Source organism: Nicotiana attenuata, chromosome 2, assembly GCF_001879085.1.
Source record: "Nicotiana attenuata strain UT chromosome 2, NIATTr2, whole genome shotgun sequence".
NCBI lineage: Eukaryota > Viridiplantae > Streptophyta > Magnoliopsida > Solanales > Solanaceae > Nicotiana > Nicotiana attenuata.
In genome coordinates, this window is record NC_031990.1 from 54,929,779 (window position 1) to 55,001,867 (window position 72,089).

General features: G+C 40.7%; 1 protein-coding gene across 1 annotated transcript; it reads left to right on the forward strand.

Annotated features, from left to right (window-relative positions):
• Nucleotides 27,579–28,031, forward strand: LOC109219873. Its single transcript, XM_019384343.1, has one exon. It carries the CDS (start codon nt 27,579–27,581, stop codon nt 28,029–28,031), a length of 453 nt encoding a protein of 150 aa, XP_019239888.1.

Genomic DNA, 72,089 nt, shown 5'->3' on the forward strand with positions numbered 1-72,089 from the left:
TTCTGATATCATTTGAGAATACAAACTCTTGTTGCACCCCAAAAATAATATTTTGTTAGAATCATTAGTAGAAATAAGAAAATTATTCTGTTAGTACATTCGAGTAATTAAACGTTTCACAATTAGGAAACTTAATTTATTGCTATAACCTAGATTTTCCAACAAAATCGACCTATTTCTATTTAAACCATGATCATGAGCAAGTGCATAAATATACTCCTGAAAGATAAGTGGATATAGAAAGTTGTGTTGTTGCGATCTATCTGGCTGTAAATCTCTTTGGATTTCTTCCATTTGAAATTCGATTTGAACCAAAGATGGAAGATTTTGAGGGTTATCAAATGGTACATAGTGCGATATAGTTAAAACAAAGTATTATAGTAAGAATAGATACCTTGGATACATGTAAACTTCTCAACGGATTCTCTATCATCTTTTTCTTTTCCGCTTCGTTTAATTGTTCTATGTTATAGTGTTATAGGATAATAAGATGGTTAGAAATCCTTTATTTTTTCAACCTAATCGCTCTTTTGACTTCGGAAAAAACTTTCTTTATCAATATACTGTTTCTTCTACACACACATCTCCATAATAGGAAATGGTAATAGTTAGGATTCATTAAAAAAAATGAGAATCCACTCATGGGACAAGAAACCCTTCCCGCATCGGCACTAATAAATTTTTAATGTCTAATTAGATCGGGAATCATTTAAATTAAGAATAAAAGCTCGTTGCTTTTTCTTTCCCTATAATTTAATTGAAGTCGTAGCCCTATCCATTTATTCATTCGACCCAACTTTATTTTGTTCCGTTCCAAGAATTCTAACACGGTTTTCTACCCATCTAGGAACAATGAAATATTCTCAGAACTTTCCGTTGATACGACATGCTATTTTTACCATTCATTCCCTTTCAGGATCAGTCGTGGTCTTCCAAACTTTACCGAGAGTATGGACGAATCCCTCACTTCATCCATATGTGTAAAAGAGACTAGCCGCACTTAAAAGCCGAGTACTCTACCGTTGAGTTAGCAACCCGAAGAAAATATCGAAGAAAAAGAAATAAAGAGATTAGACAAGACAACCAAAAACCATTGAAGGAAGAAATCTAAAAAAATACATTCACATTTTCGAATTAATTTAAAACATAAAATAAAACTAAATAGATCCACTTCATTTATCACAATGAATTATATTTGTTCGATACACTGTTGTCAATATAAATATTGAATATTGAAAAAAAAAAAAAGAAATTTCAATTGACAACAATAAAAAATATTCAAAAAAAAAAGGACTTGTGTTGGATTGGCACTACAAATCTAATCCAAATAAAATAGATACAAAAAAGTATAGATGGGAGAATAAATTAAGTGGAAAACAAAACTACAATTTACTTAGATTTATTTAATCCATAATGGATTCAATCAAGTTAAGTGAGATAAGCAAACTTGATTTCTTTTTTAGTTTTAGTAGAGTTCCAATGAAAAACGGAAAACCACCCAATTGAAGGAAATGCCCGAATTTTCTATTTCGAGGATCAATAAAATAAGAGGTTTTGTCGTTATAGAACACGGAATTCAATGGAAGCAATGATAAAAAAATACAAATAGAAAAGGAAAGGGAGGAAATACAAAAAAATAGATATTATACATTGCTATAGGGAGGCCAATCAAGTTGCAGATTCCCTTGCTAAACTTGCTGCCACATCAATAGAGGAATCCTATTACTTGTCCTTCCAACATCTTCCAAAAGATGTCAAAGGACCATATCAATTAGACAAATACCAAATGCCTAGCATCAAACCTAAGTATGATAAGGCAAATTTTTTTGTTAGTTAGGATCTTTATTTTGGACTAGGTAAGAGATTGTCACGATCCTAGTTCGCCCTTCGTGAACAAGTCGTGACGGCACCTAGTCCCTACGACTAGGTAAGCCTAACAATGCGGAAGATAAACCATAATTGCAATAAAACTGAACTAGTAAAATAAAACGGTGTTTAAGGTGCCGCTCGACACATACCACAACAATTCTCGAAGCTAACAACATTCCCAAAACCCGAAAACTCACAAATCACAAGCTAAGGGATACATAAGAGGCTCTGCCTCAAGAATATCTATACAAAGGAGAAATACTGAAAGAGCTATACTTATTACAGAAAGCTGGAAAGGGACTCCTCGGTCTGCGGACGTAGCATATATACCTCGAAGTCTCTACCGATACGCCTCCTTCCAAGGCTGACAGAACTGAGTGGGAGTACCTGTATCTGCACAACAAAAATGTGCAGAAGAGTAGCATGAGCACACCACGGCGGTGCCCAGTAAGTATCAAGACTAACCTCGGTGGAGTAGTGACGAGGAACAGTCAAGGCACCTACCGGTCAATAAACAGTATAATCATAGGAATAATGGAAATGACATATAAATACGTAAAGACTGCATGAATGACCAAGAATGCTACAATTCACAATAAGGGAAAAATACAACAAGTAACAACGAGAATATAATAAATGAGGATAGGAAATGATGGAAGAATCACAATCCAAATCCTAAGGCCACAACACAGCAATGGGGAAAACAAGTCAATAACTCATATCCTACAATGATGTTCACAAAGGTCTTATCCAACCCTTTCCACAATTTCACCAAGTCTCGGACAAACCACAACTCGCGAAGACCCAGCATCTAAAATCTAACAATTGGCATCCTATGCCCCATCAATCTCATGGTCATACCGACAACTAACTGGCTAACTAGGGACACTCTCACAAATATAATGGATAAACGAGGGCGTACCTCCACCCTTAGCAAAATCAGGAGGAATTCACCTCTAATAGGGGTGTTCAGCTACGTGTATGCTTGTGCAAATGTTTCTAACAAAATTCTACCAGCTAGTAAACATGAAAAGGAGAACCGACCGCACGTGCGATGTTTCCTCACAACTTCCAAGCGATAAAGCTCATACCGGTAAGCAACCCACAATCACATTATTAAACAAATAGGAATGCCTCCACAGGCCGTCACAATTCTCTACAATCATCCCCTGACATAGCCCACCTTATTTCGCCACGTGTGCAATTAGTAACATAATAAACACCGCCTTATTTCGCCACACGTGCATCACAATGTTCCCACCTTATTCCGCCACATGCGCAACCCACATATAAGCATATAACATATCCCGCCTTATTACGCCGCATGTGCAAAACATCAATAACAACAATAGCACGACAAAGACCTCGTGCAACCCTTCAACAACAACCGCACGGCAGAAACCTCGTGCATCACTATACCAACAACCGCACGGCTCGTGCATCACAATATCAACAACCGCACGGCAGAAACCTCGTGCATCACTATACCAACAACCGCACGGCAGAAACCTCGTGCATCACAATATCAACAAATGACAATATATACAAGAACAAAGCAAGAGAATCAACTCAAGAGATTCCGTTCACCAAAAGACGGTATAACTAACGTACAAGGAAATAACTGTAACAGGGAAATACTAAGCGCAATAAGAACAACTCAACAAGGGAGAAATAATACGAAACAACGATTCCATAATACTCAGTTCTACAACAAGGAAGTTAACATGGATCAAATAGTTACAATTAAGGAAGTATCGACTAAACATAGGATATCTAACTTCTTTCCAATTAAGACCATTTAATTACACGAGAGATAGAAATAATGCTTTCCAGATAAAGACAAGCAGTTAGGAATGATAATGTGACTACAGAAGGGCAAATGTCTACAGTTAAACAAGTAAAAGTCATTTAGGCAACAAGAATAACCAAAAAGGGTAGATAAATTCCAAGTAAGTCGTGTAGAGGTGGAACTAATAACAGGGAATTCAATCGTATCAAGAACAACTTCATATTCGGTGATTACAAGTACCTAAGAGCCTAAAAGGGGCAATTTTCCACAATTAAATCCGAGCACGCACTCGTCACCTCGCGTACAGGGAATACAATCAACAAAGAAGACTCAAATCCTAAGGGGAAGTCCCCCACACAAGGTTAGGCAAGATACTTACCTCGAACCGGCTAAAATCAACTAGCAACCACGTACTTGCCACGAGTACTGGACTCCAAATGGCCCAAATCTATTCAATTAAATCACACATTGTAAATAACATCTCAAGCAACTGATTCTACTATTTAATTCAAAGCTAAGGCGTGAAATTAGGCAAAATGACCAAAATGCCCCTCAGGCCAACATCTCGGAATCGGATAATTTTTTTACATTTTCAGAACCCTCGTACTCTCACGAGCCTAACCATATAAAATCTCCCAAATCGGAGGTCAAATGCCCACTCAAAACTCAATAGTTCGTTCTAAGAAGTTTTAACCAAATTCTTCAAATTTTGATCCCAAGCTCGAATCTTAATGATGGATTTAACTACAAAATGATGAAATATAACTAAAAAGGGTTAAAGAAACGTTACCCAACAATCTCCTCTTCAAAACCCTCTAAAAATCGCCCTTACCCGAGCTCAAATTCATTTTTCTAACTTATGAAATCAAACCCTCGAATTTTCCTTTTCTGAACAGGTGTTTTCGCTTCTGCGGACAAGGGGCCGCTTCTGCGGTCCCGCTTATGCCGAAAATAGCAACCGATTCTGCGGCTTTCATTAAAGGGGACAGGGCCGCATCTGCGATAGCTGGGTCGCTTCTGCGATGCCTAAGCCGCTTCTGCGGCTCCGCTTTTGCGGAAATGGCACCGCTTCTGCGACTTCTGAGGGAAAAGGGGACAAGCCGCTTCTGCGGCCAAATAGCCGCTTCTGCGGCACCGCATCTGCGGTTCCCAAGCCGCAGATGGGAAAATACCAGAAGAGGGACATTCAGCTGCTGCATTAACTTCAAATTCCTCCGTTAACCACCCGAAATCATCCCGAGGCCCCCGGGACCCCAACCAAAAGTACCAATAGCACCTAATACCTCATTCAAACTTGTACCAATCCTTAAAACACCTCAAACAACGTCGGAAACTCGAATTAATCAATGATTTGAGCCTAAGGACTTCAAATTCCATGAAAATACATTTTCGATCAAAAACCTAACCAAAACACGTCCGAATGACCTGAAATTTTGCACACACGTCACAAATGACATGACGAGCTACTGCAACTTCCGGAATTCCATTCCGACCCTCGGATCAAAAACTCACTATCGGACAGGAAACTTCAAAAATTCAAACTTCAGCATTCCAAGCCTAAATGAGCTACAGACTTCCAAAATACATTCCGAACACGCACCCAACCCCGAAATCGCCTAACGGAGCTAACGGAACCGTCGGATTTCCATTCCGAGGCCGTCTTCACACTGTTCTGACTACGGGCCACTTTCCAACACTTAAGCTCTCATTTAGGGACTAAGTGTCCCAAAACTCTCCGAAACCCCACACCGAATGACCCGGCAAACCAAAATAGCAGAATAAACTTAGGGAAAGCAGTTAATAGGGGATCGAGGCGTGAATTCTAAAAATGACCGGTCGGGTCGTTACAGAGATGCACAAAATCCCCCTTCCCAGTTTTCTGAAGGATAACTTTTCATCCTTGTGTCGTATTTTAGAGGTTAAGGATATATCGCCCTCTTGTATTCCTTGCTTTATTGAAATACAACTCCCTAGCCAACCTGGGAAATTTTATATTAAAAAAATGGAGGATAAAATTATAATATAATAACACAGGATCAATTATGGAGCTTTCCTCTAATAACTACCCCACAAAGTAGCTTTTAAATAAATTTGAGTTATATAACTAGATTTAAAAATACCCTTGATGGCCAATTTGAATAGGTGATGAAGTAGCCATTATTACGACCATAAACTTTCATTTTCACTCTCAAACAATACTAAAGGTGAAAAGTTCCCTAAGACTGTTGGGGGCATGATCATAAATAGAATCACCTTTGATGAAAGGGAAAGAACAAGAGTAAAAGAAAAGGCGCATCTTTTAGGATTTACAACCCTTACTCTTTCAATTTTCGTACCGACCTATCAAGATAAATTTAGACTTGGACTTCAGACAAAGTCGATCGGATATGGAATTTGAAGTTTATGATGTTAGATTTAGAATTTTAATAATGATCAATAACCCTAAAGAAGCCTTGACTAATATTATATTATTGTATGCAGATTCTGGTGAGCAACAACATTGCTAAAAGGAATGAAGATCCACTTAACGACTATGTATCTTGAACCATTGCCTTACATGGTAAATAAATCAAACAGCCTAAGAAGAAGGGAATCAATCAACAACTGATCAAGATTTTCAAGTGCGCAAAAATGGAACAAATCACGGACAGACCAATCAGTGTTAACCAAGATCCTCAAACGTACAAGAATGGAGCAAATCACGGACAGCAATCAAACCTGCAAGATTCAGCAGAAGCTCAAGCCAAGAAAGCCAAGAAGGAATAACGAAAGCAATCCGCCAAGATTGAAGCAATCAACCAAGATTATCTCCAGCCAAGGAAGCAATTCATAAGGAAAGAGAGACGAATCTAGCTACCATTTCAAGCTAGATTCATGAGGCAACCCTTGGGTCATTCTCTTAGAAGTACATGCCTCACAAGGAAATGATTCCTAAAATTGCGCAGTACAATCCCAGAAGTCAAGGAAGCAGAAGATTCATGAAGCTATAAAGGAAGAAGCAGAAGGACATTGAATTTCATGCAACTACAAAAACTGTTGTCTAAGCCATTCTACTTCTTAGTAAAAATACTGTATTCTTGAGTCTACAAGTGTCACAAAAGATAGGAACAGTTAGAACACAAAAGAGAGTTGTGTTACAAAGATCACTGTTGCTGAACATCGTTGATGGTGAACGTACTAAAACCATCACTTTTGTAATCCTTTATCAAAGATCTAAGAGAACCCTTGTGACCCAAGGGAACTGGACGTAGGTACCACACCAGTACTGAAACAGCATAAAACTGCTATGCCTTCTTTACTTTTCTGTTAGTCTATTTTATTCTTACTGAAATTGTTCACTGTGCAAAACCTCGTTGACTAAACTCACACTTAGTCAACTAAAATTTTAATTGGTTACAATTCACCCCCCCCCCTCTTGTATTTTTAATTGGTATCAGAGCTAGGCTCACAAACTTTGCTTAACAGCTAGTGAGAAAAAGATCATGGGATCAAACACAATCATCGGTGCACTATTTCAAGAAGGAACATCTCAGGTACGACCTCCATATTTCAACGGACAACACTTTTCCCACTGGAAGGTTCGTATGAAAACATACACTATGTCATATGACATCAAAGTTTGGCGCGTAATCTAAAAGGGTAATCTTCCAATCCCGCCAAAGAAAGATGAGAATGGTAGAGTCATAGTATCCAATGATCCACTTGACTTAGATGATTACACTGATGAACAAGTTGTTGTCATAACTGTGAATGCCAAAGCAAAAAAATCTACTATATAATGCTATCAGTGGAGAAGAGTATGAAAAGATTTCAAGCTGTGAAACTGCTAAGGAAATGTGGGATAAATTGGAGGTCACATATCAAGGAACCAACGAAGTGAAAGAAACAAGAATCAATCTTCTAGTTCGTGACTATGAGCTATTCCAAATGAATGACAGAGAATCAGTAGAGGAAATGTTCTCCAGGTTCAGCAAAATCCTTGGAGATCTAATGTAACACCCCGTACATTCGGCTTAGGTATGAATGAGTTAAAGGAGTAGTAAGGTTATATTTTGGACATGTGAAGTCCCATCGGGATGATTATGGGTGAGAATAGTTGTTTCAAAAGCAAGATGGAAAGTGAGGTGCATAAGATTTGAAAAAATCGACTAAGTTTGCAGAAGGTCTATATTCCAGCAGGTCTAAGTGACAATGTGTATGGAATTTGGGAAAACTCAAAACATGAAAGTTGTAGGCCTTTGAAATCGCTTTCCAACGATATATTGTGGAGCTAAAACAGAACTCTGTGCAAAATGTTATGCCCATTTTACAGAACAGTGCGCAACCACCGCGCCTGGACCGCGACCACGGGGTGAGGCAGTGTGCCAGCGATTTACCGCAGTCGGGACCGCGGTCAGGCCTACTGGGACGCAGTGGCCAACTTGGAAAGTTATTTTTTTAGCCCTATTTTGTCCCCCACAACCCTAAAACATAAAAACTTGCTCTAGAAAGTAAAGCTCTCAAAAAAACCTAACTCCTTAAGGGTCCATCCACCACCCAAGGTAAGTTCTAATCGTGATTCTAAGTTAATTTCAATTTTCCAACATCTTATTAACATGGGTAAACCCTCCATATCATTAGATATTCGATTGGGACATCATTGTTGAGAGAAGGAACCCTAGAACTCGAATTCAAGGGGATTGGACTTCAAAGAGGTAATGTCTTCACTCTCTAATTGATTCTAGCATTGGTTTAATGATTATAAATCCTAGTTCATGAGATATGAGTTGATGGTTTGATAGAAAAGCATGAACGATTATAGGTTGGGGTGTTGATTGTTGATTATTGGTTAAGGGTGTTGTTTACCTTATGGGTGATGAAGAATAATGTTGATTATAATCGTTTGAGACTTTATAATTTAACTAGGAACAAGAGAATGGGTTGTTGGGTGTAGAAACACCATTAATAAGGGCTACGAAGCTTTATGCCACCAAGTATTTGATAAAATGCCTAAGTGACCAAAACATGACTATTGTTGCTAATTTGGAATCCCTTTGACTTGTATTGATATACATTAAAGTTGAAAGGGTTGGCGAATATTGTATTATGCTCAAGAGCAGGAAGTTAAGGTATGTGAGGCTAACTCTATATGTTTGGGAATTTTAATGATTCTCCCTGCACTACGTTTCTTTTATGACGTTACTAATTGCCTCAGAAATATAGTTTAGCCTAGTTCCTTGAATAGTTGCAGAACTTCTATTCTCTAGCTTCATAACTCGTTCACCACTTTCATTCTGAACGTTGTGACCTCAATGCGTATTCAATATAGACTTGGGTTTGATGCCCCCGAGTCTTAGTATAGATTACTCAGTATGCCATAAGCAGTTGAAGTTTCAATGTTCATAATCAGTTCAAGATTACATGTCTCAATCTAGTCCTATTCAGTATTCCAGTATTATATAACTTAGTGTGATCCAGTATTCCAGTATCATGCAACTCAGTGTAATTCAGTATTTCACTATCATGTATTGCAGTATGATTCTCAATTCCTGAATGTTGAACACCTGTATTTGGGCCTGAGGCCGCAGTTTATGCTTTATGCATCTTTGGGCCTGAGGCTGCAGTTTATGCTTTATGCATCTTTGGGCCTGAGGCCGCAGTTTATGCTTTATGCATCTCTGGGCCTGAGGCCGCAGTTTATGCTTTATGCATTTTGGACCTGAGGTCGCAGTTATGTATACGTATACTTGGGCCCGAGGCTACAGTTGTGCACATATATATATATACACATATTGGGCCTGAGGCCGCAACTTATTTATTCAGATAAACGGGTTGTTCATCATTCATAAGAGGGAGTATTCATATCCTTACTTCCTTTGTTCAGTTCAATTATCAGTTATCAGTTCAGTTATCAGTTATCAGTTATAAGTTATCAGTTATCAGTTAAGTTATCAGTTACCAGTTATCATTTCAGTTTTAGTTTCAATAGTTAGCATTTCAGTTATCAATTATAAATTCTCAGCTATCAGCTTGGTTTCAGTTTCAGCATTTATGATTCTTTCTTTCAGTTGCTTTACATACCAGTGCAATTCAAATGTAGTGACATCCCTTTTGCCAGGGGCCTGCATCTCACGATGCAGGTAATGATTTACAGGTTGATGATTCAGAGCGCTAGGATTCTTGTACCAGCTATTTGGTGATCCCCAGTTCTTTCGGGGCATTATCATTACTACAGTCTTCAGTATTTTCAGACAGTCAGTGTTTTCAGTACAAATTAGAGGCTTCATAGACTAGGGTAACAGTTAGACAGAGTCACAGGCTTTTCATATTAAGATATGATGGCTACAAATATGTTTTAGAATTGTATTAGTATTTCCGCACTTTGATTTATATCATCCAGACTTTCAGTATATCAGCATGTGTTAGTTTATCTTCCGCATTCAGTATGTTATGATACCACATGTTGATTCAGCCAGCCAGTTGGTTCGCTCGGTCACATATAGTCAGGCATCGAGTGCCGTGTTACGTCCAGGCCCAGGTTCGGGGCGTGACAAACCTTGGTATCAGAGCACTAGGTTCAAGAGTCCTAAGGAGTCTATGAAGCTGTGTCTAGTGGAGTTTCCTTTATATGTGTGTGCCGGCCACTCATATAAATGGTAAACTACCAAGACATTTAGGATTGTCTCACTTCTTTCTACTCTATATCGTGCCATGAAGCCTAGAGCAATAGTTAACCTTCTCTTCCTATCGAATTCCAAACATATTGGATGCCCAAGCGACGCGCAGGAGAAACCTAAAGTCCTAGAGAGGATAATTGTCCATTGGGGTATAATTATGGAGTACAACTTGGTAAATATGAGATTTGAGAGGATGTTAAAAGTGAGATGCAATGGATAGTAGTACAGATTAGAGCATAACCTTATCAGAAAGTACAAAAGCAGTTATCATGTTTTATGGATATCAGATTATCTCAGTTACCCGTTAGCGGCCTTTTAGCTAGCATGTTTATGGTTATTCAGTATGCCAATTATTAGTTATTCAGTTACCAGATCTCCAATTTTCAGTGTATAAAAATCCTGGTGACTGGTGAGTATAAAATGATGCCTATGGGTGGTAAAAGATAATGTAAGTAACAGTGATCATAGCGAAAATCTTTGCATGTTTAGGGATTAAGACCCAAGACGCACTGTATGGTGCATAAAGTGATTTATCAGATATGTATGGTAGTGTATCCGTATGTCAGACCCCATGGTGTATCAGTTTAAGAATTCAACTGCAGCGGGCATAGAATTGATCACTATAGTTTTGGACATAAAAGAGCCTAAGGGAAATATAGCTAAGAATAATATGATGTACTAAATGAGAACCGAGAGAAGGCAACATTGAATTTTAGGGAATGATTTTAAGTCGTTTAGATTTATTCAAATCAGAACTAGAAGTACCACGTTAGTAAGTTACTATAAGAAGCAGCCATTGATGTAAGATAAAAGATATGGCAGTCCCCCTTAGGTTATGTGACTAAATGATTACCTGGGATGTTTATAGTATGATATTATTTAGTATTGTATAGAAAGTTTGGGGTTAGATATTCCAATTTAATTTAAGGCAGATGAATTCCCTAAGTGTGATCCATGCACATAGTTTAGAAGAAAAAAAAGGGATAGTATACGACCGTAGAACAGGGCTGGATGGTGAGGGAAGTTAGAATAACCTTATGCTTCACTTTAGTTATTCAAAGCAAAGCAAGAAAACATGATGGTAGCAGGTGGTTAGTAAAAGAATAGTAAGTAAGTTTTGAGTTGATACAGTGAATTAGCACTTTCAGCAGAGCTAGTAGAGGTACAATTTGATTCACTTAGCTAGGTTAACTCTAATGAGTGGATGACAATTTGAAATACCGAACGCGTGTTAGAACCCAAAGAGTTTAAGTTAAACCCGAAGTACAGTGATAGTGGGGAAAAAAATTAACTAGCAGTGAGAGCACAAACTACAGAAGAGTAGCCTTTAGGAATTATCTAAATGTGGTTTCTCCAAGATTGGCAGTGTGAGCAGAGTTAAATTATTAAGATTGTGTATGATAGTTATGAATACACTAGCTTTCCATTAAGTGAATAATTTGGGTTTTTCCTAGTAAGAAGGATTGCTCAGAAGTAAGTCAGAAGGTGAGTCTTCATTGACATAAAGTGCAAAGAATTTTTAAGGATAAGAAAAGTTATTTGGATCCCAACAAAAAGAGAAGGATCCACAAGTATAAGACCTTTGGTCTAAGGGGTGATGTGAAAATTTTCAGTAAGTCTAGTTAGAGATTTGAAACTCGAATAGTAGCATAGAATATGAAAAAGAAAATCAGTTCGGCAATGAGGGAAAATTGTATAATTACCACACGGATTATGTCTAGCATGTGTAAGAAAAACAAAGTGAGTAGAATGATCACCGAGTTTAGTTATTGATGATAAAGTGATAACAGAAAGCTATAAAATCATGCCCAGTTATGTGTCACGAGGGTAGTGCCATTGCACGAGACTCTAGTCTGCGGAGTACTGGTTAAAGACTTAGCTCACAACAATTCTATAAGTGTTTTCAGGAAGTGCTTAAGAAGATAATCAAGTGTGGGAAGTATAACTCATGATTGAGGTAGATAAGACAACTCTGGTGAAAGAAGTTCACCGCTTAGCCTAGCTAGGAGTTCAATTTGCGTACTCCAAAGATAGTAGAGTTGTTGTCTAGAATATGACTTGTTCCCCCTTAGTAGGCGAAGTGTAGGAGAAATAGTTTGATGATCCTTACTTGGTGTAGCTGAAAGAGGGGGATTCACAGGCATAAAATGATAGCTTTGGAATAAGGGGGAGATGCTGGTACTTCCACGACAAATTATATGTTCCAGACATAGATGGACTTAAAGAGGGAAGATCATGTTAGAAACCCATAATTATAGGTATTCTTTCCATCTAGGTTCCCAAATATGTGTCATGGTCTTAAGGAGGTTTATTGGTGGACCAACATGAGAAAGAACGTCACAGACCTTTCCAAGGCAAGGTTGATGCGATGGGTGTTACTTCTTCGAGAGTTTGATTTGGAAATAGTGGACCGGAAAGGTAGTGAGAACCAAGTGGCAGATCATTTGTCCCGCTTGGAGGAGGAAGTTAGGCCGTGTGATGGCCTAGAGATCAATGAGACATTCCCCGATGAGCAACTACTTTCTGTATCGATGTGTGATATGCCATGGTTTGCGGACATTGCTAATTTCCTTGTGACTGCATCATCCCGTAGNTGGACTTCTATTGGGACGAGCCATACTTGTTCAAGATTTGCACTGACGGAGTCATCCGGAGGTGTGTACCTGAAGAGGAGCAATTTAGCATTCTAGAGGCTTGTCATTCCTCCCCCTATGGTGGCCATCATGGAGGGGCGAGGACGGCTTCGAAAGTTCTGAGTTGTGGTTTTTATTGGCCAACCTTGTTCAAAGATGCAAGTGATCTAGTAAAAAGATGTGATCAATGTCAACGAGCGGGCATGATTTCCAAGAAAGATGAGATGCCTCTAAACACCATTCTTGAAGTTGATATCTTTGATGTATGGGGTATTGATTTTATGGGCCCTTTTGTAAGCTCGTGTGGAAACACTTACATTCTTGTAGCGGTTGATTATGTCTCAAAATGGGTCGAGGCCGTGGCCCTTCCCAATAATGAAGCTAGGAGTGTGGTGGCATTTCTGAAGAAGAGCATTTTCGCAAGGTTTGGTACACCTCGGGCAATTATTAGTGATGGAGGGTCGCATTTTTGTAATAGAGCTTTTGATGCCTTGCTTTCTAAGTATGGTGTCAACCACAAAGTGTCTACGCCTTATCATCCTCAAGCAAGTGGCCAGGTTGAAGTGTCTAATAGGGAAATCAAGAGCGTTTTGTCCAAAACCATCAATGCCAATAGGACCGATTGGTCTAAAAAGTTAGATGATGCTCTATGGGCTTACCGGACCGCTTACAAGACCCCAGTTGGTATGTCGCCGTACCGGTTGGTGTTTGGAAAAGCATGTCATTTACCAGTGGAGTTGGAGCATAAGGCCATGTGGGCCTTGAAGAAGTTGAATCTTGATTGGGATATAGCTGCTAATCTTCGGGTGGAGCAACTCAATGAACTTGATGAATTCCGGTTTCATGCCTACTCTAGTTCGTCCTTGTATAAGGACAAGATGAAGTACCTTCATGATAAATATGCTCGTGGAAAGGAGTTCAAAGTTGGTGATTTGGTTCTCTTGTTCAATTCCCGGGTACGTCTGTTTCCGGGAAAGCTTAAATCAAAATGGAGTGGACCATTTGAAGTTATGTTGGTGACCCCTTTTGGTGCTCTTGATTTGAAAAACAAAAATGGTGGTGTCTTTAGAGTGAACGGGCACCGTGTCAAGCATTATCTTGGGAAGTTTGATGATAGCCATGTGGTGGCTGTTGTTCATTTCAAATGATTGGATGGTAACATGCGTCGTGCCGCGACGTTAAATCAGGCGCTTCTTGGGAGGCAACCCATGTGTTTTTCTTCTTGTTTTCTTTGATTTTTTTTGTAGTTCTAGGATTGATTTTTGGGCTAACTGGTTGTCATTCCCCTTCAAGCTATACCAGGAGAACGGGGTCGTAGGGCTTCTTGTCCACCTCCAAGTCCCGAAAGTACATAGTGAGTGTGCTAGGGAAAGGGTAGTTCCGGTCATGCTCTGCTCCCACTAACGAGATAATGCGGGACATCACATTCCCCACATTTATGGGGTATCCCGCCATAATCGAAGCAACCAATACAGCCCGGTGGAGAGGAAGGGTCTGGTCATGTGTAGTAGGATCCAACCGGCTGCAAACAAACGTCTCCCAACCCCTCGCCTCAAAGTTTAAGGTCCTCCGCAATATTTTGACCCCAACAGCCAACCACTCAGGAATGGTACCTGGGATTGCCAGGTACTGAGCTAACCATGGACGGACCTCCTCGCCCATCTCCAACTTTGCCATGTACAAAGTTTCATCCTCCTCATTGAAGCCCAAGTATTCGTTGAGGTATTTCCCTGCAAACAACACTGTCTTATTACGAACCTTGGTCACTTTGGAGCCCTTTTGGATGTGGGCTACATTGCAATAGAACTCTTTGACCATATGTTCGTTGGCGTCCACACAGTCATCTAAGAAGTGCTCCCAACTCACTCTAGTTCTGAACTGTCTATGCACGTCAGGGTTGTGGGGTAATAGATCTCTGTCAATGAAAATCCGCTCTGGTATAAATTTTTCACCGACCACCACTCCCTAAACTTGTGGTACGGCTCACAAACCTATCATCCCATACATCGGGCTTTCTAGTTCAGGCAATGCCTCCCACCTGAGGCTCACCACCTTCAGCTATCTCCTCATCCCCTTGTACCTCCTCCTCACCTCCGTCTGCACTCTCCCTGGATAATGAAGCTATGGGGGAGGTGGAGTATTCACCACTGCCGGCTGCTGAGCCCTCAGATGACTCAGGGGGAACATGCTCTGGTGCTTGGGCAGTGGGTGATGGTGGAGGGGTATCTCTTAGCCTGAATCTCTCCGGCCAGTCTTCAACATATTCTGGCACGGAGTCTGATGAAATTTCCCTTGATGGTTGATACTCACTCCCCGAGGAATGGGAAGCAGCTCTGTCTGCAGCTTTGATTAGTTTTCTAGTCTTTTTTATGTTATCCCGAGCTTGGGGAGTGAGTTTTATCATCCTCTTCTTCCCTCCCCGGGAGGGTTCTCCTTTTCCCGGTTGTTTTGAGCCTTTTCCTTGTTGTCTCACCATTGTCTGCAAACATCATTCAATGTATTTGTTAGTATCAATCAAGGCAATTCAAGTTATTGCAGCAGAACAAATTGCAGAACAGAGGCACAGTGTTGCAGACAGTTGCAGAAATTGCCCAGTACGGACCACACAAAATGGTAGTGCGGCCGCACAGGGACCACTGCGGACCACAGAGAATCGACCGCGATCCGCGTAGAGGTGGGGGTCAGACTACCCACTCTCTGTATCTAGGCAGTGCGGACCGCACAAAATGTACCGCGGCCGCACTGCCCAAAGTTCAGATTTTCACAAGATCATCAATGCGGTCCGCACAAAGTGATACTGCGGACCGTATTAGGGCACCGCGGAACGCACAGATACGACCGCGGTCCGCACTGGGTTCCCAGAATCGGCACTGAGTTAGGGTTTATTAGATTTTGATTTTAAGGTCAAATTGGTCTCTAATTTATGTCCCAAAATGTTTACCCAGTCTATTAAACTAACAAGGTATATAAGAATCGAAAAGCTAACTAACCTAACCTAACAATTTAAGAAAATACGGGAGGAAGAGAAGCTAAAAGCTAAGAAGAACGAAAATTAAAGGAAGTTACCAAAATTAAATAAGTAAAAGAAAGATTAATGTACCAGATTATGAGATGTATTGAAGTAACTAAGTTCCAGCAGTTAATTTACGAGCAAATGGGGGAAGTGAACAGTGATTATAACTCTGAGATTCAAATTCGTGAAAAGGGTAAAAGGAGGCCCTCAGGGTCTATTTATAGAAGAGCCCCTGGGGCCCAGCCTCACCTACCAGTGCGGACCGCACAAAATGGACCGCGGTCCGCACTAAGCTATTATGATCAAGCTTGGCCAATTATCCCACTACGGTCCGCACAAAACGGACCATGGCCGCAGTGGTCCACTGCGGACCGCACAAAGTGTAGTTTGGCCGTAGTGGCCAACTTCAGAGAGGTATCACCTTAGCCTTCTCCAGTGCGGACCGCACAAAGTGTAGTGCGGCCACACTGGAAACTTCAGAGACTGAACATTTTCTTCACTATGTCTTGCACTGCATTAACACAACCCCTTGAGTTTGGAGATAAAATGGATGATTTGGAGCTTTGAAGTCTGAGTAGAAGACCAAAAAATTAAGCTAGGATTACGTTCGGGGGTCGAGGACTAAGCCTGGATGTCAAAAAGTAAGAAAAAGAGATTACTCTGAGAAAAATACACCACCGCATCGCGCAATGCGCCACGGAGCACTAGTGAAAAATTCCTACAGAGTGAAAAAATCAACTCACTGAAGACCCTCACGAATGCGGCGCATGGGCGGTGCATAGCGTGCGGCGCTAGTGTATTTCTGCGGTCCAATTGTACCACTTCGGCTTGGAAATGGTAGTTTCGTCCGGGCCCATTCCTACATGGTATAAATTCATCAAAAGCATAATTTTAAGAGGAATTTTGCCCTACAGAAGATTGGAAGATCATTGGAGACCCACGACACAAGATTTCATCATCTTTCCATCAATTCAATACGGGAGTTTGGATTGTAACGTTAGATTGATGTCTTCTCCATGATTATGGAATAGTTTCCCTTATGGCTTAACGGATATGGTGTTTTGATTGATTTATGGATTTTAACTCTAGTTCTTTGCTTGAATTCGTTTATGGAGCTTTGAATCATTTGCAACTTCATTCACCATTTTATTTAATCAAAAGAGGAATAGTTTGGTGATTATCACTATGCATTATTTTATTCGGTTTAATTCAGTGATTCTTTTAAGTAATTGAAAGAGTATGTTGAATTGTTGATTAAATCAAGTTAGGAGAATATTCGAGGGATATTTTTCCTTATGACAACACATTAACGCATGCTTGCATATTTTTAAAGTGCTTGTATTAGTTCACCTCATAGAGTTAAGATTTAATCGAGAGAGAGTCTTAACTACACGTTTGAACTAATCATCGCGTGAATCGTGAGAATCGTTAGAACATTAGAGTGAATTGATCTAGAGTTGGATCCCAAATAGCTATCTTGCACCTATCCTGTCACGACCCTTATTTCTCCCATTGATATTTAAGTGTTGCTCAATTATTGTCTTCCAGTGATCAATTGTTAATTGTTTTAGTTTCATAGTTAATTTTAGTTATTAATCATCACAACTAACATGTTAATCATTTTGAATAACCTTAAGCTAGAAATTACTTGAACATTGTTTAAATTCAATTCCTCTGTAGACGATAATCATAATTATACCATTTTTGGCTAAAGAGCATTAATTTCGTATTGTGTTTTGCGCTCGTCAATATTCCATAGTTTACATCCTTTTATGTTCAAGCTTCCAAACTTCTTAGGCTTATACACTTTTTCCCAAGCTATTAGAGATATTTTCCTCTGCCCTTCAGAACTTGCCAGAGATATTCCCTGCACTTTCTATCAATTCTTTTATCACACTTTATGGTAAAATGAACACAGCCCCCAAAAGTTGTATATAGAGAAGAGAACAATATTAATTATTTGTAATCTGCCAGCATAAGAAAGCTGCTTAGAATAACCACTTCTCATTCTATATGTGATCTTCTTTACTAGCTTGTGACATTCCACTCTACTCCAGTTCTTTGAAGATAAAGGTAATCCTAAGTATCTAATAGGCCAAGAGAAATGTAACTTTTCAAAAAGTGAGATTTATAATATTAAAAGTAAGACAAATTATCTACTACAATAGGTAATATTAATCTGATAGTTGTGACATTATTTTCCGTATCAGGCCGGTGTATATAAACTAAATTTTTGAGAATAATACTCATAGAATATCACTTCCATGAACACCTTAGTGGATAGTCATTAAGGAAGTCTCTATGTATATCTTCCTTTAAGTATTAAAAATATCTTAAAATAAAAGTAAATAGTAATCCTTGTTAAGTTCTTTCAATGAAACTTAGAGATCAATCAAGTTATGAGAATTACTCACACTCTCTCACTAGACTCATTTGTCATGCCATTTAAAATACTGAGTTATTCTATTTTATTACCACAAAACTCCGACCCAAGATCCAATTATAAAATGTGTTAAAATAGTTGGTCCCATTTTTTACTTATCCTGCAGTCGTCTTCCTCTTCATTTTAGAACATTTACCGAAGCAAATAATGTCACTGCACCGTATTATTTCATAATACGATGCTCGGGTTTCTTCTTAATTTAGAATTAGAACTAGGTGTGTATATCATTTTTTCAAAGTCTATGCGTAATATCGATAATTAAAAATCAAATATAAGCTTCCACTGGGCGCACGTTGGTAGTGAAATTATCGTACGGCCCGCCGAAAAATGGTTGGGGGCAGGAAGAAAAAAGCAGCAAAGAAGATTGAACTATCAGAAGTGAAGGTAGCTAATATAAATCGTTGAGCTCTAGAGAAACCTGACCTTATGGAGACTTACCCGATATTTAGTCAATCAACAAATGGGGTAACAAACACCAACAGTGAGGGTCAGAATACTCCATCGAATATAGGTAAGGATGTTGAAATTGAAATAGTTTATAATGTGGTTACAAGAATCTAGGCTGGGACTGAGTGTATGGAGTTTTCCGAGTAGCTCAAGGCATGGAAAAAAAATTGTGAGTCCCTCTGCCCTAGAGGTTGATAACTTATAGAGTACGCAGATGAACCCTAAAATAAAAGCTACGGCAGAAGAGGTCGATAAGGTCGCACCAACATAACAAAGAAAGAATGAGCTACCTACTACAAATAATGGCATTAAAACATTGGTGAATGTTGTTACTAGTAACAATTTGGAATCTTGAGGAATGGCTCTGAACTACATCACACTAATAATACAAGATAGGGAGAAGATTATGGTACTTGATCAGGAAGAAATTGACGAGGAGAACGCGAAATGGAAACATGCTTTTGTCTTATATGTGATAGGATACTCACCTTCAATTGGAGCCTTAGAGAGATTCTTCGATAGTCAGTGGAATTTTGCAACTAAGCCACAAATCTACTATCATCACGAGGATAATTTTGTGATTGGATTTAGCAATGAAGAGGAGAAGAACGTGGTATTGTATTCTGGACCACACTTTATTAATAGTAGAACTGTAATTGTGAAAATATGGTCTCCTGATTTTAACTTTCATGATGAAGTATTGAGAACTATTCCAGTATGGATAAAATTACCAAACCTACCGATTAACTGTTCGGGAAGAAAAACTATCAGTCATATTGGTAGTGGACTGGGATTCCTTTGTTTGCAGATGAGTGCACTACAAATACTGCTGGTATATATTATGTTCGCTTACTCATTGAAATGGATGTCACAGGGCCCTTTCTCAAGATAATGAAGGTGCATGACCCTAAGGGGAATACTTGTAACGACCCAGCCGGTCGTTTTGAGAGTTGTAGCCACTTTTCCCCCTCTCCCCCATTTATTGCTCAATTTTATGCTTTATAGTTGTTATATAACTTACTGAGTTAGTCGGTTCGGGTCCAAAAAGATTTCGAAATGAACCGAGACACTTAGTCTCAAAGTTGGAAGCTTAATTTGAAAAGGTTGACCGGATGTTAACTTATATGTAAATGACTCCAAAATAGAGTTTTTATGGTTCCGTTGGTTTCTTAGGTGATTTCAGACTTGGGAGCGTGTCCGGATTGTGATTTGGAGGTCCGTAGTTGAATTAGGCTAGAAATGGCGAAAGTTGGATTTTTGAAAGGTTTAACCGGGAGTGGACTTTTTTGATAACAAGGTCGGATTGGATTTTCGAAAGTTGAACTAGGCCCGTGGTGTCATTTGTGACTTGTGTTCAAAATTTAAGGTCATTCGGACGTGGTTTGATAGGCTTCGGCGTCATTTGTAGAAGTTAAATTTTCTTAGTTTCAATAGGCTTAAATTGGGATGCGATTTGTATTTTTGATGTTGTTTGAGGTGATTTGAGGGCTCGACTAAGTTTGTGTTGTATTTTGGGACTGAATAGTATGATTGGTTGAGGACTCGAGTGGTTAACGGATCAAGTTTTGAACTTAAAGAATTGCTGAAGTTGGCAGCTGCTGGTGTAATCGCACCTGCAGACTGGGCACCGTAGATGCGAGCTCGCAGAAGTGAGAAGGGAGCCGCAGAAGCGGGCAAGAAAGAAGTGAGCAGAGGTCGCAGGTGCGAGGTTATTTCCGCACCTGCATGGTCGCAGATACGGCGTTAGGGGCGCAGGAGCGGAAGGCTCGCAGGTGCGATGGTAAATTATACACCTACGATTGCGCAGATGCGGGGCCAGGACCGCAGAAGCGTAGGCCCAACTCCAATAGATCTATCGCAGAAGTGAAATTGTGGTCACTTCTGCGACACCGCAGATGCGGACAGAAGCGGAAAGGCTGGAAAGAGTGTTAAGTACAAGGGTTCGCGATTTTGGCTTCATTTTAACATTTGAGCTCGGGTTTTGGAGATTTTTTAGAGGATTTTTAAGGGATTCTTGAGATAAGCTCCTTGTGCTCATTTTTTATCAATAATCTTGTTTCCCCATTAATTTTCCCACCTAGATTGTGTGGTTTTGAGGTGAAATTTGGGGGTTTGTGGCTAGGGATTTGGAGAGTTTGATTTGGGGATTTGGGTGACGATTTAGTGTCGGATTATGATAAACTTGGAATGGCTAGACTCGTGATTGAATGGGCTTTCGGATTTTTTGACATTTGTTGGATTTCGGGACTTGGGGGCTGGCTTTGAGCTGATTTTGGATTTTTGATTAATAGCTTCATAATTTCTTGTGGAATTGATTCCTTTAGCCCGTATTGATTGTATCGTACTGTTTGTGACTAGATTCGGTCATTTGAAGGCCGAGTTGCGAGGCAAAGGCGTATTGGAGTAGAGTTTTGCTGGGATCGAGGTATGTAACACTTCTAAACTTAGCTCTAAGGGTTCGAAAATCCGAATTATATGTTATGTGATTGGTGTTGAGGTGACACACATACCAAGTGACGGGCGTGCAGTCGTGCACCGTGAGAATTGTGACCTGGTCAATTCCATGGCTCTATATAGTGGATCTATCTTGTTGATATCCGTGTTTTTATCATGTGATAAAGTAATTAAGCTGTCAATCATGCTAGAGATCATGTTTAGGCTATATGCTGGTACTGTTGGGACCCATAGTGATCATTTCTTGCTGTTGACTTACTGATTTCATTGGTATTCGTACTCAGTTATATTCATTTCATTTCATATCATATCTCAGTCTCTGTTGTTATTTATTTATACATCATATCATAATGTTCGAGCTAGTTTCAAGACATTGTGAGCCCGTGAGAGAGATTGGAGAGATTGATGATTGAGTGAGGCCGAGGGCGTGATTATGAGTGACATTTATGGGATCGGACTGCACGCCGCAGCGATTTTACTGATTTATGATAGTGCTTGGGCTGAAGGAGCCCCTTCGGAGTCTGCACACACCCCTAGTGAGTGTGGTTGATTTATATTGAGGGATGGATCTTCCCTAGACATGGATCTTGTCCGAAGCATTTATACCTGGGGATGGATCTTCCCCACGGACTGGATTGGCCCTACTCAGTACTGAGTGACTGATGGTCAGTTATGTATATATTCTTGGATGGATCTTCCCTGGGCCGGATCGATCATATACAGTACTGAGTGATTGAGCATTTGAGAGTGCGAGCGCTTGAGGCTATCAGCATAGTGCATCACATACAACATGTGCATTGACATGTAGAAGTTATATTCTTCACATTATTCAGAATTGATCTGTTTTATTGTATTGAGTTTAACTGTAGAACTTGAAAGCATGTCTATGTTTATGCACTGTTATTTCTATATTGAACTGTATCATTTGAGTTCGTCACTACTTTCAGTCCAAAGGATGGATTTGTTACTTATTGAGTTGGTTGTACTCATGCTACACCCTGCACCTCGTGTGCAGATCCAGGTGCTTCCGGTCACGGCGGCTGCTGAGTGTGGAGTTAGGATCTTTAGAGACTATCGAGGTAGCTGCATGGCGCTCGTAGACCTTGCCTCTCTTTCATTATCTTTACTTATATTTCAGTTCTTATTCCTTATACGTTGTAGTATACTATATCCCTTTATAGATGCTCATGTACTCGGTGACACCCCAATTTTGGGAGAGATTTGTATTGAGTTGCGAATTTTATTCTGCTTTTAAAAAGTTTTCCTTAAATATTAACTGCTTCCGTATTTTTCAAATCTTTTACTGTGTTAAAATGGTTGAGTAGTTGGCTTGCCTAGTTCCACGATAGACGCCATCAGGATGGTTTGGTTTTGGGTCGTGACAAGTTGGTATCAGAGCCTAGGTCACATAGGTCTCACGAGTCATGAGCAAGTTTTGTAGAGTCTTATGGATCGGTATGGAGACGTCTGTACTTATCTTTGAGAGGCTGCCGAACCCTTAGGAAACTTCACAATCTTGAATTCTTGTCCTGTGAATCTGTTGATTCTGGTAACTAAATTTCTGTTATTCTTTTCTCTCACAGATGGTGAGTACACGTGCTATCGGATAGGATGGACAGCCACCAGTACCACCCGTTAGGGTCGCGAGAGGCCGAGGTTGCGGTAGGGGCATTAGTAGGGGCAGAGGTGCAACTTGTACACCTGTAGACTGATCGCTGCCAACTCCGCACTACTAATAAGTAGCAAGAGAGTATCGCAATAGCTTTTACCCAATTTTGGGTCGGGATCGAATCCACAGAGAGCTAGGATTGGAATCGAGTATCTATCTAGTTTAGGATTGCGTGTGTGCTCTTAATTGGTCTTCTATTCATTTGGATTTTCTTTATGGTTCTATTTTTATCAAACTACTAATTGAAAAATGCAACTAGATTAAGCTAAGAGATAATTATTGCAAGTTGTATCTAATGGTTTAAAAGGCACTAGGGTAGTGACTTTCACCTAGGTGGCTAATTGACGGGTAATTGAATCTAAGGCACGATTAACATGATTGGAAAAATATGTTATAACCGTTGCTCGATACTACCCACTCTACACCTCTCGGTAGAAAGAGTAGTTTTGCCCAATTCACTCTCTCAAGATCAATTAGGTATGCATATTTGCCCAAGCAATTAGGGTTCAAGTCGGGTAATTACTCTCTCGAGGTTTAACCCTTTAATTGGGACTATCAAATCTCTTGAGTCCATCCCAATTCCTTATTGAGTCAATTTTTGAGACTTAGGTTCTCTTTCTCAAGAAGAGCCTAAGTCAACTTAGCAGAAACTAGTGTTTGCAACCACTAATTCATAAATTAAACCATAAAATTAACCCAAATAACAAACACCCATAATCAATCTAACCTTAAATCACAACACCCATCAATTACCCACACTAGGGTTGAGCCACAACCCTAGCTAACGGGTCTAGCTACTCATGCTTGAAGATAAAATCAAAGAAATAGATGAAGAGAAAGACATATTAATCAATTACTAATGTAAATACAAAGATTCAATGATTAAAACTAAGTAAAAGTGCCCAAAATGGCTAAGAAATGTCTTCTCACGAGCGCAGCTAACGTCTGATAATATCTGATGCCCTAAAAATGGAAAAATATTCTATTTATACTAAGCTGGAAAAACTGGACAAAATTGCCCCTGCGTGGTCAGTGCGGACCGCACAAAATGGTGTGCGGCAGCACTAGGCTCTTGAACTTGAAATTTTGACTCTCTGAACCCAGGCTCCGCGGACCGCACAGAATGGACTGCGGCCGTGGAGGCTCCTAGCGCGGTCCGCACAAAGTCGACCGCGGACCGCACAGGCTTGAATCTTTCCACTTGGCAGCTCTCTGAACCTTGCCTCTGCGGACCTCACAGAATGATAGTGCGGCTGCGGAGGTCCACCGCGGACCGCACAAAGTTTAGTGCGGCCGCATTGCTTCGAAGCCTGAAATGCTGAGTCTCTGAACCTCTCTAGTGCGGACCGCACAAAGTGTAGTGCGACCGCACTAGGCCTGTTTTTCCTGAGTTTGTCTTGTCTTTTGGTACTTGTGCAGGTTTCACTCCTTTTGAGCTGATCTTTGACATCTTGTCACTTTATTGATCAAACCTGCAATCAAGCACAACTTATGAGCCTTTTGGGACTATTTTGTATGAATTTATTATCAAAACATAAGCACAAAGGGGTATAAAATGCGTCAAAATCCCTAGTTATTAACTCCCCCAAACTTAAGCTTTTGCTTGTCCTCAAGCAAACAAAATAAGACCCACCCCTTAAGGGACAATCCAAGAAATTTTCAGCTTTCCTAAAGCAACCTCAACTAGCATCAATTGGGATTAACAATTGCCCTCGACATACATGAGTCATTAACAACATTTAACCTTTGAAAAACCATGGATCAAGTGTGACACAAGAGCATCAAGAGTTGACTCAACACATCAAAGAACTCTTTCAATTACTTTGGTCATTGTGGAACCCAAACTAACACATCCTCAACTCTCCCTAAGCAAACCTCACCTTTAGAATATTGGCATACAAAACGAGGTTATTGGAAATTCACTCATCTTTCTCAAGGAAAGGTCACAAGTCCGGCTCTAAGTACCATATGCTTGCCCCTTATGTGAGTATCCACTAATGTAAGCTTCACTCGACTCAAGATCATATAGGGCTTTTGTGGAGTCATTGTGAAGGCTTCTGGTTCAGGGTAAGTCATATTTTTGTTCAAGTGGGTTCCATCTTCCCTTAAGCACTTCTTTTGATTCATTTGGCATAATTTACTTGACTCTCTGAGTCATTTCACTTCTTTCTAAGGGGTTAGAGAGACACATTGTCACTCTTTCTTATGCATTTCAAACCTTTTCTCCTTTTTCAACTTTCCACACCTTTCTTTCTTTGCTTTTCTTGAATCCCTTTGTAGTCTTTTTCACCTTTTTGTCTTTTTGCTTTTCTTTCTTCTTCATTGCCTTTCCTTTTCTTCACTTTTGTGCCTTTTAACCACCTTGATGCAATCCCCGTCTCTCCCCCCAAACTTATACTTTTGCCATGTGCTAAAGGAAAGATTGGGTGCCAAGAGAGGGTATCTTTTAGAACGGGTATAGGCTTGTATCATGGTTCATGAAAGAAAAAGGTCTAAGGATCAAAAGGGTTAACTAGGGATCATATCACTAGTAGGCTATGGAATTGTTCAATCTATCATTTGGATCAAGAAGAGCCTATAATCACGTCTCAAGTCAAAATTCACTTAGGATTTCGCCTCAACAAACATTCAGGGCAAGTTCTAGACCAATGGCTCGGGACTTGGACTAGCAATTCAATTACTCACCACACAATCTAAGGGATTGCTAAAGACATAGAGTCGGGGGCCCACAACGACCTTAGATACGATTTGAGCACACAATGGTCCCGAAAAACCACTTGATGAACATCGGTCAACACAAGAGTCTCAAGGTCACGACTTTCACCATCCTAAATACAACAATTTGTTTTTTGACCATAAGATCAAAGGCAAATGTGCTAGGCCCAAGTGAAGCTTTGCTTGAGGTACCCTTAACTACAAACTACTAAAAACAAAAAGAAAAACGGACTCAAACCCTTAAGAAGGTTGTCACGCCATCTATCATTGGGAAGAGCCACCCGGTTCACACAACATTCCACCTTTGGAAAGAACCGTGGCATTAAGAAAACCAAAGGTTTATTGAAAACTCCGAAAACAAAAAGCTACGAATCACAAATAAGAAGCTAAAAATGAAAGATTTTGCGGAAAATAGAATAAATATATACAAGGGGGGATTTGAATATACAATAGACGGGATGAATATATACAATGAAATGTAACTTTATATACAGACAAAAAGTGAAAAGTCAAGAAAGCATAAAAATATCAATATATACAGTCATCCACAAAAATGTATAGGGCTCACCCCCTCAAATGAAAGCTGGCATTGTCCCCAATGCCAACTAGTCTAAATAAGCACCAAAAATATAGAAAAAGGATATAGAAGACTCCCTAAGCCGTGTCTGTCTGCATAGGATCATGGGTGGTCCCTGGGTCCTCTATGTGCTCGGGAACCTCAGACTGGTTCCCGGTAGTCTGCTCTGCTGCTACTGGGACCTGGGCCTGGACCTGGACAGGCTCTGGAACTGGTACATCCTGTGGCTGACTAGAGGAAGCCTCCGGTGGGTCCGCCAACTGGATGATGGCATCATCTGCTCTAGGAATCTTCCTCCTCTTCTGAGGCCTCTGGGTCTGCTCCGGCTGTGGATAAGCTGCTGGGACTGGAACATCAAGCAACAGGTCCAAAGGCAGGTGGTCTGCCTTCAGTCTATCAACATCTGCCCGCAGCTCCTTCACGGACTCCTTGGAGGCCCGTGTCTTGGGCAGCTTCTTATGCTCCTTAGGAAGCTCCTTGAGAGCCTTGCTGTGTGAATCGACTGCCTTGGCCAATGCATCCTGAGCGGTGAGGATTTTCTTCTGGTTCTCAAGTATCTCCTTCAAAGCATCCTCTATCGACTGTGGGACCTGTGCTGGCTGAGGTGCCGACTGAGCCGCTACAGTAGTAGTCAATGTGGACAACTTGGATGAGGCAATCTGCATCCAGTTGTTTATACTCAGCAGGGCCTGGCTCAGCCGGTGGGCAGTGATGGGATGGGCCCGGGTAGATGGGATCTCCGGGCCTGCTGATGTGGAAGGGCTAGGAGGAATGGCTGAAGATGTGGAAGGTCCGAGAGGCATGCCAGCAGAAGTGGGGGTAGGCTCAGCAGGGACCTCTACCACAACTGGCTCTTCAGACTGGCCAGTTGGGGCAAAAGTAGGGGCTTTGTAGTTCTTGTCCTTGGGGTTGTCATTATTTACTCGAAACTACATCCTACACAATATAACCCACGTAATAAGTATAAAGTACTAACAATTAGGCTCAAATCCAATCAAAGTTTAATTAGTGTGCAAAATATAGCTAAAACATGAGTTCCTAGCCTACCATCAAATATTGCATCAATTGGTAAGTTGTTATGGCAACTAGTCACTAAGAAGGATGTGTTATGGGTTAAGTGGGTAAATGGGGTTTATATAAAGGACCGTAGAGATATCTAGGAACATAGTCCACCGCAAAAGTGTAGTTGGTACTGGAAGAAGTTGAATTCATTGAAAGAGATAATGGCACAATAGTATAACAGAGACACATACAAGCTAACTTCAATTGGCGCATATTCTGTATCAAGTAGTTATAATTCAATGCTTGGGGATATGACAAGGATGAGAGAAGCTGAATTGGTTTGGAATGCTATAATGTTGCCTCGGCATAGAGTAATCATATGGCTTTCTTATCAGGATAAATTGCTAACAAAGGAAAGGCTATTGAAACTAAATATACTTACTGATGGCAACATGAATTGCTGCTTATGTGAGCTTGGAGTTCCTGAAACTGAACTATACCTTTTTTCTGAGTGTGAATGGGTCACTACAGTAAGAGAAAAACTTGCTACATGGACTGGTATTGCCTTCCCACAGAAGCCTTCCAGAAGCACCTTGAAATGGATAAGAAATAAACAACGGAGGCAATTCAGGAAAGAAGTTGGAGCTGTTATTTATGGAGACACGATTTACTATACATGGCAAGCTAGGAATTGGAGAATATTCAGGAAATTAAATGTAAATAGAGAGTTTATAGTTTTACAGATTCAGAAAAAACTTAGGTAGAGAGCAATTGTGCAGGTTCTAGGAGAGCTAGAAACTTTCAAGTTTTGATTCATAGGCTCTGTAATTAGATTACATAGATGATTGATTTGTCTTTCGGAGATCTTAGAATTCTGAGCGCACTTCCTAGAAGGTGGTTTGGAATTTAGATGCTCTTAGTTTGTAAAGTTTTTAGTTGTTATGGTAATATTCACAGTTTATTACCAAAAAAAGTTACATTTCAATTGATCTTGATTGGACAAAAGATCTTTATTGGACAAAAGATTCTTTACACTATCGATTCAAATAAATGAAACTCAATTATCGAAAATCCTTCTACAAGTCTGATCATCAATAGGAGGAGCACGCGTGTTACTGAATTCATTTTTCGCGGGAAGGGAACTTTTTGATTCTTACACGCGGTGGATAACACAATAGAAAAAGTGGAAAATGTGGTTTAGGGCATGTGGCTTCATCATATCATGTATAGACATGTTTTACTTTCTTTTACATGAGGAAAGATTGAAGAAAGAAAAAAATGAGTTACAAAAGATCAAAACAAATTATAAATTGTAAATTGTAAGTTGCAATTTAATTTTATCTTCAATACAGGTAATCAAACTTGTAATCTTATCTCAGATCTATTAAAATTAAGAAGCTTGTGCGGCATATGATCACTGCTTTTGGAAAACTGGACGACAATGCATTATTATATTTCTAGCACTGCATACTGAATGATAAGACCATAGCTTAGATTCTTTAGAGAGTACATCAAAAGAGTGAATCGAATTTAGTTTCGTGGTCTAGCATGGGCACTAATTAAAGATTTCCTTTCCGAAGGAGCCATCCTATACATGAGCGAGGGGCAGATCTACTAGGTATTCTACGGGTTCACGTGAATCCTATATATATAATAGAAATTCACTAAATAGCTATAAAGATTTGGATGTAAACCCTGTTGTACATTAGCTTGCATTTACTGTAAGAACTCATATGAAGTACAAGAAGGGGGGGGGGGGTTGAATTAGAACCAATTAAAATTCTAGTTGACTAAGTGTGAGTTTAGTTGACTAGGTTTTGCATAGTGAACAATTCCAGTAAGAATGAAATAGACTAACAGAAAAGTAAGAAGGCACAATAGTTTTTATACTGGTTCAGTACCGGTGTGGTACCTACGTCCAGTTCCCTTAGGTCACAAGGGTTTTCTTAGATCTTTGATAAAGGATTACAAAAGTGATGGTTTTAGTGCGTTCACCATCAACGATGTTCAGCAACAGTGATCTTTGTAATGTTGACACAACTCTCTTTTGTGTTCTAACTCTTCTTATCATTGTGACACTTGTAAACTCAAGAATACAGTATTTGTACTAAGAACTAGAAAGGCTTAGACAACAGTTTTTGTAGTTGCCTGAAGTTCAATGTCCTTCTGCTTCTTCCTTTATAGCTCCTGAGTCTTCTGCTTCCTTGACTTCTGGGATTGTACTAAGCAATTTTAGGAATCATTTCCTTGTGAGGCATGTACTTCTAAGATAAAGACCCAAGGGTTGCCTCATGAATCTAGTTTGAAATTGTAGCTATATTCGTCTCTCTTTCCTTATGAATTGCTTCCTTGACTGGAGATAATCTTGGCTGATTGCTTCAATCTTGGCGGATTGCTTTCGTTTCCTTCTTAGCTTTCTTGGCTTGAGCTTCTGCTGAATCCTGCAGGTTTGATTGTTGTCCGTGATTTGCTCCATTCTTGCACGTTTGAGGATCTTGGTTAACACTGATTGGTCTGTCTGTGATTTGTTCCACTTTTGCACACTTGAAAATCTTGATCGGTTGTTGATTGACTCCTTCTTCTTAGGCTGACTGATTTATTTACCATGTAAGGCAATGGTTGAAGATACATAGCCGTTGAGTAGATCTTAATTCCTTTTAGCAATGTTGTTGCTCACCAGAATCTGCATACAATAATATACCATTAGTCAAGGCTTCTTTAGGGTTGTTGATCATTATTAAAATTCTAAACTTAACAATCTTCCCCTTTTTGATGATGACAATAAGCTAAAAAGAGTTTGACTAATTTATGGATACTTCCCTTTACTTTTCAAGTGTGCTCCCCCTGTCTTCAAGCTAGTTCTTGGGTGTTGATTTGAATCTGCACTTTTGAACCTGCACAACCTGCACTCTTTTTCTTTCTTCTCCCCTTTTGACATCAATCAAAAAGAGCAAGAGAAACTACTTACAGTAATAGTAATAACTAAGCAGGCAAAAAATTTGTACAACTAAGCAGTTATAGTGAGTATAGTCGACTGATGCTCATCCCAGACACAACCGAAAAAAATAGTCTTAAACTACCACATAAAACAAAAAGCAAAAAAATTGTCTTAAGCTTCCCAAACATTCAATTCTTTCCAAGGAAATATTTCAGGGTGTTGATCACTTTAGTGCAGAAGCTTTCATAGGAGGCATCAATGTCCTTGGTGACTTTGGTCAGCTTCTCAGTGACATCCTGCATAGCCCTGTTTCCTTGGTTACTTCTATAATCTTGTCCACCTGCTCCGCATAGAGGTTAGTAATTCCTTGATACCTGCAATGTCGTGTTGCATCAGCATCAGCTGGTCTAAAGAAGAGGACTTGTTGGTTTCAGATTTGATTCCCCTACTGTTCTGAGTAGGGATGACCTCTGGTGCTTTTGTCCTTCTTAATCCAAGGTATACCCCATCATGGCAAAAGGCAGTCTTGTCATAGGTGCTGGAGATAGTCTTTGGAGCATAGAGAGATAGGTCTACTTTCATGACTTTCAGGATGTGAGAGACTAGTAAATCATAGGGAAGGCTCCTCGCAGAAGATGAAACGTCCCTGATACTTTCAAGAAAGTATTGACGTACCTAGGCAAACCATATGATAGCTTTACCATTCACCAAACAATAGAGAACAAATACATCTCTGAGAGACAGAGTACTCAGAGAACCAGTACAGGGTAGCAAATGGTTGCAATAATATGGGCTAGAACACGATGTTCAAATTTCATGTTCTTAGGACCTGTATCAGGGGGTTTCAGACAGAACACTTTTGGCCTCATCAAAAGATACTTCAAAATTATCTGGCAAGGAATGTTGCACAAAAAACTTGTATCCAACAAACTTTGTAGCAAAGATTTTTTCAAACTGATAAGAACAAGGATAATGCGAGTTCCTAAGACCATGGTTTCTAGATCGTCTTTATCATTCACAAAAAGGTTTTCATAGAACATATGCACAGGCTCTTCATAGACAGTATCACCAATAGTAGCAAAAAGATAGACAAGTTTCTGAGTTTCAAAAATATACAGAACATTACAGTGGGAGTTTTGCATAGACTTTAAACTTGCAATGCGACCAAAAGCAATTGACTTTCCTTTGAAAGCGAAAAAACTATCCTTCTCCTCAGGACCGTAGAAAATCATCTTGTCTTCAGGACCAAACTCTATACTTTCAGCTTTTCCCTTTTTCTGAGAGGATTATTTGGGGATGAACTCCATTGGTCGTCTTCCTGCCCTCTTTTGAGATATGATAATTTCTTCTTGAGAGCCACTCGAATCTACTTCAATGAGTAAGTGATCTGTGATTTCGGAGGATTCGATATCTACAGGGTCATCTTTGGTTTTCTTGAATCGGTGGCTTCTTCTGGGTATGAAAGAGGAGGGAGAGGGTTTTGCTTTGGCCATGAGTGGAAGAAAACAGAGAGAAAGAAGATTGGTTTCTTTGAGAGAATGTGAGATATAATCGAGGGAGGAGGAGTTAAAAAGCACTAGAATGGACGCCTTAATTCCCGGAGAGACGTATGAAAGGCAACTGAAAAGTTGCCTTCTGCAAAACTACCCCGTCGGTTCACAATAAATGAGTGTGAAGATTAATCAAGTACTAAATGATTTTTTGGCGAAAATAACAAGATATATGGAAATAAATAAAAGTAACTATAAAAAATATTAAACATGGTTATGAGGGAATTGTACATATACCAATTTTATTTCGAAGGAAACAAAATCTTTCTTCAAGCAAAGATTTTGTAAAAATATCCGCTAACTGATTTTCGATATTAACAAATTCTAACACAATATTTCCTTTAGCAACATGATCACAAATAAAATGATGCTTGATCTCAATATGCTTAGCCCTAGAATGATGCACAGAGTTTTTTGATAAACAAATTACACTGGTGTTGTCATGCATAATAGGAATAGAATTAAGACATAAATCATGATCAAACAGTTACGTTGATGCATGATCCATAGTACTTGTGTGCAGCAGTTGCCTATTTCCAAATATTCTACCTCTGTGGTGGATAAGGCCACACAGAAGGAAATGTAGTAACCTTTTTCACGCTGCACTTTCTTGCAAAAGACTTCAAAGTTCCTTAATGCCTCATTCTTGTGACTTAGAAAAATAACCCAGGTGAATCTAGAAAAATCATCTACTATAATAAAAGCATACTTTCTACCACCTATGCTAGCAGTTCTAGTAGGTCCCAAAAGATCCATATGCAGTAGTTAAAGAGATTTTGTAGTTGAAACAATGTTTTTGACTTTAAAATAGGACTTGCTTTGTTTTCCTAGTTGACATGCATCACAAATCTGATCTTTTGAAAAATCTAGTTTTGGAAGACCAATGACAAGATCATTTTTAGAAAGTTTATGAATAGTATGCATGCTGGCATGACCAAGTTTTCTATGCCATACCCAAGGGTCATCAAGAATAGAAGCTAGACAAATTTGATTACCAACACTATCTAAGTTGCTGATAGTATAAACATTTCTGTCCCTATTTCCAGAGAGGATAACTTTACCCGATTCATCTTCAATAAACCAACCATGTTTTTGAAACGAGCCACGTAGTCATTGTCACATAGTTGACTAATGATGAGAAGATTGTAACCAAGTTCATCAACTAGATACACTTCATCTACATCACATGTTGAGCTGAGAGGAACCTTTCCAACCCAATTACACTTCCTTTTGATTTATCTCTAAAGGTAACTGTTCCTTCATCTAGTTTGGTGACAATTTTGAATAATTATTTGCCACTAGTCATATGTCAGGAACACCTGCTGTCAAGATACAATTTTCCTTTTTGATTCTTCTTGCGGTATTCCTGAACAAAATTACTTGTTTTTAGGCACCCAAGCCTGCTTGGGTCCTGAATGGTTAGATTTCTGAGTGTTAGCTTGACTAGGAGGATTTAGGTCGCCGGACCCATCTCCTATTGTCCTTGAACCTGCAATGGTTAGAAGTGTGACCAAGTTTTCCACAATAAAAACACGGCAGATTATTGGGATTTTCAAAGCCCCTTTCTGCTCTGATTTTGTTCCTGCATTAGTTAGTGTTGTGACCATTTTTACCACAATAAGAGCATGCATGAGAGGTTCTAGTTCTAATTAAAGATGTTTGAGGAACAGTCTGATTTGATTTGACAGAACTATGACTAGTGGATTTTCGTAATCCATTCAGTTGAAGTTGAAGTTCATTAACTTCATCTTGAAGCATGTCACGCTTAATTTCACAAATGTACAGCTTCAAGGCTCAGTCTTTCTTTTCTCTTTGGATCTTTCCGAGTTCATTTAGAACTCTTTCAATATATACAAGAATAATATCAACAAATTCTTGGAGTTCATAACAGTTGGGACATGTAGGAAGACGTACCTCACTGGTTCCCTCGTCTGCCATAAGACCAAGTTCACTTGAGTCTTCTTCCTCATCTGCTCCTTCGTCTTCCATGAGCCCAAGTTCACTTGAGTCCTCATTGCTATCTTTTTTTATGGCCATGAAACACATATTTGCAATTTTTTCATGGTCAGATTCTTCTTCATCACTCCAGGCTCCAAACGACTTCTTCTTTTGAAGGTTCCTGTTGAGCTTCTTCTTCAGTTCGGGAAAATCAGCTTGAATGTATCCATATTTTCCACATTCATAGCATCTTCCATCATTTTTATCATTTTCATTATTTTCCCTTCTTTTTTTGAAGTTTGATGTACCTCTCCTACTATTTCTGTTTATCCTCATCATGCTTGTTACAACTTGGGAGAGCGTGGCTATGTTTTCATCTTGTTCTTCTACTTCCTCTTCATTTTCTGGTTTAGTCACAGTTGCTTTAAAAGCAACTATTTTCTTCTTTTCTTGTTGAATTTTCCTGTCCAAGTGAGTTTTCTCAAAGGCAATTAGATCACCTCTAAGTTCATCATAGGATATTTTGTCAAGGTTCTGACATTGCAGAGCAATAACCTTGGGCTGCCAAATTGTGGGTAGACTTCTAAGAATTTTCCTGACCCGTTCTCTGCTCTTTATTGGTCTACCAAAAGACTTTAGATGTCACGCCCCGAACCTGGGCCTGGACGTAGCACGGCACCCGGTGCCTGACTATATGTGACCGAGCGAACCAACTGGCTGGCTGAATCAACATGTGGTATCATAACATACTGAATGCGGAAGATAAACTAACACATGCTGATATACTGAAAATCTGGATGATATAAATCAAAGTGCGGAAATACTAATACAATTCTGAAACATATTTGTAGCCATCATAGCTTAATATGAAAAGCATGTGACTCTCTCTAACTGTTACCCTAGTCTATGAAGCCTCTAATTTGTACTGAAAACACTGACTGTCTGAAAATACTGAAGACTGTAGTAATGATAATGCCCCGAAAGAACTGGGGATCACCAAATAGCTGGTACAAGAATCCTAGCGCTCTGAATCATCAACCTGTAAATCATTACCTGCATCGTGAGATGCAGGCCTCGGGCAAAAGGGACGTCACTACATTTGAATTGCACTGGGTAATGNTATGTAAAGCAACTGAAAGAAATAATCATAAATGCCGAAACTAAAACCAAGTTGATAGCTGAGAATTTATAATCGATAACTGAAATGCTAACTATTGAAACTAAAACTGAAATGATAACTGGTAACTGATAACTTAACTGATAACTGATAACTGATAACTGAACTAATAACTGATAACTGATAACTGATAATTGAACTGAACAAAGGAAGTAAGGATATGAATACTCCCTCTTCTGAATGATGAACAACCTGTTTATCTGAATAAATAAGCTGCGACCTCAGGCCCAATATATATATATATATATATATATATATATATATATATATATATATATAAATATATAATATATATATATATTATCTATATATATGTGCACAACTGCGGCCTCGGGCCCAAGTATACGTATACATAACTGCGACCTCAGGTCCAAAATGCATAAAGCATAAACTGCGGCCTCAGGCCCAAAGATGCATAAAGCATAAACTGCGGCCTCAGGCCCAAAGATGCATAAAGCATAAATTGCGGCCTCAGGCCCCAAATACAGGTGTTCAACATTCAGGAATTGAGAATCATACTGCAATACATGATAGTGAAATACTAAATTACACTGAGTTGCATGATACTGGAATACTGGATCACACTGAGTTACATAATACTGGAATACTGAATAGGACAAGACTGAGACATGTATTCTTGAACTGATTATGAACACTGAAACTTCAACTGCTTATGGCATACTGAGTAATCTATACTAAGACTCGGGGGCATCAAACCCAAGTCTATATTGAATATGCATTGAGCTCACAACGTTCAGAATGAAAGTGGTGAACGAGTTATGAAGCTAGAGAATAGAAGTTCTGCAACTATTCAAGGAACTAGGCTAAACTATATTTCTGAGGCAATTAGTAACGCCATAAAAGAAACGTAGTGTAGGGAGAATCATTAAAATTCCCAAACATAGAGAGTTAGCCTCACATACCTTAACTTCCTGCTCTTGAGCATAATACAATATCCGCCAACCCTTTCAACTTTAATCTATATATTTACAAGTCAAAGGGATTCCAAATTAGCAACAATAGTCATGTTTTGGTCACTTAGGCATTTTATCAAACACTTGGTGGCATAAAGCTTCATAGCCCTTATTAATGGTGTTTCTACACCCAACAACCCATTCTCTTGTTCCTAGTTAAATTATAAAGTCTCAAACGATTATAATCAACACTATTCTTCATCACCCATAAGGTAAACAACACTCTTAACCAATAATAAACAATCAACACCCCAACCCTATAATCGTTCATGCTTTTCTATCTAACCCATCAACTTATATCTCCTGAACTAGGATTTATAATCATTAAACCAATGCTGGAATCAATTAGAGAGTGAAGACATTACCTCTTTGAAGTCCAATCCCCTTGAATTCGAGTTCTAGGGTTCCTTCTCTCAACAATGATGTCCCAGTCGAATATCTAATGATATGGAGGGTTTACCCATGTTAATAAGATGTTCGGAAATTGAAATTAACTTAGAATCACCATTAGAACTTACCTTGGGTGGTTGATGGACCCTTAAGGAGTTAGATTTTTTTTAGAGCTTTACTTTCTAGAGCAAGTTTTTATGTTTTGGGGCTGTGGGGGACTAAATAGGGCTAAAAAAATGACTTCCCAAGTTGGCCACCGCGTCCCAGTAGGCCTGACCGCGGTCCCAACCGCGGTAAATCGCTGCAACACTGCCTCACCACCGCGGTCGCGGTCTGGGCGCGGTGGTTGCGCACTGTTCTGTAAAACGGGCATAACATTTTGCACAGAGCTCCGTTTTGGTTCCACAATATATCGTTGGAAAGCTATATAAAAGGCCTACAACTTTCATGCTTTGAGTTTTCCCAAATTCTTTACCCATTTTCACTAAACCCTGCTGGAATATAGACCTTCTGCAAACTTAGTCGATTTTTTCAAATCTTATGCACCTCACTTTCCATCTTGCTTTTGAAACAACTATTCTCACTCATAATCATCCCGATGGGAATTTACATGTCCAAAATATCCATCCAATTACCTTTTTCCACTTTTTGAGCACCGCCAACGTGGCATCTACCTGCATGTTAGTAAGACAAGAGGAAAGAATAACTGGTAAAGTTGAATTAGAGCCCAAGAATTCATACCTGAGGTGTGGAGGTAATGACTTCAGCTCCAACACCGAGGGTTCCTCGATTGAAGGCTTTGTTGGAGGCGTCTTTCTATTTTCAAGATCCAAAGAAAGTTTCCTAGGCTCATAAGAATAAGAGCCCATTCCATGTAAAGCATTCACGCACTCCACTCGGCTCGCATCATCATTGACATCCAAATTCAACAATACGGCCTCCAAAGGGTCCTCAACATTGATCATTGCACTGGTATCGTCAATTATCACAGCCGTGACTAAATCCACAAATGAACACATTTCGATACAATTGGGCTGCTTCATTGACTTGCACACATGAAATACTACCTTTTCATCACCTACCATGAAAGTGAGTTCCCCTGCTTCCACATCAACTAGAGCCTTTCCCGTAGCAAGGAAAGGTCTCCCTAATATGATCGGGACTCATAATCTACCTCACAATCCAATATCACAAAATCAGCTGGCAAGATGAATTTGTCCACCCGGACGAGCACATCATCAACAATACCCAATGGTCGCTTCATAGATCGGTCTGCCATTTGCAATCGCATGGAAGTTGGCCTCGGAGGCCCAATACCCAAACTGAGAAGGGCATTAAATTGATGCTTGCCCCAAGATCACATAAAGCTTTGGCAAAGTCTGCACTACCAATAGTGCAGTGGATAGTGAAAGCACCGGGATCCTCTAATTTCGGGGCCATTGAATGTACTATGGCACTTGGTGGGTCATCTTGATAGTTTCACAGTCCATTGATCTTTTCTTTGTAACCAAATCTTTCATGAATTTAGCATAACCATGCATTTGCTCCAAAGCCTCCACCAAAGGCACGTTGATGGATAAGCTCTTCATCATGTCAATGAACTTTTTGAATTGATTCTCACTTTTCTGCTTAGCTAACCTTCGAGGATAGGGGGGAGGTGGCCTAGGCAAAGGTGCCTTGGCTTTTGACACAACCGGCTCCGACATGTCAATTACGTGCTCCCTAGACAGGTTCACGGCCTCTTGAGTTTCCACCTCGGTTTCATTAATGTCAATCCTCACTTCATTGTTCACATTGTCATCAACCACATCTTCAACTACCACAGGACCCGCATCTTCTTGCAACTCCACATCATCTTCAACAACTTGCTTTTGTTTCGAGGCATTCACATCACCGCCTCTCCCACTTCTTGTTGTAACCGCCATGACATGGTTGTTCCCACCCTTTGGGTTCACTACCGTATCACTTGGTATAGCACCCTTCGGGCGAGTATTCAATGATTGAGAGATTTGGCCTATTTCCACCTCCAAGTTTCTGATAGAGGTATTGTGGGAAGCCAACTGTGCATCCGAGTCCGAATTCTTCTTCATCATATGTTCGAACATCATTTCGATTCTACCCATATCATTACCCGAAGAACTAGGACCTTGAGAAGGAAAAAGGGGTGGATTGTTCAGTTGTTGGTACATTGGGGGCCTTTGAAAGCCTTGCCCCCGGTTTCCTTGATTTCCATTAGTCCATCCACCTTGATTATTGTTGCCACCCCAATTGTTGTTATTACCATTCCAATTCCCTTGGTTGCCTTGATTGGCCCAGTTGTTATTTTGGTTGTTGCTCCCCCAATTACCACTGTTTTGTTGTTGATTTCCCCAGTTGTTATTTTGGTTGTTGCTCCCCCAATTACCACTATTTTGTTGTTGATTGCCCCCATTATCTTGAGGTCTCCACTGTTGTTGGTTTGAAGAGTTGCCCCGTTGGCCTTGAAAATTGTTCACATATTGTACCTCTTCATTTTGCTCATCATAGCCATCATTTTGAAACCAATTACAATCATCAGCAAATTGCTCATAATTCCCTTGGTTTTGTTGCCTTCTTTGCCTTCTCTTGTTGGTTGGGTTTTGGACTTGTTGAAACTGTGCCTTAGCCACTCATAGTAGTTGTTAACTCCGCTATAGCTTGCCCATGGTCGTGTAATTCCTTATTCAAATGAATAACCGTAGGATCACCTTGAGGAACATTGGCTCTACTTTGCCATGTGGAGGACGTATCCGCCATATCATCAAGGATCACACAAGCTTCGTCATAAGGCAACTTCATGAAATTACCCCCAGCCAATTGATTGACTATGCATTGATTTGTAGTATTGATGCCCCGATAGAAGGTTTGTTGTATCATCGCCTCCGTCATATCATTATTGGGGCATTCCTTCACCATCGTTCTAAACCGCTCCCAAATCTCATGCAAAGGTTTCGTGGGCTCTTGCTTGAAAGCCAATATTTTATCTCGAAGTGCCGCCATGTGCCCAGGTGAGAAAAATTTAGCAATAAACTTATCCGCCAACTCATCCCAAGTTGTGATGGAATGGTTGGGGAGGCTCTCTAGCCAATCCAGTGCTTTCCCCTGAAGTGAGAATGGGAAAAGCCTCAACCTACGAGCATCCTTGGACACATTCGTCTGCTTGCTACCCCAACATGTATCCACGAACCCCTTGAGATGTTTGTAGGCATTTTGATCCGCGGCGCCCGTGAAATACCCACGCTGCTCAAGTAAGGTCAACATCACATTGGTTATCTGAAAATTGCTCGCCTAGATTCTGGGGAGGACAATAGCACTTGCATATCCTTGGTTCGGTAGCACCCACGGAATCGCTCTTGGAGGTGGCGAAGGAGGGTCCGGAACGTTGTCATTAGCATTGGCCTGGCGGTCTCGTCGTGGTTCGAGAGGTACAAGAGGCACCTCATCCTCTCTAATTTCATCAACCTCCTCCCCCGCAAGCATATTTTCAAGAGGGTCATTAGCATTTAAAGCCATTTGGTACCTGTAGTAATCACACACACAAATTAGTAACAAAGAAGGAAAGAAGAACAACACACAAAACTAACTAAATAGATAGCCAAAACCATTAGCTCCCCGGCAACGGCGCCAAAAAGTGATCGCTGCCAACTCCGCACTACTAATAAGTAGCAAGAGAGGGTTGCAATAGCTTTTACCCGATTTTGGGTCGGGATCGAATCCACAGAGATCTAGGATTGGAATCGAGTATCTATCTAGTTTAGGATTGCGTGTGTGCTCTTAATTGGTCTTCTATTCATTTTTGGATTTTCATTATGGTTCTATTTTTATCAAACTACTAATTGAAAAATGCTACTAGATTAAAGCTAAGAGATAATTATTGAAAGTTGTATCTAATGGTTTAAAAGGTTACTAGGGTAGTGACTTTCACCTAGGTGGCTAATTGACGGGTAATTGCATCTAAGGCACGATTGACATGATTGGGGAAATATGTTATAACCGTTGCTAGATACTATCCACTCTACACCTCTCGGTAGAAAGAGTGGTTTTTCCCAATTCACTCTCTCAAGATCAATTAGGTATGCATATTTGCCCAAGCAACTAGGGTTCAAGTCGGGCAATTACTCTCTCGAGGTTTAACCCTTTAATTGGGACTATCAAATCTCTTGAGTCCATAGAGTCAGTTTTGGAGACTTAGGTTCTCTTTCTCAAGAAGAGCCTAAGTCAACTTAGCACAAACTAGTGTTTGCAATCACTAATTCATAAATTAAACCATAAAATTGACCCAAATAACAAACACCCATAATCAATCTAACCTTAGATCACAACATCCATCAATTACCCACACTAGGGTTGAGCCACAACCCTAGCTAATGGGTCTAGCTACTCATGCTTGAAGATAAAATCAAAGAAATAGATGAAGAGAAAGACATATTAATTAATTACTAATGTAAATACAAAGATTCAACGATTAAAACTAAGTAAAAGTGCCCAAAATGGCTAAGAAATGTCTTCTCACGAGCGCAGCTAACGTCTGATAATATCTGATGCCCTAAAAATGGAAAAATATTCTATTTATACTAAGCTGGAAAAACTGGACAAAATTGCCCCTGCGGGGTCAGTGCGGACCGCACAAAATGGTGTGCGGCCGCACTAGGCTCTTGAACTTGAAATTTCGACTCTCTGAACCCAGGCTCCGCGGACCGCACAGAATGGACTGCGGCCGTGGAGGCTTCTAGCGCGGTCCACACAAAGTCGACCGCGGACCGTACAGGCTTGAATCATTCCACTTGGCAGCTCTCTAAACCTTGCCTCTGCGGACCGCACAGAATGGTAGTGCGGCCGCGGAGGTCCACCGCGGACCTCACAAAGTTTAGTGCGGCCGCATTGCTTCGAAGCCTGAAATGCTGAGTCTCTGAAATCTCTAGTGCGGACTGCACAAAGTGTGGTGCGGCCGCACTAGGCCTGTTTTTCCTGAGTTTGTCTTGTCTTTTGGTACTTGTGCAGGTTTCACTCATTTTGAGCTGATCTTTGACATCTTGTCACTTTATTGATCAAACCTGCAATCAAGCACAACTTATGAGCCTTTTGGGACTATTTTGCATGAATTTATAATCAAAGCATAAGCACAAAGGGGTATAAAATGCGTCAAAATCCCTAGTTATCACAGACCCACCAGTCGCTCCAGCTCAGGAGCAGGTACCAGATACAGTTGAGCCAGTGGGGCCAGATCAGGCACCAGCTGCGCCCACTGTTATTTCAGGCCTTCAAGAGGCTTTGGCTCAAATTCTGACTGTGTGCATTAGCCTTGCTCAGGTGGTCTCTATTCCGGCCACAACAGCCACTTCTCAGGCCAGAGGAGGTGCTCAGACTCCCGCCACCCGTACATCAGAGCAGCTGATGCAGGGATTCCAAACACCGGGGGCACTTCCAACCCAGTCGGTTGCAGCTGCTCAGGCCCGCGTGGTTCCTGTTATGACTGATGATGAGCAGCGGAGACTAGAGAGGTTTGGTAGGCTTTAGCCTATATCTTTCAGTGGGACAGAGTCGGAGGATGCCCAAGGCTTCTTGGACAAGTGTCAGCGAATTCTCCGTAAAGTAGGTATTCTGGAGACCAGTAGGGTCTCGTTCACTACTTTTCAGTTCTCTGGGGCTGCCTTCAGATAGTGGGAGGCTTATGTGAGATGCAGGTCGGTTGGTGCAGCACCGCTTATATGGCAGGAGTTCTCCGTTCTCTTTGGAGAAGTTCGTGTCGGAGTCTCGCAAAGAGGAGCTGGGCAGACAGTTTGAGCAGTTACGTTAGGATGGCATGTCCGTGACGCAGTACGAGATAAGGTTTTCTGAGTTGGTACGTCATGCAGTTTGATTGGTTCCCACTGATAAGGAGAGGATTAGGAGGTTCATTGATGGCTTCACATATCAGCTGTGATTGTTTATGACTAGGGAGAGGGTGTCTGGTGCTACTTTCGATGAGGTTGTTGATATTGTTTGGCAGATAGAGATGGTCCGCAGCCAGGAGCGGGGTGAGAGGGAGGCCAAGAGGCCTCGTGGATCGGGTGGTTTCAGTGGTGTTCCTTCTGGGGGTCAGTTTTACCACGGTAGGGGACGTCCTTATAGGCACACCCAGACGGCTCGTCCAGTTCACCGTGGTGCATCATCTAGCCATGGTTCGTACAGTGCACATTAGGGCAACTCATCTCTCAGTGCCCTTTTAGCTCAGAGTTTGACTCGTGCACCATCAGCTCAAGGTTCATATGTACTGGGTCCTCCTGATAGTTACTCTGGTTCTTAGGGTCCGTCTCACTATTCACTGCCATTCACAGGGAGAGGTTGTTTTGAGTGTGGAGATAGGGGTCACATCAAGAGGCATTGTCCCCGCATGTCAGGAGGTCCAGCTCAGTAGAAGAGTCAACATACGACTTCAGCACCGATTACTCCACCACCCGCCCAACCAGCTCGGGGTGGGGCTCAGGTAGCTAGGGGTTGCCCTAGAGGGGGAGCCGATTAAGTGGCGGCCAGGCCCGATTCTATGCTCTTCCTGCCAGACCAGATGTTATTGCTTCAGACACATTGATCACAATTATTGCCTCAGTATGCCATAGGGATGCCTCTATATTATTTGACCTTGGTTCCACTTATTCATATGTATCATCGTATTTTTCTCATTATCTGGATATGCCCCGTGAGTCTTTAGCTTCATCTGTTCATGTATCTACGCTGGTGGTGATACTATTATTGTGGACCGTGTATATGGGTTGTGTACAGTGACTATTGGGGGGATTGGAGACCAGAGTTGATCTCTTGCTGCTTAGTATGGACGTTTTGACGTGATCTTGGGTATGGATTGGTTGTCTCCATATTATGCTATTCTGGATTGTCACGCTAAGACTGTGACGTTAGCGATGCCGGGGTCCCAAGGATTGAGTGGAGAGGTTCTCTAGACTATGTTTCCAGCAGAGTGATTTCATATTTTAAGGCCCAGCGGGTAGTTGGGAAGGGTTGCTTATCTTACTTGGCCTTTGTTAGGGATGTTGGTGCTGATATCCCTTCTATTGATTCTGTTCCGGTGGTACGAGGTTTTTCGGACGTGTTTCCTACAGACCCGTCGGGCATGCCGCCTAACAGGGATATTGACTTTGGTATTGACTTGGTGCCGGGCACTCAACCCATTTTTATTCCTCCGTACCGTATGGCATCGGCTGAGTTGAAGGAGCAGCTTTAGGAACTTCTGGATAATGGGTTTATTAGGTCTAGTGTGTTGCCTTGGGGTGCACCAGTTCTATTTGTGAAGAAGAAGGATGGTATTATGCGCATGTGTATTGATTATAGGCAGTTGAACAAAGTTACAATCAAGAACAAGTATCATTTGCCGCGCATTGATGATTCATTTGACCAGCTTCACGGAGCGAGGGTGTTCTCTAAGATCGATTAGAGGTACGGGTATCACCAGTCAAAGATTCGGGACTCGGATATTCTAAAGACAACTTTTAGGACCCGTTATGGTCATTATGAGCTCCTTGTGATGTCTTTTAGACTGACCAACACCCCAGCATCATTCATGCATCTGATTAGCAGTGTATTTCATCTTTATCTCGACTTGTTTGTCATAGTATTCATTGATGATATCTTGGTGTACTCTCGTAGCTAGGAGGAGTATGTCCAGCATTTGAGGATTGTGTTGCAGCGGTTGAGGGAGGAGAAGCTTTATGCCAAGTTCTCCAAGTGTAAGTTTTGGATCAGTTTAGTGGCGTTCTTGGGGCGCGTAGTGTCCAGTGAGGGGATTAAGGTTGATCCGAAGAAGATAGAGGCGGTTCAGAGTTGGCCCAGGCTGTCCTTAGCTACGGAGATTCGAAGCTTTCTTAGGTTGGTCAGCTATTATCGTTGCTTCGTGCATGGTTTGTCATCTATTGCATCGCCCTTGACCAAATTGACCCAAAAGGGTGCTTCTTTCAAGTGGTTAGATGAGTGTGAGGAGAGCTTTCAAAAAATCAAGACTGCCTTGACCACAACTCCAGTTCTAGTTCTACCTTCAGCTTCTAGTTCTTATACAGTGTATTGTGATGCTTCTCGGATCGGTATCGGGTGTGTTTTGATGCAGGGGGTAGAGTGATTGCTTATGCTTCGCACCAGTGGAAGCCTCATGAGAAGAACTACCCCGTTCATGATTTGGAGTTGGCTTCATGCATTGAAGATTTGGAGGCACTATCTCTATGGAGTGTCTTGTGAGGTATTTACAGATCATCGGAGCCTCCATCACTTTTTCAGACAGAAGGATCTAAATTTGAGATAGCGCAGATGGTTGGAGCTGCTAAAGGACTATGATATTACTATTCTATATCATCCGGAGAAGTCCAATGTGGTGGCCGATGCCTTGAGTAGGAAGGCAGTGAGTATGGGTAGCCTTGCATTCATTTTTGTTGGTGAGAGACCGGTTGCAGTTGATGTTCAGGCCTTGGCCAACCAGTTCGTGAGATAAGATGTTTCAGAGCCCAGTTGGGTTCTAGCTTGTGTGGTTTCTCGGTCTTCCTTATTTGATGGCATCAAAGAGTGCCAGTATGATGATCCTCATTTGCTTGTCCTCAAGGACAAGGTTCAGCATGGTGATGCCAGAGATGTTACTATGTGAGATGATGCGGTGTTAAGGATGCAGGGCCGGATATGTGTGCCCAATGTAGATGGGTTACGTTAGTTGATTCTTGAGGAGACCCACAATTTGCGGTATTCCATTCATCCGGGTGCCGCGAAGATGTACCAGGACTTGAGGCTGCACTATTGGTGGAGGAGAATGAAGAAGGATATAGTGGGGTTTGTAGCTCGAAGTCTTAATTGTCAACAGGTAAAGTATGAGCATCAGAGAGGGTGGATTGCTTTAAAGGATAGAGATTCCAAAGTGGAAGTGGGAGCGGATCACCATGGATTTTGGTAGTTGGGCTCCCACGGAGTTTGAGGAAGTTCGATGCTATTTGGGTGATTGTGGATCAGCTGACCAAGTCCGCACACTTCATTCTAACTGGTACTACTTATTCTTCAGAGCGGTTGACTGAGATTTACATTCGATAGATTGTTCGCCTTCACAGTATGCCAGTGTCCATCATTTCAAATCGGGGCACGCAGTTTACATCGCAGTTTTGGAGAGCCGTGTAGTGAGAGTTGGGCACCCAAGTTGAGTTGAGTACAACATTTCGCCCTCTGACGGACGGACAGTCTGAGCGCACTATTTAGATATTGGAGGACATGCTATGCGCTTGTGTCATTGATTTTGAGGGTTCTTGGGAGCAGTTTCTACTGTTCGTGGAGTTTGCCTACAAAAACAGCTACCAATCGAGCATTCAGATGGCCCCGTATGAGGCTTTGTATGGGAGGCGGTGTAGATCTCCGTTGGGTTGGTTTGAGCCATGTGAGGCTAGGCTATAGGGTACTGACTTGGTTCGGGATGCTTTGGACAAGGTTAAATTAATTCAGGAGCGGCTTCGCATGACGCAGTCTAGATAGAAGAGCTATGCCGATAGAAAGGTCCGTGATGTTTCTTACATGGTTGGGGAGAAGGTTCTGCTAAAGGTTTCACCCATGAAGGGTGTTATGAGGTTCGGAAAGAAGGGCAAGTTGAGCCCTCGGTATATTGGGCCATTTGAGGTACTACAGAGGATTGGAAAGGTGGCCTACAAGCTTGTCTTGCCACCTAGTTTGTCGAGTGTGCATCTAGTATTTTATGTTTCTATGCTCCGAAAGTATGTTGGCGATCCGTCTCATGTTTTGGATTTCAGCACGGTTCAGTTGGATGGTGATATGACTTATGATGTGGAGCCGGTGGCAATTTTGGATCGGCGGGTTAGAAAGTTGAGGTCAAAGGAAATAGCTTCAGTAAAGGTGCAGTGGAGAGGTCAGCCAGTTGAGGAGGCTACTTGGGAGACCAAGCGGGAGATGCAGAACATATATCTACACCTATTTGAGACTACATGTATGTTCCTAGACCCGTTTGAGGATAAACGTCTGTTTACGAGGGGGAGGATGTAATGACCCGGCCGATCGTTTTGAGAGTTGTAGCCCCGTTCCTTTCCCCCCCCCCCATTTACTGCTCATTTTTGTGCTTTACAGTTGTTATATGACTTACAGGGTTAGTCGGTTCGGGTCTTGAAGGATTTCGGAATCAATTGAGATACTTAGTCTCAAAGTTGGAAGCTTAAGTTGAAAAGGTTAATCGGATGTTGTCTTATGTGTAAACGACACCGGAATGGAGTTTTGATTATTCCGTTAGCTCCGTTGGGTGATTTTGGACATGGGAGCGTGTCCAGATTGTGATTTGGAGGTCCGTAGTTGAATTAGGCTTGAAATGACGAAAGTTGGATTTTTGGAAGGTTTGACCGGGAGTGGACTTTTTTGATAACGGGGTCGGATTGGATTTCCGGAAGTTGGAGTAGGTCCGCGGTGTAATTTGTGACTTGTGTGCAAAATTTGAGGTCATTCAGACTTGATTTGATAGGCTTCGACATCATTTGTAGAAGTTGAATTTCCTTAGTTTCAATAGGCTTGACTTGGGGCGGGATTCGTGTTTTTGATGTTGTTTGAGGTGATTTGAGGGCTCGACTAAGTTCTTATTGTGTTTTGGGATTGAATGGTATGATTGGTTGAGGTCTCGGGGGCCTGAGGTGGACTTCGGGTGGTTAACGAATCAAGTTTTGAACTTAAAAAATTGTTGAAGTTGGTAGTTGTTGGTATAATCGCACCTGCAGGGTGGGCGCTGCAGATGCGAGCTCGCAGAAGCGAGAAGGGAGCCGCAGAAGCGAGCAAGGAGGAAGTTAACAGAGGTCGCATGTGCGAGGTTATTTCCGCACCTTCGTGGTCACAAATGCGGCGTTAAGGGCGCATGATCGAAGGCTCACAGGTGCGATGACGAATTCCGCACCTGCAATTGCACTGATGCGGGGCCAGGACCGCAGAAGCGGAGGCCCAGCTCTAGTGGATCTACCACGGAAGTGGAATTGTGGTCGTTTCTGCGACACTGCAGATGCGGTTAAGTGTCCGCAGAAGCGGAAAGGCTGGACAGAATGTTAAATACAAGGGTTCGAGATTTTGGCTTCCTTTTAACATTCTGAGCTCGGGTTTTGGAGATTTTTGTCACGACCCAAACCGATGGGCCGGGACGGGCACTCGGTACCTGCTCAACCGAGTGCCAACGTAACGTATCTTTCTTATTACATCATCATGGGTAAGTGGGCCAGAAGGGGCGTCATGAGATAACCAAAGTAAACATGAGGAAATACCCGACATAGAACGACCCAACCTGATATAGAAACTCATACCTGTGACATATGGGCCTATAAGGCCAACGTGATCCTTCGTATACTCAAAACATAGGCCGACAAGGTCATACAAGCATCCGTATACATGACATCTGTCTACAAGCCTCTAAGAAAACATAAACATCGTAAATGTCCGGATAGGGCCCCGCCACACCAAACAATACATGTCCTAATCATGCTGACCAAATAAGCAACTCCGGAGCAAATGGAGCGCACCAACACCTTCCGCTGAGCTGATAGCATACTTGGAGAACTCTCAACCAGTCGATCAGGACCTGCGGCATGAAACGCAGCGTCCCCAGACAAATGGATGTTAGTATAAATAATGTACCGAGTATGTAAGGAATAAAAATCAGTAAATAAAAGATATGAGAGAAACATGGAGTAAAAGCCTCAACATGTATGTCTGAATGGCTCTGTGTCGCGCCCCGAACCTGGGCCTGGACATAACACGGCACTCGGTGCCTGACTACATGTGACCGAGCGAACCAACTGGCTGGCTGAATCAACATGTGGTATCATAACATACTGAATGCGGAAGATAAACTAACACATGCTGATATACTGAAAGTCTGGATGATATAAATCAAAGTGCGGAAATACTAATACAATTCTGAAACATATTTGTAGCCAACATGGCTTAACATGAAAAGCCTGTGACTCTGTCTAACTGTTACTCTAGTCCATGAAGCCTCTAATGAAGTACTGAAAACACTGACTGTCTGTAAATACTAAAAGATCGTAAAGTAATGATAATGCCCCGAAACAACTGGGGATCACCAAACAGCTGGTACGAGAATCCTAGCGCTCTGAATCATCAACCTGTAAATCATTACATGCATTGTGAGATGCAGGCCCCGGGCAAAAGGGACGTCAGTACATTTGAATTGTACTGGTATGTAAAGCAACTGAAAGAAAGAATTATAAATGCTGAAACTGAAACTAAGCTGATAACTGAAATGATAACTATTGAAACTGAAACTGAAGTGAGAACTGGTAACTGAACTGATAACTGAAAAGATAACTGATAACTGATAACTGAACTGATAACTGAAAAGATAACTGATAACTGATAACTGATCTGATAACTGAAAGGATAACTGATAACTGATAACTGAACTGAATAAAGGAAGTAAGGACATGAATACTCCCTCTTCTGAATGATGAACAACCTGTTTATCTGAATAAGCTACGGCCTCGGGCTCAATATATATGTGCACATGCTACGGCCTCAGGCCCAAGTATACGTATACATAACTACGGCCTCAGGCCCAAAAATGCATAAAGCATAAACTACGGCCTCAGGCCCAAGTATGCATAAAGCATATAAACTACGGCCTCAGGCCCAAATACAGGTGTTCAACATTCAGGAATTTAAAAAATCAGAAACTGAGAATCATACTGCAATACATGATAGTGAAATACTAAATCACATTGAGTTACATGATACTGGAATACTAGATCATACTGGGTTGCATAATATTGGAATACTGAATGGGACTAGACTGAGACATGTGTTCTCGAACTGATTATGAATACTAAAATTTCAATTGTATATGGCATACTGAGTAATCTATACTAAGACTCGGGGGCATCAAACCCAAGTCTATATTGAATACGCACTGAGCTCAAAACGTTCAGAATGAAAGTGGTGAACGAGTTATGAAGCTAGAGAATAGAAGTTCTACGACTATTCAAGGAACTAGGCTTAACTATATTTCTGAGGCAGTTGGTAACGTGGTAAAAGAAACGTAGTGTAGGGAGAATCATTAAAAATTCCCAAACATAGAGAGTTAGCCTCACATACCTTAACTTCCTTCTCTTGAGCATAATACAACATTCGCCAACCCTTTCAACTTTAATCTATATCAATACAATTCAAAGGGATTCCAAATTAGCAACAATATCCATGTTTTGGTCACCTAGGCATTTTATCAATCACTTGGTGAGTATAAAGCATCATAATCCCTATCAATGGTGTTTCTACACCCAATAACCGATTCTCTTGCTCTTGGATAAATTCTAAAGTCTCAAATGGTTATAATCAATATTATTCTTTATCACCCATAAGGTAAACAATACCCTTAACCAATAAAGTTCCATTAAATAAACATCTTTCAACCTCTATAATAGTTGTGTATTTATATTCGGAACTTATGGCTTCTAATCACCACACCAAGAGTCCCAATACTTAATTCACACTCATATACCCATAATAAATTCATACATGTAAGTCTAAGGGTGTAGGATTACCTTTTGGAAGAAATCTTGCAAAACCCTCCTTTGAGTTCTTGAAGGAATTTCTTGAAGATCTATGTGTTTTATGAGCAGATTTCATCAATACTAGTGTAAGAATGATGAAATTTCACACCAAGTTAATGGAGATTGCTTACCTTGAAGATGGGAGGGGTTGGAGGTCTTGAGAGGGTGGGAGAAGACCCCAAAATTTGTCCAAAAGAAATAGGGAAAAATGAACCCTAAAATTGGCTTAAAAGAGCTGGGACTGGGGCGCGTCTACTCTAGCGAAGTGTCCTCGCTTCACTGTCCATTGTATTCAAGGGAAGACAAAATCCGCATCTACTTTGGCGAAGTGAGCTCGCTTCGCTGTCCGCCAAAATAACTGGGTGGTATGTCTTTAGTAATTTGGTCATAACTTTTTGTAGGAATGTCCAAATGACGAACGGTTTGAAGCGTTTGAAACTAAACTCAAAGATCTTTCATTTGATAGGTTGTAAGTCACATACTACCTTATATAAATGTAGATATGGTCGTCCAAAATATAGTCTTGTGCGTGCTCATTTAGAATTTTAGTCTATCATGTAACTTTCCAACTTGGCTTAGACTTAGGTCTTTCCTTGGGCCCCAAATCACTTATGATATGCCTCGTACGCTTATTATCATAACCAATTGATAACCATCACATTAACACTCATTTAGTGCATCCATAACTGATTCAAATTCATGGGGTGTTACATTATCTTCCCCTTGGGATCATTCGTCCTCGAATGATTGTCCTGGCTGCATCTTCGGCTAACTTCGGACCTTAAATGGGTCTGGTGGGAACATGAACTTTCATTAACACTTGCATACTAAACTGAATGAATACTTGATTACTGAACTGTTGAGATACTGAACTGAAGGACTATTGCATTGACTGAATATTGGTATGTCATGGATACGTGAATACTGAACTAACATGGGTAAATGAATGTTGAACTGGCACGAATATTTGAGTAATCTGAGTACTAAGCTGGCATGAATGTCTAAGTATTGGACTAACATGAGTAGCTGAGTATTGAGCTGACATGAGTATCTGAGTACTGAACTGACATGAGTATCTGAGTACTGGACTGACATGAGTATCTTAGTACTGAACTGACATGAGTATCTGAGTACTGAAAACTTGAATGTTATAACATGACATGTGAAATACTGACTGTACCACCACTAATTATGGTGGCAACTCCAACTCATAATCTAATTGACCGATCCTTCGCAAGAATCTATATGGCCCAATATAGCAAGGACTATGCTTCCCCTTCTTCCCAAATCTCGTAACGATTTTCACAAGCGACACTTTCAGAAATACCCAATCATCAACTTGAAACTCTAGGTCTCTATGCCGCACATTCGAATCGGATTTTTGGCGGCTCTGAGTTGTCTTCAAATGCTCTTGAATCCACTTAACTTTCTCTATAGCCTGATAGACCAAATTTGGTCCCATCACTCCCTTTCACCAACTTTAGACCAACCAATTGGTGATCTACACCTTCGGCCATAAAAATCATGCTTTCAAACTGAGCAAGATAATCCTATTATAAGGTCCATATTTACCATCTTCACTAAAGGATGTGTGTGTTCTGAGATAAACACTTGGTTTTCTGCTGCTCGATTTTCGATTGCTGATAATTCAAACACTTGGTATCAGACACTCTGATACCAATCTTTAACAGCCCAGCCCGCTAGTGATATTGTCCGCTCTGGGCCTAGGCCCTCACGGGTTTAAAACGCGTCACTAGGGTCTAAGCCTTGTTAACTTATATACCCAGTATCCCTCTTATGTTTTGCCAATGTGGGACTCTGCCTAAAGTCAGGGGTGTTACATACACCCCCTCTTATGGACTCAGCGTCCTCGCTGAGGTTTGCCCTACTGCATGGGATTTGCCTAGACTCAGCACTGAGGTTTGCCCCGCCTAACCAGGATTTGCCTAAACTCAGTTGAACTCTGACCCACCATTGGCATGGCTGACACAAGAGTGGCTCTGATACCAAGCTTTGTCACGCCCCGAACCTGGGCCTGGACGTAACACGGCACTCGGTGCCTGACTACATGTGACCGAGCGAACCAACTGGCTGACTGAATCAACATGTGGTATCATAACATACTGAATGCGGAAGATAAACTAACACATGCTGATATACTGAAAGTCTGGATGATATAAATCAAAGTGCGGAAATACTAATACAATTCTGAAACATATTTGTAGCTAACATAGCTTAATATGAAAAGCCTGTGACTCTGTCTAACTGTTACTCTAGTCTATGAAGCCTCTAATGAAGTACTGAAAACACTGACTGTCTGTAAATACTAAAAGACCGTAAAGTAATGATAATGTCCCGAAAGAACTGGGGATCACCAAACAGCTAGTACGAGAATCCTAGCGCTCTGAATCATCAACTTGTAAATCATTACCTGCATTGTGAGATGCAGACCCCGGGCAAAAGGGACGTCAGTACATTTGAATTGTACTAGTATGTAAAGCAACTGAAAGAAAGAATTATAAATGTTGAAACTGAAACTAAGCTGATAACTAAAATGATAACTATTGAAACTGAAACTAAAGTGAGAACTGGTAACTGAACTGATAACTGAAAAGATAACTGATAACTGATAACTGAACTGATAACTGAAAAGATAACTGATAACTGATAACTGATCTGATAACTGAAAGGATAACTGATAACTGATAAGTGAACTGAATAAAGGAAGTAATGATATGAATACTCCCTCTTCTGAATGATGAACAACCTGTTTATCTGAATAAGCTACGACCTCGGGCCCAATATATATATGCACATGCTACGGCCTCAGGCCCAAGTATACGTATACATAACTACGGCCTCAGGCCCAAAAATGCATAAAGCATAAACTACGGCCTCAGGCCCAAGTATGCATAAAGCATATAAACTACGGCCTCAGGCCCAAATACAGGTGTTCAACATTCAGGAATTTAAAAAATCAGAAACTGAGAATCATACTGCAATACATGATAGTGAAATACTAAATCACATTGAGTTACATGATACTGGAATACTAGATCATACTGGGTTGCATAATATTGGAATACTGAATGGGACTAGACTGAGACATGTGTTCTCGAACTGATTATGAATACTAAAATTTCAACTGTATATGGCATACTGAGTAATCTATACTAAGACTCGGGGGCATCAAACCCAAGTCTATATTGAATACGCATTGAGCTCAAAACGTTCAGAATGAAAGTGGTGAACGAGTTATGAAGCTAGAGAATAGAAGTTCTACGACTATTCAAGGAACTAGGCTTAACTATATTTCTGAGGCAGTTGGTAACGTGGTAAAAGAAACGTAGTGTAGGGAGAATCATTAAAAATTCCCAAACATAGAGAGTTAGCCTCACATAACTTAACTTCCTTCTCTTGAGCATAATACAACATTCGCCAACCCTTTCAACTTTAATCTATATCAATACAATTCAAAGGGATTCCAAATTAGCAACAATATCCATGTTTTGGTCACCTAGGCATTTTATCAATCACTTGGTGAGTATAAAGCATCATAATCCCTATCAATGGTGTTTCTACACCCAATAACCGATTCTCTTGCTCTTGGATAAATTCTAAAGTCTCAAATGGTTATAATCAATATTATTCTTTATCACCCATAAGGTAAACAACACCCTTAACCAATAAAGTTCCATTAAATAAACATCTTTCAATCTCTATAATAGTTGTGTATTTATATTCGGAACTTATGGCTTCTAATCACCACACCAAGAGTCCCAATACTTAATTCACACTCATATACCCATAATAAATTCATACATGTAAGTCTAAGGGTGTAGGATTACCTTTTGGAAGAAATCTTGCAAAACCCTCCTTTGAGTTCTTGAAGGAATTTCTTGAAGATCTATGTGTTTTATGAGCAGATTTCATCAATACTAGTGTAAGAATGATGAAATTTCACACCAAGTTAATGGAGATTGCTTACCTTGAAGATGGGAGGGGTTGGAGGTCTTGAGAGGATGGGAGAAGACCCCAAAATTCGTCCAAAAGAAATAGGAAAAAATGAACCCTAAAATTGGCTTAAAAGAGCTGGGACTGGGGCGCGTCTACTCCAGCGAAGTATCCTCGCTTCGCTGTCCATTGCATTCAAGGGAAGACAAAATCCGCGTCTACTTTGGCGAAGTGAGCTCGCTTCGCTGTCCGCCAAAATAACTGGGTGGTATGTCTTTAGTAATTTGGTCATAACTTTTTGTAGGAATGTCCAAATGACGAATGGTTTGAAGTGTTAGAAACTAAACTCAAAGATCTTTCATTTAATAGGTTGTGAGTCACATAATACCTTATATAAATGTAGATATGCTCATCCAAAGTATAGTCTTGTGCGTGCTCATTTAGAATTTTAGTCTATCATGTAATTTTCCAACTTGGCTTAGACTTAGGTCTTTCCTTGGGCCCCAAATCACTTATGATATGCCTCGTACGCTTATTATCATAACCAATTGATAACCATCACATTAATAGCATCCACAACTGATTCAAATTCACGGGGTGTTACATTCTGTGAATCATTTAATATTTATAATGTCATGCATATGCGTATAAGTGCCATACCATGCATGGGTATATGCGTTCATAACATCATCAAGCCTCTGATGGCATCCCATCATATCATCTCGGCCACTATAAGCAAATCATCAACGTATACCAGCTGATCAGGTGGTGGTGCATATATAACGTTGTAACCTTTTCCCATATTCCATATACATATATACACATATATATATACGCGTATATAACGCCATCCGGTCATGGGTCAATGTACATGTATAAATGAATGCAATACATGAGAAGTACGTCAATAAAATCTCTCGGAACACCATAAGACCATTATGCCTTTGATTAATATCATGAAATAAACTTCATCAACTTACGTATTTTCTGAGACCCATGAACAAATGACAGAATAATAAGACATATGGAGCGTACCAACACCTTCCACAGAGCTGATAGCCTACTTAGAGGACTCTCAATCTGTCTATCAAGCCCTGCGGGCATGAAGCGTAGCGTCCCCAGGAAAAAGGAACGTCAGTACAAATAATGTACCGAGTATGTAAGGAATAAAAATTAGTTTAAAAAAAAGACATGAGAGAAACATGGAGTAAAATATTCAACATGTATGGTTGAATAGCTCTGTGAATCATTTAATACTTATAATGTCATGCATATGCATATAAATGTCATACCATGCATGGTTATATACGTTCATAACATCATCAAGTCTCTGAGGGCATCCCATCATATCATCTCGGCAACTATGGGCAAATCATCAACGTATACTAGCTGATCAAGTGGTGGTGTGTATATAACGCTGTAACCATTTCCCATACCCCAAATATATATATATATATATATATATATATATATATATATATATATAACGCCGTTTGAATCATATTTCAGCCACTGTGGGCAACATCATCATCATATACCAGCTGATCAGGTGGTGGTGCGTATATAACGCCATAACCTTTCCCATATCCTATATACATATATATACATACATATATACGCGTATACAATGCCGTTTGAATCATATTTCAGCCACTGTGGGCAACATCATCATCATATACCAGGTGATCAGGTGGTGGTGCGTATATAACGCCATAACCTTTCCCATATCCCATATACATATATATACATACATATATACGTGTATATAACGCCGTTTGAATCATATTTCAGCCACTGTGGGCAACATCATTATCATATACCAGCTGATCAGGTGGTAGTGCGTATATAACGCCGTAACCTTTTCCCATATCCCATATATATATATATATATATATATATATATATATATATATATATATAACGTCATCTGGTCATGGGTCAATGTACATATGTAAATGAATGCATTGTATGAGAAGTACGTCAATAAAATCTCTCGGGACGTCATAAGACCATTATGCCTTTCATTAATATCATGAAATAACTTCATCAACTTAGGTATTTTCTGAGACCCATGAACAGATGATAGAATAATAAGACATATGGGGAATCAAGAGCGTAGGAACCTATAATATTTCTATGAATAAGTCATTTATGGAAGTTGTACATTTGCTCGTTCGTATCATATGGATCATGCCAAAAGGAAAGAAGGGATATCCTTAACATACCTGAGTGGATTCTCTTGACAATCCCTCTAACACACGTCAATTGCGATAAAACACATAACGGTGGATTGAAGTAGGGAAAATCCATATGATATTCTTGAGAAAGATTGCATCGTACTCCCTTAGAATCGTAATTCTCACGTTGCTAAGCATTGTAAGGGTTCATATGAATTCCTTGAATTCCATCTGTTACTACATGTAGTCATAAGCATCTCAATTTTGTGATTTTGAGTGGCCTTTTATATAAGTGGGTGTGGGCCCCACACTTTAGATAACTAAGCCACAATCCTTTAAATGTGACACCTTGCCATATGATTCAAGTCCTTAATTACATTGTTAATCTTCCACCAAAAATTCACAATTAATCAAATATCCACATAATTAAGAATTATCTCAAAATACTTAAAATACTACTCACTTTTAACACACTTTATACATCTTACTATCATGGTCATGTGGTACATTGTATGGCATTAGTCCATAAATACCGGTATTATCGCTCGGACCGTATTTTATCCCAAATTGTCAAACTTCGACGAAACTCATCTTCTTCGATTTGCTTACCCTATCACCTTCACGAATTTACTTGTCACTTGTTTGAAATAGCGTAATATTTATAATCCCAAAATAATCTCATTCCCGAACTTATGTTGATTAACTTACGATGAAACTTTAACGTACGAAAATTCGGAATGTAACATCTCATTTTCGAGCTTATATAAATTTACTTTTGGCATACTTCCACGTACGATGGGGTGTAACATCATTCCCCCCTTTGGAACATTCGTCCTCGAATGTTGACTGATGCACTTATCATTTTGATACTTTAGTACTCTTCTTGCCATTTAGGCAACTATTCTGTGAATAAATCCAAAGGCCAGGGCATTCCCCCCTTTAGGCCTCTTTCTCACACCATGACTTGCAATCGTAATCCTTCAATCTCGTAACTGTTGCTATCTTCTGTCATGCAGCCTGTACGACTCTGGCCTTGTATGTGCGCCTATGCGACTCTTCTCTCCTTTTTCCTCCAACTTTTAGTCAATCTCTAAGCCTCACTTTGTAAACATATACAGAGCTTGATAAGATGTTCCTCTAGGCATCTCTAGGTATACTGAAGTTATTTGCTCGGTACTTTGTTGAACTTACAAATATTGCTATATCTTATTTCATAGATCCGGTTATCCATCCGTATGACTTTACTGCATCTAGGTAGGTCATACTATAACATAAATCTTACTTTGATTTTATTATTATCGAGGTATGCTACCCAACTCCAGGTTACTCTCTCGCTGCTTATCATATATGTATAAATATAAGTCCATTAATGCTCCCTTATTACTGTTTATCTCAAGAATGACAGCCTGATGTCATCAATTGTTGATTCACCTTAATGTTGATCTATAATCTACCACTGATAACTTGACCTCTTATTTAACACTTCCGCTAGGGCTCACGTCTCATCGGGGAACATCTTAAGTAATTAGACTGATCCACCTGGGGGCGATACCATGCTTCCATAACCGTATTTCATAGAATCCCAATGTGATTCATCCTTTATCTATCACAATTACACCCTCATTCTATTACCAGGGCAGCATTCCATCTCTTCTAAATGTTATTAGTCTTAGACTCCTTTGAGTTCATTCAGGCTATACTGAGCTTTCTATAACTTAGAGAAACCATTAGCTCTCTTGTTTTCATGGGCTTAATCCTGAGGACTTATCCATTCTCGTCACCTTCTCGATCGCCCTTTCTTTATCCTTGCTCCTGTCTTCCTAAAACCTTGTCGCTTTACCATACTTTAGCTTGCAACCGATTTCCTTATGCTATTCTGGAACATCAAGCGAGACATCACATCGTCTATAACTCTTCTTTACTCTCTTAACTATACCTCTCGATACCTAGAAACCATAGGCTAGAAGACATGCCACTGACGACGCCGCTATCATTCCTGGATACTGAATCCCCGCGCTTCTAGCCTTCTATCCGAGGTATGGACTATTCACAACCTTCTGCATTTGAGTATCTCGTAAGTTGTTCACATTTACCTTACTTACCTTAAAACCTCGCATCACATCTTCTATCTCTTTCATGACCTCCCTTCCACATAGGTATAATTCATATCCACAACTTGAAGCTCTTATTATAATACTTGCACCTCTGGTGCATACACAATCCGGTGGGAGCTTCTTACTGACTTCTTATGAGGCTGGTACTTTTCTAACTAGCTTTATCGTAGAGCCGTTATAGAATATGGTTGTTGTACTATCTCTCTTGTACCTCTGATATTAGGGTGATCCTACAATGTTCTCAATCACGATTTCTATAATTTTCTGGGTCTAATAATCAGATTCATTATTTACTTAGTTGATGTAATTCTTTATTTTCCTCTTCCTTCTGATCAGCCTTTATGTAGGCTTAAGCTATCTTCCGATCTGCGGCTCCTGGTATTAGTTATTACTTTAGCCTTTCGTGGATGCTATGGAATATCCATGATACAATCTTCTAACAATTCAATTCTGCATCTATGACCTGGACTCAATTCTTTCTTTTAACTTATATCGGAGTCTTCTACGGCTGTATGATTGTCAACATATATGTTGCATGGATAATACACCAAAATCTTAAGTGCGTTCATAACGTAACTAACTCTGGATCATTGATCGAATAATTCCTTTTATTCCTTCTTAGCTTTCTTTACACGTAAGAAATTACTTTTCCTGGTCTTTCTGCCCTTTGTTGCGTGCATACTTGGCATTCTTCCTTTACCGTTCGATACTTACTAGAATTACTTAATTATGACTTAATGCCACATCACTCCATATTCCCCCCTTTAGGGGAGTACTAAGATTTAGTGCTACGACGATCTACGTATAGATGTTTTACCTCTTCATCTTTGGCGTCTTTTCACATCATCGATGACCCTTACTCGCCTTGCAGTAATACTTCTGTACCAAGGATAACAAATTTCCTTACTCGCGAGGGTGACACCTAGTGTAACTGGAACATACAGTCCCTTAAGCTTAACTTTTCTCACATTGCTTGCTTTAGGGAAGCATCTTCCTGAATGACCATTCTCTGAATTTCTCATGAATCTTCTTTTGTTGTCCATCCTATTATTGCCGGAACGCAATCTGAAATTCTCATGATGCAGACCATTATCAAATCACTCAGTCCCCAATTCATGTTTAGTTTATCTTGTTCACCAATCCACACTGATTTCTATTACTCTGGGGTCTAACTTTTCCTTCTAGTAATCACGTTAGAGTCACGAACTTATTTCTTGAAATAAGAATATGACTGTATGGCCTATACTCTTTTGTTGTCTCAAGCCCTGTCGCCTTTCGTATTTTCCTTCACTTGACTATAGACTCTGTAATGCTGTCATTTTTTTATCTAGCGTTGTCATCCATGTATCACATCTTACTCAAAATGCTTCATTAACTCTCTTATTATTTCTCTGTTAGCATTTCTGTCTATCACTTTATTCTGAAAACTTCAACAAGACATTCTTTTGCTTTTAACTCCCCTTGCTCCATCCACTGGCTCTTCGGGTTGCCTAACATACTCTCTCTACTAGGGACGGGAGCCACACTAAGGTAATATTTATCCCTTCCAAGATTCCAATGCCTATCTTTGTAGTACTCATATCTAGCTATACTATTTTAGAATGCACCATCTGAGTGTCTCACAAGGAGATCTATTAGCACATTTGCAGTATCCTTCATAAATATCAACTAACGCAAACAATCCATTCACCATTTTAGGTTACTCTAACCCCAGCTGGATCCTAATATCCGTCCTTCTCTTAAACTACTTCTGTTTGCCCCTATAGGGCATAACTAAGATAGGTGTGGCCAATTGTACATATCTCTGTTACAGTTGAAGGTAACTCAAAATGCTTATATTCCTCTGCCTGAATTGTAAATACTGATAATCTTCATTAACTGGGTGCCTCGTATCCTTCTTCATCTTGCTTCTTTTACTTGTTGAAACTTGTATCTATCTTCTGAATCTCTCATTGCCTTTCACAATAGGGGTGGATAGATATTCTTGCCTCACGGCTCCTTATCAAGAAGCTTACACGTCTTAGTACACACATGTTCTACTGAAGACCTCACATTTATCCATCATACGAATGATGCAAAATCGAGTTCCTCTAACTCAACTCTTCCACAACCACATGCAATCTCTTACCAACTGTCTTTTGGATGTAGGTATCGTCTTATTACGAATAAAATAGAATTTAGGAGTCTGAATTCTTATAAGTGAGCTCTACCATACGATCTAGAGTAAAAAGGAAAGAGTGACATTCCTAAATGCCTTGTAGCCTCCTCCTTATAAGTGTGGTGCACAACACACCCATAAACAAGACTCTACTAGACACGGCTTGTAGACTCCCTAGGACAGAACTGCTCTGATACCACTTTTGTCATGACCCAAACCGATAGGCTGCGACGGGCACCCGGTACCTTACTCAACCGAGTACCAACGTAACGTATCTTTCTTGTTACATCATCATGGGTAAGTGGGACAGAAGGAGAGTCATGAGATAACCAGAGTAAACATGAGGAAATACCCGACATAGAACGACCCAACCTGATATAGAAACTCATACCTGTGACATACGGGCCTATAAGGCCAAAGTGATCCTTTGTATACTCAAAACATAGGCCGACAAGGCCATACAAGCATCCGTATACATGACATATGTCTGCAAGCCTCTAAGAAAACATAAACATCGTAAATGTCCGGACAGGGCCCTGCCACACCAAACAATACATGTCCTAATCATGCTGACCAAATAAGCAACTCCGGAGCAAATGGAGCGCACCAACACCTTCCGCTGAGCTGATAGCATACTTGGAGGACTCTCAACCAGTCTATCGAGACCTGCGGGCATGAAACACAGCGTTCCCAGGCAAATGGACGTCAGTACAAATAATGTACCGAGTATGTAAGGAATAAAAATCAGTAAATAAAAGATATGAGAGAAACATAGAGTAAAAGCCTCAACATGTATGTCTGAATGGCTCTGTGAATCATTTAATATTTATAATGTCATGCATATGCGTATAAGTGTCATACCATGCATGGGTGTATGCGTTCATAACATCATCAAGCCTCTGATTGCATCCCATCATATCATCTCGGCCTCTGTAAGCAAATCATCAACGTATAACAGCTAATCAGGTGGTGGTGCATATATAACATTGTAACCTTTTTTCATATCCCATATGCATATATATACATATATATATACGCGTATATAACGCCATCTGGTCATGGGTCAATGTACATGTATAAATGAATGCAATACATGAGAAATACGTCAATAAAATCTCTCGGAACGCTATAAGACCATTATGCCTTTGATTAATATCATGAAATAAACTTCATCAACTTACGTATTTTCTGAGACCCATGAACAAATGATAGAATAATAAGACACATGGGGAATCAAGAACGTAGGAACCTCTAGTATTTCTATGAACATAGTCATTTATGGAAGTTGTATATATGCTTGTTTCGTTTGTATCGTATGGATCATGTCAAAAGGAAAGAAGGGATAGACTTAACATACCTGAGTCGATTCTCTTGCAATCCCTCTAGCACACCTCAATTGCAACAAAACACGTAACGGCGGATCGAAGTAAGGAAAAATCTTTATGATATTCTTGAGAAAGATTGCACCGTACTCCCTTAGGATCGCAATTCTCATGTTGCTAAGCATTGTAAGGGTTCATATGAATTCCTTGAATTCCATCCGTTACTACATGTAGTCATAAGCATCTCAATTTTGTGATTTTGAGAGTCTTTTTATATAAGTGGGTGTGGGCCCCACACTTTAGATGACTAAGACACATAATCCTTTAAATGTGACACCTTGCCATATGATTCAAGAGTCATTTAAGTGACCAAATCTTGCTGCCACGTTGGGGGTGGGGGGAGAATTTTCCACCCAATAATTATCCACAATTCCTTAATTACATTGTTAATCTTCCACCAAAAATCCACAATTAACCAAATATCCACATAATTAAGAATTATGTCAAATTACTTAAAATACTACTCACTTTTAACACACTTTATACATCTTACTATCATGGTCATGTGGTACCTTGTATGACATTAGTCCATAAATACCGGGTATTATAGTTCGGACCGTATTTTATCCCAAACAGTCAAACTTCGGCGAAACTCATCTTCTTCGATTTGCTTACCCTCTCACCTTCACGAATTTACTTATCACTTATTTGAAATAGCGTAATATTTATAATCCCAAAATAATCTCATTCCCGAACTTACATCGATTAAACTTTAACATACGAAAATGTGGAATGTAACATCTTATTTCCGAGCTTATATCAATTTACTTATGGCGTGCTTCCTCGTACAAAAACATGGGGTGTAATTATTTTTGAGAGGATTTTCGAGGGGATTCTTGAGGTAAGCTCCTTGTGCTCAATTTTGATCAATAATCTTATTTCCCCGTTGATTTTCCCACCTAGATTGTGTGGTTTTGAGGTAAAATTTGGGGGTTTGAGGCTAGGGATTTGGAGAGTTTGATTTGGGGATTTGGGTGACAATTTTGGTGTCGAATTTTGATAAACTTGGTATGGTTAGACTCGTGGCTGAATGGGCTTTCTGATTTTGTGACTTTTGTTGGATTTGGAGACGTGGAGATTTCAGATTTTTGATTAATAGCTTCATAATTTCTTATGGAATTGATTCCTTTAGCCCTTATTAGCTGTATCGTACTGTTTGTGGCTAGAATCGGGTCATTTGGAGGTCGATTGGCGAGGCAAAGGCATATTGGAATAGAGTTTTGCTCGGATTGAGGTAAGTAACACTTCTAAACTTGGCTCCAAGGGTTCAGAACCCCAAATTATGTATTATGTGATTGGTGTTGAGGTGACCCACATGCCAAGTGATGGGCGTGCGGGCGTGCGCCGTGAGAATTGTGACCTGGTCAATTCGATGGCACTGTATAGTGAATCTATCTTGTTGATATCCGTGTTTTCATCATGTGATAAAGTAATTGAATTGTCAATCATGCTAGAGATCATGTTTAGGCTATATGTTGGTACTGTTGGGACCCATAGTGGTTGTTTCTTGCTGTTGACTTACTGATTTTATTTATATTTTTTACTCAGTCATATTCATTCATTTCATATCATATCTCAGTCTCTATTGTTATTTATTGATACATCATATCATCATGTTCGGGCTAGCTTCATGACACTGTGAGCCCGTGAGAGAGACTGGAGAGATTGATGACTGAGTGAGGCCGAGGGCCTGATTATGAGTGACATTTATGGGATCGAAATGCACGCTGCAACGGTTTTACTTATTTATGATTGCTCTTGGGCTGAAGGATCCCCTCCGGAGTCTGCACACACCCCCAGTGAGCAAGGTTGATTTATATAGAGGGATGGATCTTCCCTGGACATGGGTCTTGTCTGAAACATTTATACCTAAGGGTGGATCTTCCCCACGAGCTGGATTGGCCCTACTTAGTACTGAGTGACTGATGGTCAGTTGATGTATATATTCCGGGATGGATTTTCCTTGGGTCGGATTGGCATATATAGTACTAAGTGATTGAGCATTTGAGAGTGTGAGCACATGAGGTTATCAGCATGGTGCATCACATACAACATGTGCATTGGCATGTAGAAGTTATATTCTTCACATTATTCATAATTGATCTGTTTTACTATATTGAGTTTAACTGTTGAACTTGAAAGCATGTCTATGTTTCTGCACTGTTATTTCTATATTGAACTGTATCGGTTGAGTTCGTCGCTACTTTCAGTCCAAAGGTTGGATTTTTTACTTATTGAGTTGGTTGTACTCACGCTACACGCTACACCCTGCACCTCGTGTGCAGATCCAGGTGCTTCCGGTCACGGCGGCTGCTGAGTGTGGAGTCAGGATCTTTGAAGACTATCGAGGTAGCTGCATGATGTTCACAGACCTTGACTCTCGTTCATTATCTTTACTTATATTTCAGTTCTTATTCCTTAGACGTTGTAGTAGACTATATCCCTGTATAGATGCTCATGTACTCGGTGACACACCAGTTTTGGGAGAGATTTGTATGGAGTTGCGAATTTTATTCTGCTTCTAAAAGGTTTACCTTAAATATTAACTGCTTCTATATTTTTCAAATCTTTTATTGTGTTGGAATGGTTGAGTAGTTGGCTTGCCTAGTTCCACGATAGGCGCCATCACGACGGTTTGGTTAGGGTCATGACAATACTTTTGATTAGAAGATAGAGTACGTTTGGGAGCCGGAATTATGCAAAACATGCATGTAGGTTGGGCATATCTGCAGAAAGGGGAATGAGCAGAAACCACAAGCACAACCTCCAAAAGAAAAGAATACAAGGGTTAAACAGATATGGCAGAATAAAGCCATTAGAGCAGCACAACATCATCAAGAGAAACCAGAGCAAAGAAGACCGATTGAAGGTTCAGGTATTGAGAAACCTACCCGTAAATCAACACAGCAAGTCATGGTTAGGAATCACATATTACTTATGCAGAATCAGAATGTAATTAAGAAAACACAACAGGTGTAACGATCCGACCGGTTGTTTTGAGCTCTAGCGCATTGTTCAGCAGTCTGAGGCCATGAACAGCTTCATTTCAGGTATTATAACTTGTACGCGTGGTCGGAATTGAATTTCGGGAAGTCCAGAGTTGATTTGGAAAGAGAATTCTCATTTCGGAAGCTTAAAGTTGAAAGAATGAACTAGGATTGGAAGTTTGAGTAAACGACCTCGGAATCGGGATCTGAAGGTTCCAGCAGGTTCATATGATGATTTCGAACTTGGGCGTATGCCCGGATCGGGTTTTGGATAACCCGGGAGCGTTTTGGCGCCTATTGTGGAAGTTAGCATTTTTGAAGAAATTTCATAAGTTTGGCTTGAAGTGCATTTAAGTGTTATTAATGTCCGTTTGGGATTCCGAGTCTGTGAATAGCTCCATATGGTAATTCTGGAGTTGGGAGCGCGATCGGAAGTGAATTCGGAGGTCCGTAGGTCATTTTGGAGTCATTTGGCTAAAGATAGAAATTTGAAGGTTTTGAGAAGTTTGACCGGAAGTTGACTTTTTGATATCGGGGTCGGAATCCGGTTCCAGAAGTTGGAATAGGTCCATAATGTCGAATATGACTTGTGCGCAAAATTTGAGGTTAATCGGACGTGATTTGATAGGTTTAAACATCGGAAATAGAAGTTTGAAATCTTAAGGTTCATTAAGCTTGGATTGGAGGTCGACTCGTGATTTTAGCATTGTTTGAGGTGATTTGAGGCTTCGATCAAGTCCGTGTAATGACTTTGGACTTGTGCGAGTGTTTGGTTTGGAGCCCCGGGGGCTCGGGTGAGATTCGGGATCGCTTCGGAGTGATTTGCTAAGAAATTGGATTGCTGGTACTGGTATGATCGCAATTGTGATGCATGGGTCGCAAATGCAACCTCGCATTTGCGAGTTCCTTCTCGCATTTGCGAGCTTGGGCTCCAGGGGGGAAAGTTCGCAATTGCGAAACGGGGGATGGGAATTGCGAGGCTATGATCTTCGCATTTGCGAAGCTTTTGTCGCAAATGCGACATCGCATTTGCGAGGTCTTGTTCGCATTTGCGAACCTGGGAGGCTAGGGCATAGTTCGCATTTGCGACGTTTTGTGTCGCTTTTGCAAGGCCTGAAGGGTTCGCATTTGCGAAACCCCAGTCGCAAATGCGACATATGAGGGTTGTGTCCAGATATTTAATTCGAAACTTAGCCCATTTCCCTCATTTCCCACTTGGCCTTAGGCGATTTTTGAGAGCATTTGTGGAGGGATTCCGTCATCATCAAAGAGGTAAGTAATTTCTACACATCTTAAGTTAAATACATAGATTATGGGTAGATTAACATGCAAAAATTATGGGAAATCATGGGAATAGAGTAAAACCTAGGGTTTTGTTAAAAAAACAAGATTTAACCACGAAATTGGTTATAGAATGGAGTAGAAATCATATATCTTTATCCTTAGGTTATAAAGAACAACTTCCTTCGAAAATTTTTGGAATCCGGGCACGTGGGCCCGGGGTCGGATTATAGAAACCTTGAATTTAAGGTTGGGAAATTGGGTTAATAGTTAGAATATGAACTTTTAAGCATGTATTGACTAGTTCTTACCCTATTTGAATAGTTTCGGATCGTTCGGCTCCGAATTGGAGGTTTGAGCACGTTCTTGGATCGGAATATAGGCTACGGAGCGAGGTGAGTCTCCTTTCTAACCTTGTAAGAGGGAAATGTCCCCCTAGGTGAATTAATTGGATATTTGCTCCTATTTGCGGGGGCTACATACGCACGAGGTGACGAGAGTCCGTGCGTAGCTACTATTATGCTATTGCCCGGGTAGTCTAGGACCTAAAAGCATGCTATACTTGGATTAATTGTGAACTTATTGACGGCTTGAATTGCTTAGATCACCTTGGGTTAGTAAATGAGTTTGAAAAGGGATTAAACATTATTTTCTCGAATTGATAAAAGGTAATTTGTTTTATTTGGATAATGTCCCCCGGTAAATCTTGATTGATTGTTTGAGCATGTATCTCTATGTGTGCCTGCGTCGCATGCATGATTCGCGAGCAGGGTGTGTGTTTATTTTATGTTGACCGCATCGCAGGTTAGTTCGCGAGCGGGGTAATAGATGCATCTATAGGCGCGCCGTCGACCCTCGGCTAGTGCACAGTTTACATTTCTGTTGGATCGGGCCGTCGCCTCGGCATGATGTGCGCATGCTTGTATTGATGCCTTGGACTTAATTAAGTTATTATTGCCTCTTCATGTCTTGAAATCATTTGGATAATTACAAAAAGGAATTTTTGGAAATTTTCTATAACAGAATTAATTGTTTACTTGTTTCCTTCTATTTGGACTAAAATCATGTTTATAGAAATCCATAATTTAATGTATTACTGACCTCACTATTGGACCATTAGTAAGTGTCGAAGTCGACCATCTCGTCTCTACTTCTTCGAGGTTAGGCGGGATACTCATTGAGTCCACGTTGTTTTCGTATTCATACTACACTTCTGTGCATTTTTGTTGCACAGGTATATGTAACCCTTGTGGCCTACTGGGCGTAGCAGCGCGGATGATTCTGGGACTAGGTAAGTGCATTATTCGAGGCGACCCGCGGCTAGTATAGTCCCTTCCAGTGTATTGTATTTATTTCTTGTCCACTGTATTTCGGACGGATGTTGTATTTTATTTCCTTATCTGTAGATGCTCATGCACTTGTGACACCGGGTTCTGGGATGGTTTGAAGTATTTTGCATTGAACTGCTTATTATTTAAATTTGATTTGAGACAATTATCTTTTAAATTGCTAAATTTGAAGGAAAATTCTAGATTTTCAAAAGAAATAAAACGAGAATTTGATTAAGTAATTTGGTTGGCTTGCCTGACAGCAGTGTCCGACGCCATCACGACCCTTAGTGGATTTTGGGTCGTGACAACATGGTATCAGAGCACTAGGTTCCTAGGGTCTCACGAGTCATGAGCAAGTCTAGGAGAGTCTCGCGGATCGGTACGGAGACGTCTGTACTTATCCTCGGGAGGCTGCAGGACTGTTAGGAGTACTTCCCTTCTTGATTCCTCATCGTGCGATTTGATTCCTTTGAGGCTTATGCCTTTGTTTCTTTCCCACTCAATCTTATGCGACGCAAAACGCTTGCTATTCATCGAGGATTGAAGAATTGTAATGATATTACGAATATGGTGCGGGATGTTTCTCCCCGTATAGTCGTCTGAGCTATTATCGTTGCCTTGTGGAAGGATATTTTATTATTTTAGCCCAATAACGGTACTTCTGAGGGCTCTGAGGCTAGGCACAAGTTGCCATGATGCTTATGAATGATTGTTCCGCAGTAATGATATGATGGTAGGATGTTGCCCATGAATCGGGGCAGTGAATGACTTGAAGGGAGGTTTACTCAGTGCACAATCTAGAGGTTCAGTATTTTATTTCCGGCGGGGGAAAAGCAATCGGGCTAAGAATGTGCAGATTTGGGATGGTAGAGTAATAAGACTTGGTACATGCGAGAGTGGTGGAGCTTTCTTCTATGAGGGGATATCGTTGTCCTAATTGAATGCACTAAGTTCGCCGGTGTTGCGATCTTCTACAATTCGCCTTTGGAGCAAGCTATTATGAAACAGTATTGGAGATACAGCTGTCAGATTATCGCAGGGTGCGGTGGTTTAGGATTGCATCAGTATTCCTAATGTTGAAACGGTATGAGAAAGATGATCTTCCGAAGGGTGTAAAGTTAGCACCAATCGTGGGCTCTAGTGCCACGAAGATAGATTTTATTTAAGGCAACAACTGAGCAACAAAGGATGAGGATAGACATGTGGGAAGTGTCAGGCGGTGGCTAAAATTTCTAGAAGGCCAAGTGTAAGAGCAAAGGTCGAGTAGTCGATTAAGGGGATGAGTTCCGCCAAAGTGGGAGAGTGGCGGAGTTGCATATGGGTTTGCAGTGGGATGATCACGTACCTTAAGGAGAGTTTGGAGTGATTTGGGAATTTTAGTGATTGGTGGTTTGGACCTACAGATTAATTTGAAGTATGGGCTATTATGCGGCAGGAGATTTGATATAAAGGGAAGGAGCTGCTTAAATAAAGAAGGATACAACATAGCTTTGAATCGGAACAGTGTTGCCGCACAATTTAATTGATGTCCACGAGGGGTGAATTGACTTGTGCAGCTGTAGAGTGAGCTCGGACTCAGGATGGGTTATTGATGTCGTAGTGATTGTACCCCGTACAGCAGCGTTGGAAGATGTCGGGGAGTGATTTCCACAGGTGGGTTATTCCTGTGAGTAGGTTAGCGGCCGCGTGGTTGGCGAGGCTTCTGCGAAGAATTCTAGTGGTTATACAGCGAAGGTGTCGGTCGTGCAAAGGTGGTTGATGATTCAGAGTATAAAAAGGGGGTTTTACAGAAAGAATCCGAGAATTTAGGCAGTTGATTGCGCAAGGTTATGTCAATAAGAGATAAGGAATCCCGGTGAGTTCCAGAGTTGTGTAATAGTGGCTTCAAGCTATGTGGGAGAGTCCCACCGCCTATGATTGGGTTGCATGGTTAACCACTTGCGAGGTTTTCTGGTTGTTAGTATATTTCTGGGTTATTTCGGCTACGAGAAAAAAACATAAGTGGTAATTTGAGCAAAGGAATTGTTAAAGGGTGCTATGGTTGGCCTTATTGGCTCATGTTCAGACTTGGGGAAGGATTCAGGATTGTTCTTTGTAAAGATGCAGGCTCCAAGGGAAGTGATTCTGCCAGGTGCTTCACCAATAGGGTATTCATGTGATAGAAGATTCATGGAGTTTATTATATTCGGGGCCAAGTCAGAGCGGGTGGCTCTCAACAACGGTCCTAGTGAATTCAAAGGATAAGGTGTGATGCCTAACGCTTTCGAGCCTATAGGTACGATTAAGAATCAAGCTTGATGGCAGCCTATGAGAAGGGGCACAGAATGTCTATGATGTTTTGACTTGCGATGTAGCAATTGGGAGGTACGAAATAGTTCGTGGGATTTGAGATAGCATGGTCTCGTGATTCAGGGTCACTCGGGATGAGTGCGGATGGAGTGTGTTAGGTGTTGAATGGAGTTATCATTGTTTCTATGGCAATTAAGGATAAATTGGAAGAAGAGGGATTGGTTAGACATAGTCGGTATGGCGTGTTGCTAGTAGTGAGCAGTTCCTTCAGCGTGGTCGAGTTATGCAAGTGAATTGTGACGGTGCGTGCTAGGCTTGTCGGCCGCCGTAGTTGGTGGTATTCAGAAAGCATTCTACTGTTGTGACCTGATGCGTGGAGGTGGGCCCCGGAAGGGCTATGGTGGCTTAGACCACTACTTAGAGATTTTCATGTTCTACGGTTATGAGAATTCACCTATGTGTTGCTATGGTTCTCCTGAAGTGAGTTAAGTGAAAAGCTTTTATATGATGAAGTGTTAGCCCGATAGTGGTTCCGAAGCTATGATGAAAAGCGTGTTCTATCATATATTGGCATGTTAGGTGCAGTGAGTGGTATAGAATTTGAAGTAAAGATCAAGGTAATAGCTCGGTGTGGACAAAGATGTCACAATCTCGGATGAGCAGGAAAGGAGTTTCGGTGATTAAGGTAAATTGGTATTGTCTTCAGCGTCACCTGAGATCGGTGTTTTGTGAAAAAGGATTTGCATCCTGGTTAATGATTCTTGATCGCTTTTCAGCGTTAGTGCGGCCGGCGGTTTGGATGTGCGGACCCGTTATTCATTTCGGAAGGTTGTGGGGGCGTGTCCCACAGGAAGATTGTATAAGTGTGACATGTAGTCACTTGATTGATTAAAGATTTAAACCAAGTATGAGGATTGTGGTAATATCATTAATTTGAAAATTTATGCTTGGAGGGCACTCTGTTTATTGGGTTATGGACTGTGGAGGTTCGCTCCGGTTATGAGGGTTGTTCTTATGTGTTATGAGAAAAGGGGAGTTATTATTGACCTTTGAAAGGTTATTAGCCTAGTTGGTGCAATTAGAAATCGGCTTGAGATCAGTGGATTGATTTAAATGTGAACAGGGGCTTATATCAGAACATGCGTGTTCATCTCAGCAATACGCCCCTTATGGAAGGGAGTTGGGGTGTTATATCGTTGTCAGCTATTTCATGTAATGATGTATTGCGTCGTGCGAGTGGTGAGACGGCTTGGTGAATTTCTTATGTGTTGAGGTTCCGCATAGAGATGAGGTTATATGAGCAGGATGGCTCTTGAGATTCAAATCATATATCGCACTTCAGTTGTGCTCGAGTTTGTGGATTACAGCGTTATATGTCTCCCCAGGGATGGAATTATGCACTTAGTGTGCTTGTGACCGATATTCGATATATTATTCAAATGAGCAATCTAGCTCGGTGCGCATCTCCTTATGTGAGTTCCATGTGGATCGGGTGGCACGCCGCCATGGGTATGTTATTTGGATCGGGTGGCACGCCGCCATAGTTATGTTGTGTGGATCGGATGGCACGCTGCCATGGTTATGATTGCTCGGATCGGGTTGCGCGCCGCAATCGTGTGATGTTCAGTACAATTCCCCATATCTGTCTATTGTGTTCTGTTTCCTATTTTCTGAAGGAAGCTCATATTAGCTGTGCGCCCGCGTCGCATGTATGATTCGCGAGCGGGGTAATTGAAATTCCTTTTCAGAGTTCATTTTCCTTTTTGTATCGCATTCTAATTGGAAGCCTATTGGCACATTGTGGCATCATATGAGACTTTTGGTCATGTCGGGGTGGCGTATTGCCTGAGCAGTTCGTATTTGGTGAGAAGAGATTGTCGGATTTAGGATCAGTGCAATCTGATTACGTGAAATATATTAAGGACCAAAGATCATTATTTGGTCCGGAATGAGGTAATGTTTCTTGTCAGAAGTATAGACTCAATGATTGGTTGACTCGGCAGTCGTTGTGGCGGCATTGTAAGAGTTAGAGTAAGACCTGTCTATGTCATGGGGTGCAATGGGAGCATCAGATTCGTGGAATTTTGACTAAGTTGATCAGAAAATGTTATTGTGGTCCGGTGAGTAAAGTGCTGATAGGTGTGAATTCAGCAAAGTTATGCAGCCATGTTTGAGTACAGCGTATAGTGATTGATATGGTGATCTTATGTTGGAAACAGGTCGGGCATAGAATTTCGGATGTTGGAATTGGGCTCTAAGGCTTATTTGGTTGAATAAAAGGGAATATCTTCAGAATTGATCGAGCTGATGTGCTCAACTTAGTTGTGGTAGCACGGGAAGGTGCATGAGAAGTTAAACAGTGATTTCAGACTACTTCAGTGTAGTTCTCAGCACGTTCGAGGACGAACGTATGTTTAAGTGGGAGAGAATGTAACGACCCGACCGGTCGTTTTGAGCCCTAGCGCGTCGTTCAGCAGTCCGAGGCCATGAGCAGCTTCATTTCAGGTATTATGACTTGTACGCGTGGTCGAAATTAAGTTTCAGGAAGTTCAGAGTTGATTTGGAGAGAGAATTCTCATTTCGAAAGTTTAAAGTTGAAAGAATTAAC

Coding starts and splice junctions, on each gene's coding strand:
- LOC109219873 (XM_019384343.1), top strand. CDS start 27,579: ATGACAAGGATGAGAGAAGCTGAATTGGTTTGGAATGCTATAATGTTG.